The following is a 71,835-nucleotide window of genomic DNA, read 5'->3' as shown; positions in this document are numbered from 1 at the left end:
TGGTGGAATCTGGAGGGGATGTGAAAAGGCCTGGAGATTCCCTCCAACTCACTTGTACAGCATCAGGGTTCAACATAGACAGCTACTGGATGCACTGGGTCCGTCAGGCTCCTGAAAAGGGGCTAGAGTGGATTGCAAGGATCTATGCGGGCACAGCGCACTATGCAGATGCTTTTAAATTCCGATTCACCATCTCTGCAGATAGGTCCAAATCACAGATTTATCTGCGTATGACAAGCCTGAAAGCTGAGGACACGGCTGTGTATTACTGCACAAGAGATGCACATTGAGAAAAAGGGAATTAGAGCTTGCACCAAAACCCACAGCATGGCCACAAGGGGAAAATCTCGGGTAGTTTCCCCCTTGAAGAAGCAGCATCTGGGAGAGTGAGAAAGGCAGGTTGTCCAAAGAAGACTTGCAAACCTTAAAGGATCATCTGTGTTTGCATGATATGCCGTAGTCGATTTTTGCAGCAAGCTATTTTGGGATAAAAGCCCTGTAAGTCACTGAAATCTCTGATTTCTTTTTTAGAGGTATGTCCTGAGCTTTCACTCCTGCAGGTTGATGGCAGGCAGCCATGCCCTGAATCTGGCATTCATAGAGATGTAGGCAAAGACATTGATGATGACTCTATAATCAATGTGACCTCAACTCTCTCCCTAATTGACGTAAGGCTACTATGAGATTTCTGAGCACTCGGGCTAGAACAGATAAAAGGAAGTCCTTCTTCACCCAAAGGGTGATTAACACATGGAATTCACTGCCACGGGAGGTGGTGGCGGCTACAAGCATAGACAGCTTCAAGAGGGGATTGGATAAATATATGGAGCAGAGGTCCATCTGTGGCTATTAGCCACAAGGTATAGCTGGAAAATGGTATAGTTGGGCTGCAGTGGAGGGCTTCTAGTGTGGTAGACTGGTGGACCTCCTGATGGCACCTGGTTTTTTTGGCCACTGTGTGACAGAGTGTTGGATTGGATGGGCCATTGGCCTGATCCAACATGGCTTCTTTTGTGTTCTTATGCTCTACAATACCTTAGATTGCTGTGCTTGTATTTTAAATAGTAATTTGAATACTGAATGGGCAGTTCTGTCTCCTGCTAGAAGAGTTCCAGCAATGACCTATGAAACAACAGTGACAGCAATCATCTTTCGTTGGTCAGCAGTAGACAAGAGCAGACTTATAACAAGTATCAATTTCTGCTTCTGTGGCAGATTGGGAGCCGAAATGGTTTACCATGTAGCTGTGTTGATCTGAAGCCGCAGAACAAAGTTGGAGTCCAGTGGCATCTTTAAGACCAACCAACTTTTATTCAAGGTATAAACTTTAATGTGCAGGCACACTTCTTCAGATGAAGTGAAACAGAATTTCCTCAACCATTACATATAGGAAGGGGGGTGAAATGCCAGGAAGGTCTAGTTAGAATCAAGACGCATAAGTAAGTGGGTGGATAACAGAGGGTGGATGAACAGATAACAGATTAAGGCAACTGTTACGATCTGATCTTGATTGTCAATCAATTAGCATACAAATTACCAGGAAATATAAGAATTAATGAACGGATGTGAGAATGAAGTTTGAGTCCAGTGGTACCTTCAATACCAATGAAGTTCACTTCTGGTTACAAGTGAGAGCTGAGAGACTTAGATTGTGTACATGTACACTTGTTCAGATCAATTGAAACAGATTTTCTCAAATATTACATATAAGTGTGTTTGGGGTGTGTGTTAGTTATGCAACTTGACTCTAACTCTTCCTGTGTCTTTTTCTGGCTTCTTCCCACTCCATTCCTGGCTAAGTGCACTCCCCATCCTCTGCTCACTCATCCAAGGGACCTGGCAACCCTAAAGCTAGGAGATGCAGCCTACAGCATCACCCAGAAGTGATCTCACATCCACCCTAACCTCTGGACTCTCCAGACACTACTCTTAATATCTCCCAGCATTTACCAAAGCAGTGTTGGGAACTCTTCAGAACAGGTGTGGAATGCCCAAGCAAGAAGGAGCATGGAATAATCTGTACTCTTCATTGCTGACCTCACCATACACCACCAGCTAAGGAGAACCAAGAGCACAACAGTAACTGTCTCATCCCTGAATCAGCTGAGGTGTGGTGCAACTGGAAAGGAGAAGTGCGACTGTTCCTGCCTTTGTTTTGCCAGATCATGTACAGTATAGCTGGCAAGTATAAAGGGTACCGCTTTTCTCTCCACTCCTTTATCAAGTGAGAAGGCATGGTGGTGGTGGGAGGGGCAGCAGCTGCAGGAGGAGTCATTCCTTGGCCATTTTGGCCTCCCAGTCCACCCCTGTATGTTATCTTGAATGATATGCAAATGAAAGTGACGCTTGTCTCTATAAATCTGCATTTGTCTGAGCCTTCAAGATCTCTGGTTCAAAAGGAAGGACTCAAACCATCTTCTTTGGACCACGAAACATGGCACATTGGCTCCATGTGATTCTCTTTGTAGCTGTTTGGGAAGGTAATTTTCTCTATCCCCCATAACATTTTAGGAACGTCTTCATAAGATCGTTCCACGATAAGAATGTTGTCATTAGTGCAAAGTATGAAAGTAAGAGTGACTTCACTTAGTATTCTTTCCAGGAGCCCATTCAGAGGTTGTTTTGACCCAAGAAGGTTCAGAATTGAAGAGGCCCGGGGAATCTGTTCAGCTGATGTGTGCCACCAGTGGATTTGTCCTGAATGATTGGTACACTGCTTGGGTCAGACAGAAGCCAGGGCAAGGCCTGGATACTACAGATTTTCTTCATACTACAGATCATACTACAGATCTTCTTCATACTACAGATCTTCTTCAACCAACTATTATTCACCTGCCATCCAAGGACAGCTCCAACTTCTACCTCCAGATGAGCAACCTCAGGCAAGAAGACACGGCTGTGTGTTACTGTGCGAGAGACACAGTGAATGGAGGCTGCTCTGAGCTCATGCAAAAAGCCTTTCACTATGCAGTTTCAGACAGGAATGTGCTGCTGGTGGTGCTCATGTTCCACCACATTGGCAACTAAGGAAGCTGAACTTTGATGGGAAACCACAAATATGAGAAAGGGAAATCTAGTTTTACCACAGGAACCAGATGTCTGGAGCTCTTCTCTCAATTAAGATGACTTCACTAAATGAAAAACCTCATTGTTGCCTCACCTTCCATTGTGTCACTCCCTCAGATCTGAATATCCTTCCAATACTACATTTAATCCCCACAAATCCCGCCCCCACAAATTTGAGACCTTTCATTACAAGAAACCCAGGTTATGCACTTAATTGCCTTCCCAGTAGGAAGAAAGAGACAAAAGTATATGGGTAAACAAACAAGGGCAACTTTATTGAACACAACACGGCATGGGGCAACCTAACTAGCTGGACAGGCCAAGGGAAACCCCTGACCCTTCCCTGTTCAGCAGGGCGAGCCACCCCGCCCCCAACAGTTGCCGATTAATACCGGCTAATGTCAGGCCGGCAAAGGCCAGGTATACCCTCAACCAGCCAGGTGCCGTACTCCAGAGCAGCCTGCCAGAGAAGGGAACCCTATAGCGGGCATCCGAGCAAAGAGCCGTCCAGCCTATTTGTCGTTCATCCCGCCATATTCCCTAAAACCGGGAATAAACCGAGGGTGCTCACCGGTTACCTAACTAGCCAATAAAACTCCTGCCAAAGTTACCGAGCAAGAAAAAGAAAAAAGGAACTCCCAAACAACTGCAAACAGTACAAGGTAGGCGAAACACATCCCAACCTGTGCCAATCATTGAGATGAAAAAATTTCTACCTGGCCCCATACAAAACGGCGACCGGAGAAGCCTGTCCTGTTGCAGGGAGGGAGGGTGGGCCGACGAAAGCCCGGGCGAACTGCACCACAAAAGGCGTGCCTGGGCTTATAAAGCCCGATCCAGGCCCCCACCCCAACATCTCCGGATGGGGGAGGCTTGTTTGCCTCTCTCCATCCAGGGAGGCAAAAACGGCCCCCGCCTTCAGCTGCCGGAAGCGGTGCAGGCAGGAAGGGGCCGCATTATGCTATTGGCAAGGAGTATTGGCACAAACTGCACCATGAACCTTCTTCTTATGAACCAAATCGACTTACATGGATTTATGAAACCTGCTTTCTGCTCCCTGTGGCTTTTCAGAGAGAGAGAGAGAGAGAGAGAGAGAGAGAGAGAGAGAGAGAGAGAGAGAAAACAGTTGTTTAAATTACTCCAAGCAATTAAAACCAAACAGTTGAGTGACAGGGAGTGCCACTGAGTGCCACTCAGCTGTTTTTTCATGAAGAGCAGAAAGCAACGTGGCAACGTGGCATCAACGTGGCAGATGAGGTTCAATGTGGCCAAGTGCAAAGTAATGCACATTGGGGCCAAGAATCCCAGCTACAAATACAAGTTGATGGGATGTGAACTGGCAGAGACTGACCAAGAGAGAGATCTTGGGGTCGTGGTAGAGAACTCACTGAAAATGTCAAGACAGCGTGCAATTGCAATAAAAAAGGCCAACACCATGCTGGGAATTATTAGGAAAGGAATTGAAAACAAATCAGCCAGTATCATAATGCCCCTGTATAAATCGATGGTGCGGTCTCATTTGGAATACTGTATATAATTCTGGTCACCGCACCTCAAAAAGGATATTATGGCATTGGAAAAAGTCCAGAAAAGGGCAACTAGAATGATTAAAGGTTTGGAACACTTTCCCTATGAAGAAAGGTTAAAACGCTTGGGGCTCTTTAGCTTGGAGAAACGTCAACTGCGGAGTGACATGATAGAAATTTGCAAGATTATGCATGGGATGGAGAAAGTAGGGAAAGAAGTACTTTTCTCCCTTTCTCACAATACAAGATCTCGTGGGCATTCGATGAAATTGCTGAGCAGTCAGGTTAAAACGGATAAAAGGAAGTACTTCTTCACCCAAAGGGTGATTAACATGTGGAATTCACTGCCACAGGAGGATATGGTGGCTGTATATATATTGGCCACTGTGTGACACAGAGTGTTGGACTGGATGGGCCATTGGTCTGATCCAACATGGCTTCTCTTATGTTCTTAAAGCAGGGGTTTAAATGACTTGGAGCTATTAAGTCCCTGCTCTCTGCTCTAACCAACTCAAACTGTCATGAACCGCATTAAAACTTGTGAATGTTCATGGGGGTTCTTTCATTCATGAACATCCCTTTGCAATCCACAAACTGGCCAACATTTGTGACGAAATTTAGTTGTCAAAGGGGAGAGTCTCTTGACCAAACACTTCCAGAAAATGTATTATTAGGTTAAACGGTTGTTTAGCTGATTCCAAAGTTGCATGCTCCATTGAATCTTACTGAACATATTTGTATCTTACTACTTTGCATTTTATACAGAAAATTTAAGATTTGCTTTTTGGGGGGTGGGATTCTCTAACTATTACCATAACTATAGTTACAGTGGTAAGTAGCTGAAATGTTCCCTCTACACTGAGTTAGCGTGAGCTAGCGCATAGTTTTTTAGCCTCTGGCTCACACATTTTTGTTTTAGCTCAGGAAAAATGGCCTCAGAGCAAACTCATTCATGCAGTCACTGACTGCTTTCCCACTACCCTTATGCCCCTTTCACGTTCCTCTTCTCTGCGGGGCTTCCGTCGGATTTCACACTATCTGCCCCAGGGCTGCAACTAGCTTTACCATTTTCATGCAGCAAACAGAAACTGATTTTTAGAGGATCTTGTTTTCGGCATGAAATAGGCGGAGTGAGTTGCAGCCCCGGGGCAGATAGTGTGAAATCCAATGGAAGCCCCGCGGAGAAGAGGAGAGTGAGAGTGGCATAAGGCTAGTTGGAAATCGTCACTGGCAACTTCAATGCCAGTAGCTCACAAAGTAGAATTTTTGCTCGCAAGACTCCACAGCTTAGAGGGAGCGCTTGAAACTATTACATTTTTTATAGAACTGGCCTTCCATTATTACATTTCCATGTGTGCAAGCTGTGTTAGTGGTGGGGAGAAAAATTCCACGTGATTGACTGTTTTCATAAAACTGTACAGAGCAGATACAGGGAAGAAGGAGTTGCTGCTTATGTCATTCCAGGTATTAGTTCGTTGGAGGCTTTGTTATGTGCATATAATATCGGCCTTGTCCTCATGCAAATGACAATCTAGTGTCATTTTAAAAAGGAGTCTGTTGATAAAGTATTCAAGATCTTTCATAGGATTCAATTCCCTGTGCATTCCTAGGAGACATTTCCTAGCACAAAAGTCATGTCAGGGAGTATTTTCATAACTTTTCTAATGATCTTCTGGGCATATAAGAAAAGGGGTTATCTCTCGTTTGACTAGAAAACTTCACGGCTTTGTAATGAGCTTTTCTTTACATGCATACTGTTATAATTCTATAATATTATTTTCATTATTTTCTGCAGGTTTCTTGCCAGATTCTTGCGGAAACAGGTGGTGGGAGAAAATGTCTGGAGAGTCCCTACTGATTCATGCAGTGCTTGGAATCTCTATGGCATGCACTGGGTTCATCACCCATCAAGAAAGTGCCACCTGTCAGAACAAAGTGTATCTGCAAATGAATGGTCTGAATCCTGAAGACACTGCCATGTATTACTGTGTAAAAGACAATTAAAAAACCCAAACCTTCAGTGCTAGCACTAGAATCACAGAATCATAGAGATGGAAGGGACCTCCAGGGTCATCTAGTCCAAACCCCTGCACAATGCAGGAAACTCACAAATACCTCCCCCTAAATCCACAGGATCTTCATTGCTGTCAGATGGCCATCTAGCCTCTGTTTCAAAACCTCCAAGGAAGCAGAGCCCACCACCTCCCGAGGGAGCCTGTTCCACTGAGGAACCGCTCTGTCAGGAAGTTCTTCCAAATATTGAGCTGGAAACTCTTCTGATTAAATTTCAACTCATTGGTTCTGGTCCTACCTTCTGGGGCCACAGAAAACAATTCCACACCATCCTCAATATGACATCCTTTCAAGTACTTGAAGATGGTGATATAAATCCAATATCTTCTTCATCTTCTTCTATGCTTTACTGCTCTACTGCACTACTGTACTGTGGTGCTGTACTGTGGTACTACTTTGTGCTATACTACCTTGTTGTCATGTCATCTTGCTGAATCATTTTGCTGCACTTTGATGAATGTTGTAATTAGTCTTATTATGATTTTATTGTGATTTTATTTCTATTTGATTTACTCTGCTCTGAGCCGCCAATGGGGGAATGGGCGGGATATAAATTAACCAATAATAATAAATTTCACAACATCGGACGTCTCATCACACTTAGCTCTATAATTACTGATGTATTGCTTTGGCTGTTGCCTCTTCAAAAGACAAGTCCATGGAACACTTTTTCAATTTTTTAATTATTGTTATACAACTTTTAATGAGCTAGCGTAAATATTTGTGATCCTCCAGATGCTTAATTGGTAGAAATACAAGTGAGACTTTTTATCTTTCCTTCAAGAGTTGACTCTCTTGATCTTTTTAAAACACTTTCTGTAAAATTAGTTGTTCTCTTTAGTTGTTAAAGGAAGCTCCAGAGTAGCCTCGGAAGAACTCCTTCGGGAAAACTTTCAATTATTAACGGATTCCTAAAGAAAAGAGTGGAAAATGCCATTTAACGAGAATGGTGTCTAAGGCTACAAATATTGTTCCGAGCACTTTAGTGTGCCATTACCCAAGTTTTCTTGAATACCTAGAGTTTTCAGTGAAGTGGTTAGACTATCTAGTTGATAAAATACATTTCTAGCATGAGAAGATGGAAGTACACCTATCAACCTTGGGACAAATGTTTCCAGGAGCAATTGTTATGTGGGGGATCAGAGAAAGTATTCCATGTTCCTGACATTGTGAGGTACATAACTGTATGGGTTTATTGGAGAAGAAGTTTTTGAACTTCTGTTCTGTACCAGTTTCCCTAACTCCTATTGATTTGTTCTTATAGTGGCATTGCAATAGAAAGCATTCAGAAAGTGATTATTTAAATATTGCTGTCTATGCATGTTTCTGAATGGAACAATAGATATTTATACCCTTAAAAAAATAAAGGTAACAGAGTATTCTTCAGTGAAGCAACACAGTTGTTGGTTTAGCCAAGAAACCATTACTTAATTTTCATGAACTCTATCTATCCAGGCAATGATTCAGTAGACTTTTTCTGCCTAGTGACTGAGAGATAAACAGGAGTCTTTCAGCATATTTTGAAGCATGCTCTTTCTCTTTCTTTTAAAGTCAACTATTTTAAAATACAGTAGAAAATTTATGTAGAAGGTTATGTTAAAACTTGAGTTATTGGAACATGAATAAATAAGACACTTTTGAGCTATATAACTAAAGTATTGAAGAAATGGCTCAGGGTGCTAGAATGGTATGCAGTACGTTGCAGGTTCAATCCTCAGAATCTCCAGTTGAAATGTTCAGGTACCAGGTGATGCAAAAGATGTTTGCATGAGACCCAGAAAGCCATGGCCAGTCCAAGTAGAAAATACTGACTTTGAAGGACCAAAGTCCTGATTTAATAAAAGACAGCTGTATCTGTGTGTATTTATGTATGCATTATATATGTAAATGTAACTAAGAGGATATATGTATGATAATACACATAACTATAACAAAGAAATATATATGTATGTGTCCAGGTAGAACATAGAAATGAGCTGTTGTGATCAAATTATCTTCCTTCCTTCCTTCCTTCCTTCCTTCCTTCCTTCCTTCCTTCCTTCCTTCCTTCCTTCCTTCCTTCCTTCCTTCCTTCCTTCCTTCCTTTTTAAAATAATTAAATGATTTTATTGAAAAGTACACAAATGATACAAAATATAACTCAATAGTATCATTCAAATAAACAAATAATCATTGAATAGCCATAAAATATAATTGGTATACAGAGTTGGGTGAAATGATAGCACATAACATTTACAGGCATTGCAATAGTTCAACATGAAATACAGAAAGAAATGGAATGGAAGGAGATAACAGTACCAAAGCAATCATACTATTTAGTGTAATAGAACATCTAGGGAGGTATTACTACCAAATAACTGTGGATTGCTAGCAATAAAGAAAACAACTGGGAACCATATGCTGAGACTTCTTTCTTCCTTTCTGAAGGAGATGGAGGTGGGCAATGAAACATTCATCACTGAGTTTGTTCTTCTGGGTTTTCCGGAACTGCATGGAATAAGGATTATATTTTTTGCTCTTGTACTTCTGATGTACTTCATTTCAGTCTCGGGCAACTGTTTAATCATCACAGTGGTCTTTCTGGAACCCAAACTCCACATGCCCATGTATTTCTTCCTCACCAACTTTTCAATGGCTGAACTCTGGAGCACCACAGTGGTGGTACCAAAGATGCTGACCAACCTAGTTTTGGACCAAAAGACCATCTGCTTCACATGCTGCATGGCACAAGTTTATGTTGCCTTTTCTATGGGAGCCATACAGTTCTTCAATCTCACTGTCATGTCTTTTGACCGTTACATAGCCATTTGCAAACCCTTTCTATATAATACCATGATGACAAATGGACTTTGTTTGTACCTTTCGTTGCTGACTTGGTTCAGTGGGTTTACAATTAACTTTTTCCAGATTATCGTTGTTTGGACTTATCCATATTGTGGAGACAATGTCATTGACCACTTCTTCTGTGATATTGGGCCTATTTTAAAATTAGCTTGCGCTGATACAACATCATTTGAGCTTCTAGGTGTCTTTTATGGGGCCATCCTTATGTGGGGTTCATTTCTCTTTACGCTGGTTTCTTATGCCTGCATTATAACTGCTATTGTTCAGATTCCATCTGTCAGTGGACGGTCAAAAGCCTTTTCCACCTGCTCTTCCCATCTCACTATTGTTGGCATCTTCTACGGGGCATCATTTTTTATGTACCTGAGACCTTCCACCCAAGGTGACACCCAGATCAACAAAATGATGTACCTTATGGTCGTTGTTTTGTTGCCCATGATGAGCCCTTTTATCTTCACAATCAGGAACCAAGAATTCAAAACTGCTGCCAATAAACTACTGAATATATTGGGCTATATCTTTCCATTTGCATTTATGGAGGTAATGAAGCAGCGGATACCCATGAAAAAATGCCCCCCATGCTCTCAAACATAGTGACATAGCCAGGTACCTTCAAATAAACTTTGAAATGAATATACAGTAGTGGAAGATCCCTTGGAGCTAACCCAGTTTAAATCCTTGCTGAATGCAATTCTCTTAACCAGTCACTGACCAGATCCGTAGCCCTTAGCAGCAATTTTCTGATGGCACGTTAGACCAGGGGTGGCCAACGGTAGCTCTCCAAATGTTTTTTGCCTACAACTCCCATCAGCTCCAGCCAGGATGGCTGATGGCTGGGGCTGATGGGAGTTATAGGCAAAAACATCTGGAGAGCTACCATTGGCCACCCCTGCATTAGACCTTATTGTGAATGTTAGCTGGGAAAAGTTCACCCCAAATAAACCTCTGGGGACCAGCCATGAGTCAAATATTAGCAATGTATGTGAAAGTTCACTCATCTGAAGATCTCCCCGTCTGTTTATTAGTGTGGCTAATGCATTTGCTAGCTGCCATTTTTGTTCATTTGCCAGTGGACAATCAGTTGGAAACTGCTTTTAGTGAGAGGTTTCCAGTGTGTGCCTGCTTGCATGCACATGGATAAGATACACATAAAAAGAATGTTGATGCTTGCTTACCTCAAACTCCTTACTTCAGTCTCTCTCTCTCTCTTTTTCTGATGTTGTTGAATCCATGCACTGGTCAATTGCAAGGAGTAGGGGAGTATGACCTGAACGCATCGGTCAGTTGCAAGGGGTAGGGGAATATGACCTAAACACATTGGTCAATTGCAAGGGGTAGGGGAATATGACCTGAATGCATTGGTCAATTGCAAGGGGTAGGGGAATATGACCTAAACACATTGGTCAATTGCAAGGAGTAGGGGAGTATGACCTGAACGCATTGGTCAATTGCAAGGGGTAGGGGAATATGACCTAAACACATTGATCAATTGCAAGGGGTAGGGGAATATGACCTGAATGCATTGGTCAATTGCAAGGGGTAGGGGAATATGACCTAAACACATTGGTCAATTGCAAGGAGTAGGGGATTATGACCTGAATGTTCTGGGAAGCTGTACATTCACCATTCCCAAAATTAATTTTGGAATTTACTAGCTTATAGCAGAAGGCAGCTATAGTAATTCCAGGAACAATTCCAGTGTTTGGAGAAAATATGGTCAAATTTAACCAATATAATATAATATACCAATATAAACGGGTGACTCAAAGCAATTCTGATGGACCCCATCTTTGGAAATTCAGTCAGGTGGTCTGCTTGAGTGCTGTGTCTGGATAACCAATCCAGGCATGGTGCAGTGGCCAGAGAGCTGGACTATGATCTAGAAGAACTGGGTATGAATCTCTGTTCTGCCACAGAAGACCTTGGGAGAGGTATTCTCCTAGATGTTCTAAAATACTTCACACTGCTGTTGTTGTGAGAACAAAATGGTGGAGGGAAAACAGTGTTAATAACCATTACCATTGGGGAGGAAAATGGGATAAAAAGAAAATACAAAACAGAGCAACTTGGGAGCTGCTCTCTGGTTTCTCTCAGTTATTTTTGTTGATAGTATTTATTGCCCATTATTATCGCTCTTTGCTATCTACTGCCAGTGGGTAAACTCTTTTCCTTTCATTTGATCCCTCTCTCAGAACCAAATTGTTTTTTAAAAAATGTTTTGCATGAATTTTAGTTCTTTTTGTTAACTCTTTTAAAAAATGTTTTAATGATGCCAGTTTGGCAGGGGTTATTTTAATGGTTTTATAGGGCAATTGCATCATGTATGTTATAAATTGTTTGCTGGCTTGATGACCTTGTAATGGCAGAATAATGGAATATAAATGCTGTAAATTCATAAATAAATAAGTTCATACATTTTTGCTTAGGAGTGATTCTGTATTTTTCAAACAGAATGTTTCATCTGAAAACAAAGCACATTTTTTCTATTTTGCTCCTTTAGCAAATTGATACCCACATTTTTTCAATATTTTCTTTTGCTGATTATTTCATGTTAAATTTTATGCTAACATTTCCAACATCACAAAGGACATTTTCAAAAGCCAAGTTTCCCTGCAGCTGAATAACCTGAAACCTGAAGATACTGGCAAGTATTACTACGCATGCAAGAAAGAAGGACACACTGGCTGATACCAGACAGGCATTCTGGGGTGGCTGTGAGGCATCCTGAATTGGGACCACTCAGAAAAGAACCATTCTGGAGCCTCCACACACTCACCCGCATGCCACCCGTATCCCGTCTGCTAGGCGACTGGCCGCCTTCACATGGGAAGGCAACCCAGAAGCCAGATTCCTTTTCTTTTCCTTTGGGGGGCAAGTGCTAATGTGCACCAGCTCTCTGATTGGTTAAAAAAACCCAACAACCTGAGAACAGCTTGGGGCAGCTTGGCAGTTCCACACTGCCAAGTCGCTGCACTTGCGCCCTTCCCCATCCACACTACCCGGAGCTGACTGATGGCCAGCTCAAAAATTTGCTACCACTTTGGAAGTGGTAACTTTTTGAGCCAGGTGGAGCAGCCTGGAGGAAGGGTTGAGGATGGGATAGGAACGGCCAGCAGATGTTGCCATCTGCAGGGATTTTTTGGGCTGACTTCAGAGGCATCTCTGAGTTGGCACAAAGTGCTGGTCTGTAATCACTGAGACAAACCTCTTTGGAGGTAGCACAAAAAAATATCAGACATCACTCATGAATGTATCTGTGTGCAAAAGCTGGAGACACACTCCTCTCTTATCTTATTCATTTCTTCACGACAAGGTGCTAGATATTATGAATATTTCATTCTGCAGCACTGTCAGCCTCTTTGCTATTATTACTGTGGGTCAGGATGACTTGCTGTGCAATTCTGATATTATTTTCCTGGGAGAAAGCCCCACTGAATAGACTAAAGTAGGATTCTGAGAAATAGTAGGATCCTGAGTGCTTAGGATTTCTTTCTGATCCAAGTGTATTGCTCATATACATTCACATCCATTTGTTTGCAGTCATGATTCACAAAGCCTGGAATCTTCCTTTTTAAAATCATAGCTTGGATTTCCACAATGTTGAGCTCTCAGCTCTAGGAATGGGCACGAACCAACTTATGAACTAAACTTCATGATTAATTTTAGCTGCTTCGTGCTTCAAGAACAGAAGTTCATGGAGGTCTGCCTTCATGAATTCTCATGAAATTTTTAATGAGTTTGTGGAGGTTTGTGTATAGAGCAGAAAGAAGGGGTTTAAAGGGACTCTGAGTCCATTTAAACCCTTGCTTTCTTTTCCCTCTGAACCATTCAGCTCAGTTTGGTGCATTATTCGGTTTGTGGTTCAGTCATGAATCACAAACGAACCCACATTTTCCCAATTCTTGCCCATCTCTACTCAGCTCCTTTATCTTTCGGGCATAGAGCTGCAAACTCCCAGAACCATGTCTGCTTGCCATGCTAGTATATATACATCCTTGATATCATGCAAATGACTGTCTGGTATGGCTTTCTAAAGAGAGAAGATGTTTTGGAGAAGAGGCAGAATCTGAAGTCCTTGACAAAATTCAGTTCCCCTTCAGGTCATGTATGTTGCCAGGCATCAAAGTCATGGCACTGAGGCTCTTGGTAAGATTCCTCCTTATTTTCTTCACATATTGTGGTGAGCAGGGTTGCATATCAATGGCCCCACCTGTCACAACTCTTAATGATTGGCTAGTGGAGGATACTCCACAATGAATGTGCATTGGTGAATGGTCGATAAAGTGAAATGTAAATATTAAGAAGGCTGGACAACTTGTTGAAGTTACTATGTGGACCATAGAGATCCTGCTATTTGGAATACAAAGCTAGATGAATTAGTGGTCTGGCATGGCACAAAGCTCTTCAATACATGCTTACTTTTTTCATATCAATCTGTTCATGTCAATAAAGATAAGGCCTTTGGTTTCCCCAGTTAACACACACAGAAAAATATGAGATAACTTTGCTTAGTCATAATAAGCGTGCGGAGTCACCACATAGTATTTTTTTCTGGTCCAAAGAGCTCAATATGAGTTTAAAATGTCAAACAAATAAAAGGATAACATAACAAAACCACACACACATGCACACACCCACACACAGAAACCATATAGTAAGAGACAGTGGAGATTCCAAGTGGGGCAAATTCCGCTCCCCTCGTAAGAAAACAACAAAGGGTTCAGAGTACTAAGAAATATGGTTGACCTTGATGTATCTATTTTAATGTAACTGGCAAGTGTACCTGCATGTTATCCATCTTACTAAACCAGTGTTTTAATGCATTCTCACATTACAGTCCTATGCGTAGGTATTTTATTAAAGAGTAGATAGTAATTTGGTTGCCCAGTAATCATAAGAACATACTAAGCAAAAAAATAATAATAATAAAAATCTTGTATTATGGAGAAAAATAGTAAAGAGAGGTTCATCTGATTTCAGTCAAAGCTGCAGTTAAAAGCAGAAGAGCTGTCATTGACAATTTCAGTATGGTCGTCCTTATAAGAGAATGAAAAAACGGTGAGCCACCCTTCACATCAGTACCACGATTTCTGTGGCATTACTCCTTTTTCTCGGATGTGTTACATAGTGTTTTTATATTCTTTCCTTCCAGGAGGTGTTTCTGCTTGGACCTCCTTTTGAAGAGGTCAGTAGCAGACCTCTCAACTTAAACCCTAAAACAGCTGTAGCATCATGATGAATCCTCAAAATGAGGCCATCTAAATCTGAATCCTCTCCTCGTGTATATCATGCCCGGCCCTATTCTTCATTGACCTATTCTGTGACTCCCTGGACCACTGCCAAAACCTCATCGCAACTGGATCCAGTCACAACCAGGTAGCATAATGGCAGCCTCCTTCCTCACTGTAAGGCAGTGGGATAGGGACAAATGCGTACTGTATCACGGCTAGGGTTTGATTTAAGGCTGGGGTTAGTAACTGATTGAAATCCTCCCTCAAACGATTTCACAACATTGGAAGACTCTTCAAATTTAGCCCTGTAATTGCTGACTTATTGTTTTGGGTATTGTTCCTTCAAAAGACAAGTCCTTGCTACACTTTTCAGGTTTTTTTTTTAATAATTGTTATACAATTTCTAATGAGCTACCATAAGCAATTTATGGTCCTCCAGATGCTGGATGTCTAATTGGTAGAAATACAAATGAGACTTTTTTCTTTCCTTCAAGAATTGACTCTCTTGATATTTTTTTTTAAACTTTCTTCAAACTTAATTGTTCTCTTTAGTTGTTGCATGAAGCGTGAGAGTAGCCTTGGGAGAGCTCTTTTGGGAAAACCTTCCGTTATTAGCAGGTTTCCAAAGAAAAGGAAATGCTGTTTAACACAAGCGGCATCATTAGCACTTTAGGTCACCATTTCTCAGGATTTCTTGAATAAGTAAGATTTTAAGTTAAGTGGTTAGAATATCCAGTTGGAAAAAAATATATATATTTCTAGCATCAGAGGATGGAACTATACCTACCAACCTTGCAACAAATGTTTCCAGAAGCGATTGTTATGTGTGTGATCAGCAAAAGTATTCCATGTTCCTGACACTGTGAGGTACATAACTGTGAGGGGTTTTTGGAGTATAAGTTTTTGAACTTTTGTTCTATGGCAGTTTCTCTAGCTCCTATTGATTTGTTCTGCTAGTGGCATTGCAATACAAAGCATTCAGAATGTGTTTGTTTAAATATTGTTGTCTTTGCATGTTTGTGAATGGAATGTTACATATGTATACCTCTTCTTTAAAAAAAAAAATAAAGGTGACTTGGAGTATTCATCAGTGAATAAACACAGTTGTTGGCTTAGTCAGGAAACAATTACATAATTTGCATGAACTCTACCATTTTGAACAATGATTCAGTAGAGTTTTCCTGCCTGGTGACTGAGAGATAAACAAGAGACTTTTGACATATTTTGAAGCATGTTCTCTGTCTCCTTTTAGGTCAACTATTTTAAAATGCAGTAGAAAATTAATATAGATGTCGGTATAGAAATTTGAGTTAGAGGAACATGAATAAATAAGACACTTTAAATCTATATGGATTTAGTATTGACAGAACAGCTCAGAGTGCTAGAGCATCTGTATGGCATGCAGTAGATTCCAGGTTCAATCCCCGGCATCTTCAGTTGAAAGAATCAGATAGCAGATGGTGTGAAAGATGTCTGCATGAGAGTCACAGAGGATTGCTGCCAGCATGAGTAGACAATACAGACTTTATTGGACCAAGCGTCTGATTCAGTATAAGAGTGTATCTATGTATGCATATGTAACGAATACAGGTATGACAATACATATAACTGTAACCATGTAGCATTTAACTAGATATACTATATAACAAGAAGTATATGAATATGTGTTTGGGTAGAAATGATTTTTTCCTTCCTTCTTTCCTTCCTTCTTCCCTCCCTCCCTTCCTTCCCTCCTTTCTTCCTTCCATTTCTAAAGGAGATGGGGGTGGACAATGAAACATTCATCACCGAGTTTGTTCTTCTGGGTTTTCCGGAACTTCATGAAATAAGGATTATGTTTTTCACTCTTGTACTTCTGATGTACTTCATTTCAGTCTCAGGCAACTGTTTAATCATCACAGTGGTCTTTCTGGAACCCAAACTCCACATGCCCATGTATTTCTTCCTCACCAACTTTTCAATGGCTGAGCTCTGGAGCACCACAGTGGTAGTACCAAAGATGCTGACCAACCTAGTTTTGGACCAAAAGACCATCTGCTTCACATGCTGCATGGCACAAGCTTACGTTGCCTTTTCTATGGGAGCCATACAGTTCTTCAATCTCACCGTCATGTCTTTTGACCGTTACATAGCCATTTGCAAACCCTTTCTATATAATACCATGATGACAAATGGACTTTGTTTGTACCTTTCGTTGCTGACTTGGTTCAGTGGGTTTACAATTAACTTTTTCCAGGGTATTGTTGTTTGGACTTATCCATATTGTGGAGACAATGTCATTGACCACTTCTTCTGTGATATTGGGCCTATCTTGAAATTAGCTTGTGCTGACACAACATTGTTTGAGCTTATAGGTGCCTTTTATGGGGCCCTCGTCATGTGGGGTTCATTTCTCTTTACACTAGTTTCTTATGTATGCATTATAACCACTATTGTTCAGATCCCATCTGTCAGTGGACGGTCAAAAGCCTTTTCCACTTGCTCTTCTCATCTCACTATTGTTGGCATCCTCTACGGGGCATCATTTTTTATGTACTTGAGACCTTCAACCCAAGGTGACACCCGGGTCAACAAAATGATGTACCTCATGATCATAGCTTTTTTGCCCATGATGAGCCCTTTTATCTTCACAATCAGGAACAAAGAGTTCAAAGTTGCTGCCAATAAAGTATTGAGTACATCAGGCCATATCTCTCCATTTGCATTCCTGAAAGTAATGAAGCAGCGGATGCCCATTAAAAAATGTCCTCCATGCTCTCAAACACTGTGACATAACCAGGTATCTTCAAAGAAACTTTAAAATGAATATACCATAGTGGAAGGTCCCTTGGAGCTTCCCCAGCCTAAGTCCTTGCTGAATGCAGTTCTCTCAACCGGGTGCTGACCACATCCATACCTCCTTAGCAGCAATCTTCAGATGACATATTAGATCTTCTTGTGAATTTTAGCTGGGGGAAAACAGCTTAAATAAACATCCGAGGACCGGCCATGGGACAAATATTAGCAATGTATGTGAAAGTCCAATCATCTGAAGATCTCTCCAACTCTTTTTTAGTGTGACTACTGTATTTGCCAGCTGTTATGCCAATAAAGGTTCTGTGACTGTATTTGCCAGCTGCCATTTTTGTTCATTTGCCAGTGGACAATCAGTTGGAAGCCGCTTTTGGTGAGTGGTTTCCAGTGTATGCCTGCATAAAAAAGAATGTTGGTGCATACTCATATAAAGATTCTTTGTGTATGTGTGTGTGTGGGAGAGAGGGAGAGGTTGTTTAATCCATGCAGTGGCCAATTGCAAGGAGGAAGGAAGCATAACCTGAACATTCTGACAAGCTGTACATTCACCAGTCTCAAAATTAATTTTGACATTTACTAGCTTATAGCAGAAGGCAGCTACAGTTTATCCAAGGACAATATAAAAATATGGAGCGAATTTGGTCACACTCAACCAATATAAAAAGGCAAATAATGCAAATTCTGATGGGACCCATCTTTGGAAATTTAGACAGGTGGTCTTCTTGATCGCTCTGTCTGGGTAGATAAACAATTCAGGCATGGTACAGAGGTTAGAGAGCTGGAGTGTGACCTAGAAGACCTGGGTATGAATCATTACTGTTTCACAGAAGACACTGGGGAGAGGCATTCTCCTTGTCATTCTAAAACACTTAACGTCAATGTTTAGTTAGAGTCTGGTGAGCTGGTGAGGACAAAAAGGATGAAGGGAGGACAAAGTTGGAAGCTGCTTTTAGTTTTTATTGGGGAGAAAAATGGGACAAAAAGTAAATACAAATCTCTTTTGATTATTTACGTTGATATTAATGTTGTCCATTATTATTGCTCACTGCTGTACACCACCAGTGGAGAAAGCCATTTCCTTTCATTTAGCATTCCCTCAATGATTCCTCCTAATATATATATATATATATATATATATATATATATATATATATATATATATATATATATATATATATATATATATAAAATATCATGTATTTTAACTTTTTGTACAAATTTTAATTCTGTTTCTTAATTCTTTTAAAAAATTGTTTTAATAATGTGCGTTTGGAAGGAGATATGGTTTTAGTGGTTTTATAATGTAATTTTATCATCCATGTTTTTAATTGCTGTCCTGCTTGGTAGCCTTGTAATGGCAGAATGATGGGATAGAAATGCTGCAAATCGGGACCTTTTTTTGTAGCAGGAACTCCTTTGCATATTAGGCCACACAATCCTGATGCAGCCTGTCCTCCTGGAGTTTTTAATAGGCCCTGCTCTAAGAGCCTTGTAAGCTCTTGGAGGATTGGCTACATCAGGGTTGTGTGGCCTAATATGCAAAGGAGTTCCTTCTGCAAAAAAAGCCCCGCTGCAAATTCATAAATACTTATGCCATTTTTGCTTAGGGATGAGTTTGTATTTTTCATACAAAATGTTTCATTCGAGAAAAGCACACATTTATCTTTTTGCTTGTTTAGCAAGTCAATACCCACCTTTTAAACCATATTTCTTTAGCTGATTTTAACCCTGTTAAATTTTATGCTATATTGACATTTCTATTCGATTCTTTTACAAAATATTTGTGTTAAGAACCTACAAATGGTATATATATTGAGGTGAATATAAAAACTAAGGGTAAAGTAGCATAAAAGGAACACCCCTTATAACACCCAACAGGTTTTCTGTAGTACTTTCCACATGGCCAGTGTGCAGTGGAGGTTACAGTAATGTTAGACTAGGATCTAGGAAATTCTGATTCAACCTGCACTTCATTATAGAAGCCTACTGGGTGATTTTGACAATAAATAAACACTTAAATTTGTTATTTTGAGTTTCTTTTATTCATAAAGTATTACATCCCTCGTTCACTGGTCAATCTTTTTCTGAAGAAAATATGTGGAATATCAGAAAGTTTATTGTACATTTTGAAAGGGGTTTTTTTTGTTTATGTGCTTGCATGTCTGGAAATCACAGTACCCTCTGACCACTTCTATTGGGCCTGGACATTTTTCAGAGAGGTTGCTTGATACACCTGCCTCAGCATCCTGACCATGGTATTCTTTTAGAGACCTACCTACCTTCCTTCCTTCCTTCCTTCCTTCCTTCCTTCCTTCCTTCCTTCCTTCCTTCCTTCCTTCCTTCCTTCCTTCCTTCCTTCCTTCCTTCCTCCCTCCCTCCCTCCCTCCCTTCCTCCCTTCCCTTCCCTTCCCTTCCCTTTCCAAAAAATAACTAATCTGTACAGATATCTGATTTTCATGTGCCCATTTTTCCCCCCTTTTTTGCATGGGGACAGAAAGGAGCTGCAGGCCTCCGATCATCCTTAAATAGATTTTAGTGGATTGGGTTCACTATGCTTCTCCACCAAATATGCGTGGCAGATGTAGATAGGAACTAATGGAAGTCAAGAGGATTATGGAAAGTTCAGTGTCTCTGAATGCTGATAATCCTGAGGAGAACCAGGGCCAATGCAGCTGGCTCTGGGATTCCTTTAAGGCCTGCATGCAATTGAGAGGCACCAATGACACTTCCCAACATTAAATTGTCTGCCTGTACATTATAAACCATATAACTGACTTTTATGTTTCCTTTGCCTTCTGCTCCTATCTTACTCCACTTTCATTCATCCAAATGTTGTTCTGATCAGATGCTTTTAACCTTGCCCTGCACAGCAGAAAATTGTTACGGTGTAAATTCATGAAACCATCTCTCGGTGGTGCTCATGTTCCATGGTATTGACAACTGGGCAGGCTACATTACTCATGCATACCAAAACTAGGAAAGAAAGTAGAAATATAAATCTGTTTTACAACAGGAAGCAGTTCTCTCAGAACCTTTCACAATGGAAAAACCGCTACAATACATGAACAATCTATACCATTAATTTATCAGATGACTTTTCCCCCCTGACATGGACATAACCTCTGCTCAACATCCCCATCATCTTGCTTCTGCATGTGAAGCCACATTAAGGACAGGAGAAGAATGGTGTGAATAAGAATGGCGTTAATTTTTAATTGTAGCAGGCCATCTGTTAATTCCCCAGCATTATAGAATGCTTCAAGTAGCTTTTAGTTCCCTGTTTACAGGAGAACAGCGGCCCTGTGGCACAGAGTGGTAAAGCAGCAGTACTGCAGTACTGTGATCTGAACTCTCTGCCCACGACCTGAGTTCTATCCCAGCGAAAGCTGGTTCAGGTAGCTGGCCCAAGGTGACTCAGCCTTCCATCCTTCTGAGGTCGGTAAACTGAGTACCCAGCTTGCTGTGGGGGAAGTGTCAAAGACTGGGGAAGGCAATGGCAAACCACCCCGTAAAAAGTATGCCGTGAAAACACTGTGAAAGCAACATCACCCCAGAGTCAGAAACAACTGGTGCTTGCACAGGGGACCTTTCCTTTCCTTACAGGAGAACAAGACAAAGCTTCATGGGCATGCACCACGGGGTTTCCTTGGGTACAAACATTTCTTCTGATGCCTCCACAGTTGTTCAAGAGGCAGCTCCATTCCAGCAGAGGGCCCTTTTAGGGTTGCCAAGTCCAATTCAAGAAATATCTGGGGACTGTGGGGGTGGAGCCAGGAACAAAGTTGTGACAAGCATAATTGAACTCCAAAGGGAGTTCTGACCATCATATCTAAAGGGACCACACACTTTTTAAATGCCTTCCCTCCATTGGAAGTAATGAAGGATAAGGGGACCTTCTTTGGGTGCTCATAGAATTGGACTCCCTGGTCCAATCTTTTTGAAACTTGAGGGGTGTTTTGAGGAGAGGCATTGGATATTATGCTGTAACTTTGGTGCTTCTACCTCAATAAAACAGTCCCCCCAGATACCTGAGGATCAAGTCTCCAGACATCTAAAAGGAAGAGATCACAAATTACACTGTACTCCTTCCAGGTATGTTATCCAATAGAACTAGGGTAGTAAAAATAAAAGTAACACATTGCATTGCTATAGCTATCCTCGCCTCCTTTTTTTGTTTTTTTTTTTAATTTGTCAGACTTGCAAGGGGGCAGAGGAACATCAACTATAGTGAAGGGACCTCACAAATTTTCTTCCATTGGTGGTTTTTGGGTTGATATGATAAAAAAGAGGAGCAAGTTTGCTGTCCCCTGTGTGGGCCTGGCCACATATTTCTCCTAATATCCCAGCCTTGATGCTACTGCGGTTTCTTTTAATAGGAGTTCCTTACGTGACATGCAAATGACTTTATGGTACAGCCTTCTTTAATGGGAAGTTCTCCATAGAAGGTACAGAGCTGAACGTCTTGGACTGCACTCCTCTTCAAGACATGGGAAGTCTTCTTATGTTAAACATCAAAATTCCAGTCATGCATCTGGGGCTCCTAATAAGTTTTCTCTTGATCTCCCCAGCATGTAAGATAAGCTCCCAGTATTCCTTTATAGAGACAGGATCATGGATTCTATGGTCATCTTTTCTTCACATCTTCTAACACTGTTTTATTGTGCTGCAGGTGTTTCTTCCCTAACGTTTATTGAAACTGGTGGGGGGATGAAAAGAGCTGGGGAAGCACTACGACTGACCTGCACGGTGTCTGGATCTTCTATAGGAAGCTATCTTGTGAGCTGGATTCGTAAGTGTTCAGACAAGGAACTGCAGTGGATTGGAGGTGTCTGGGGTGGTGGAGAGTCTCACTATACCAGTGGTCTCCGAAGACGAGCAAGCATCTCCAGAGACACCTCCAAAAACCAGGCCTACCTGCAAATGAATGGTCTGAAGCCTGAAGACACTTGCCTCTATTACTGTTCCAGCTCACACACTAAGACAGAGGCAGCACAAAAAATGTCCTTCCGGAAAACCAGGCATCATTCATTCATGTGAAGAGTCTAAAGGAAGAGTTCTCTGGCATCCTGTTGATTTCTTCAGTCACTGCTACATAATACCATTCATCATTCATGCCCCATTACTTTCTCTTTATAGAGATATTCCCCCAGCACAGAGAGATGGTAAATATTCTACCATAGCAACTTGAAAATCTTATGGAAGTTCTCTCCAGCCCCTGCAAGGTCAACTGCAGTCTGCAGCAAGCAACAATATGGAATCGTATTGAAATAAGTACTTTTCTCCCTTTCTCACAATACAAGAACTTGTGGACACTCAATGAAATTGCTGTGCAGTTGGGTTAGAACAGATAAAAGGAAGTGCTTCTTCACCCAAAAGGTGATTAACGCATGGAATTCACTGGCACAGGAGGTGGTGGCAGCTACAAGCATAGACAGCTTCAAGAGGGGATCTGATAAACATATGGAGCAGAGGTCCATCAGCGGCTATTAGCCACAGCATATTGATGGAACTGTCTGTCTGGGGCGATGATGTTCTATATTCTTGGTGCTTAGGGGGGAGCAACAGTGGGAGGGCTTCTACTAGCTCCACTGATGGACCTCTTGATGGCACCTGGTTTTTTGGCCACTGTGTGACACAGAGTGTTGGACTGGATGGGCCATTGGCCTGATCCAACATGACTTCTCTTATGTTCTTATGATCAAGCTTTACTATTTGGTATTGTCACTCCAGGTTATATTGGAGATTGAACCATATGGGTCTATGTGACTCGCAGTGACTCAGTCACGACAAAGTGCTCATTCATTCTGATGTCAGGTTTTGTAGCCATAACAATGGGCTTTAAAAACAAACAACTGAGCTTCCTAGAATGTGAGTTCTCAATACCAGTTTACCTGCTCGCACAGAACCATAGAATACACCCAGCCCTGGTGTCAGGCTCTGTAACTCTATCATATTAAAATTGTAAAATACTAACCAAATGGACTCTTCATACTAACCCAAAGCCTTTTGTTGTACTGTAGCTATCATGCATTTCAAAGAGAGGGACATTTGATGTGTAAACTTTGTTTAGGTTGTAAAAGGAGCAAAGGAATGCGACCGTTATTAGATACCGCGGTCGGCCAGCATCTTCCCAGAGGCAAAAAGATAAGCAGAAGCTCTCGTGTGAAAGTTTGCACCTTCACTCCCTGTTGTTTTGAGAATAGTGGCTTTATTTAGATATTGCTTTGATGTAGATTCCTTAAGACTAAGAGACAACCATTCCCAGGTATTAGTCTCAACTTTTGTATCCAGCTATGAGTTTCCAATAAAGTATACATTGTTTCAATGAATACTGCCTTGAGTCTCCATCGCCTGACACCTGGGTGCTGGGCATGAAAACCTGCATGGCTTCAGCAAAACAAAACAAAACAAAAAAAACAGGGAACACCATAAAACAAGGAAGGTGACACAAAGATAGTCAGATTTTTTTTTAATTAAACTATTTCCTAAAGAAGCTATGGCAAACCTGGGCAGTATAATAAAAAGTAGAAACATCACCCTGCCAACAAAAGTCCGTATAATCAAAGCGACGTTATTCACAGTAGTAATACATGGCTGTGAGAGTTGGACCATAAAGGAAGGCCGAGCGCAGAAGAATAGATGCTTTTGTGCTGTGGTGCTGGAGAAGACTCTTGAGAGTTTCTAGGACTGCAAGAAGATCCAACCAGCCAGTCCTAAGGGAAATCAACCCAGACTGTTCCCTGGAAGGTCAGATGCTGAAGCTGAAGCTCAAATCCTTTGGCCACCAAATGAGAATGGAGCACTCCCTGGAGAAGTCCCTGATGCTGGGAAAGACAGAAGGTAAAAGAAGGGGACAGCAAAAGATGAGATGGCTGGACAGCGTTACTGATGTAACTAACACAAATTTGAGCAGACTTCGGAGGATGGTGGAGGACAGGAGGGCCTGGTGTGACTTGGTCCATGGGATCACAAAGAGTCAGACTTGACTGTGTGACTGAACAACAACAATTTCCTAAAGAAGTCCATTCCTCACCTTTATGGCTGGGGGTGCAATTGCCCTGTCCCCTTCTAAGACTTAAAAGGCATGTGGAAGGGATTGTGCTAGCATTGGTTTCTTAGCCTGCAAGTCTCTGTGCATGTGTATGTGTTTAAGAGTGCCATCAAGTTGCAGCTGATTTATAGTGACTGCAGCAAGGCAAGTGAGCTAAAGAGATGGCATGCCATTGTTTTCCTCTATGGAGTCATACTTGGTGGCCTCCTCCTCCGGAGAGTCTTCATTGGTAGTCTCCTAATGCAGACCCAGCTTAGCTTCTGAGACCTGATGAGTCTGAGCTATACCCTGCCACCTGCCTTCTGGGTAGGACACTAAGGAAGCCTATAAGGAGCTTCCTGCATCTCCATTGCTGTCAAGAGGATGTGGGAATGGAATGCTCTGTGTGCTGAGCAGCATCTCGACAAACCTCAGTGCAGAGAGCTGCAATGCTCAATGCAAAGAGTAAGGAAGCTTGGGACCTCTTGGTACTGTTTATGTGGAGGTAAGGATAAGTAAAGCAATAACTACTGGCTGTGTTTGAATATATATAAATTACTGTTTGGCGATATATGGGATGTTCTGAACAATTTGCTTTTATATTGTTTTATTATCTTTCTGTATCCCAGGAGCTTTATCCTGTGGTTTGGGTATGGTAGGTTCCCTGGAGAACAATAGGATGGGTAAGCGGGGGAAGATTGAATGTTGGATCATGCAATCCACCAGCAGAAGGTGCTGGTGGTCACTGAGAGCCAGTTTGGTGCACGAACTCTTATGTGGGAGAACCGGGTTTGATTTCCCACCCCTCCACTTGCACCTGCTGGAATGGCCTGGGGTTTGCCATAGATATCGCAGGAGTTGTCCTTGAAAGGGCAGCTGCTGCGAGAGCCCTCTCAGACCCACTACCCTCACAGAGTGTCTGTTGTGGGGGGAGAAGATATAGGAGATTGTAAGTTGCTCTGAGTCTCTGATTCAGAAAGAAGGGTGAGGTATAAATCTTAAATCTTCTTCTTCTGATCTTCCTAGCTTTCCCTCATCTCCAGAAGTCATCTGCAAGCCCAGGAAGCCAATTCTTAGTCAGAGTACTTTGTGTTTATACAGCTTCATTTAATTGGTTGGCAGCTTCCAAAGTGGCTAAATAGGTTGTCAAACTGTTTAAGCTGGTCTAAGCTGAATTGGGCAGGAGGTTGGTCTTTGGCCATTTTTAACAGGATGTCTTTGATGTCATGCAAATGACTTCCTGATGCAATTGTCTTTAAAGGAACATTCCAGGCATTAAAAAAATGCAAGGTCTTTGAATGATCTCAGTTCACTTTCATGTCTCGGGAACTGTTGCCAAGCGTTAAAGGCATGGGAATTCAGCTTTTGATCGGTTTCCTCTTGATCTTCCCTGCCTGTAAGAAAAGCTCCCATTTCCCCTTTAGGATTACAGCATGAGGGGGTTCATGGTACCTTTTCCATTCTCTTTACGATTTTGTATTCTTTCCTGCTTTGCAGGTGTCTTTTCTCAGACCCTTGTGGAGACCGGTGGTGGGGTGAAGAGCCCAGGAGGGATTCTACATCTAACCTGTACTGTATCCGGATTCTCACTAACAAGCTATGGAGTGCACTGGGTCCGTCAACCTCCAGGAAAGGGACTGGAGTGGATTGTAGTTATCTGGGCTAGTGGAAGCATTAGCTATAACCCCACGCTCCAGAGTCGACTAAGCATCACAAAAGACAACTCCAAGGGGCAGGTGTTCCTTCAGATGAACGGCTTGAAGCCTGAAGACACTGGCACCTATTACTGTGCAAGACAGACACACTGAGACAATCCCTTTCAGAGGCAGCACAAAATCTTTCCTCCAGGCACATGTTTGTGTGCTGAAGCTGGAAAGGGAGCTGTCTCTCATCCTGTTCATTTCCTCAACCACTGGTGCATGAAAGCACTACTCATTTTGTGTCCCAATTCTCTGATTAAATATACTTTTCTACAGCCCTGGAAATGCAACAGGAGTCAAAAGAATTATGTCATGTCACCTTCCTAGCATAGTTAAAGGAACAACTGTGCCCTTCAAGGGTATTTCATTCACCACCAGTGGATCCAGATGTGGTGATCCAGTTTCATCAGATGTGACTCTCCAGAAGTAGAACTTCACTGTCTTTGCCCTGGGTGAATCACTGTGACTCAGTCTCAAGGCTCTGGTTGTAGCTATAATAGTAGGCATTTTAAAAAAAAAGGGAAGAAGAAGAAAGCCAGTTTGGTGTAGTGGTTAAGTGTGCGGACTCTTATCTGGGAGAACCAGGTTTGATTCCCCACTCCTCCACTTGCAGCTGCTGGAATGGCCATGGGTCAGCCATAGCTCTTGCAGAGGTTGTCATCGAAAAGGCAGCTTCTGGGAGAGCCCTCTCAGTCCCACCTACCTCACAGGGTGTCTGTTGTGGGGGAGGAAGGCGAAGGAAATTGTAAGATGTTCTGAGACTTTGATTCAGAGAAAAGGACAGTATAAATCTAGTCTTCTTCTTCTTCTTGATCACAGTTTCTCTGAGGCAGCCATGTCTGTTTGTCATGGAAGCCTGTATGGCACTGCTATATGTTAAGCAAGTTTGGCCACCCATGCTGAAGAGTTTCTGCTGATTCTTTGGAGCTGCTGGTACTAAGTCTTTACAGGAACTGGCAGAGGACCTCACACGCACCTCCATTTGAGAGTCAGTATGGGGCAGTGGATGGAGTAGTTCTCAGGACTCTGGGCAAGCCAGTCTCTAGTCTCCTCTTTCTACCATGGAAACTCACTTGATGGCTTTGGACCAGTCACAAACTCTCAGTCTGGTCTACCTCACAAGGTTTGTGTGGTGGGAAAATGGAGGAGGGGGGAATGATTGTTCTCAAAGCCTCTTTGAGTCTCAACCAGGGGGGAAAGCAAGATATAAATGAATGTGTCGTGATTGTACATGTGTTGTGTGTTTGTGTGGAATCATATACCTAGAGGAAAAACATGCTAATAAAAAATCCTTCTGTTCCTTAATCTCAGGAAACAATTTCCTGGTGGGGGTGAGCAGCAGGTGACACTCCACCCTCAACTTCTGTTGCCCTAAGCTGCTAACCCTAAGATATACCCATCTGGGGTATATTGAGCCAACATACCCACTAGTAGAAACCACAGTCAGAATAGCAAGTGGAGAGCCATCTCTAATTTAATCTCAGGAAGGAGATAGTGAGATGCAGGGCTTTTTTTTGGTAGAAAAAGCCCAACATGAACTCATTTGCATATTAGGCCACACCTTCTGGCATCCCCATTGTTTCACACAGGGCTTTTTTGGTAGAAAAAGCCCAGCAGGAACTCATTTGCACAGTATGCCACACCCCCTGATGCCAAGCCAGCCAGAGAGCCAGTTTGGCGTAGTGGTGAAGTGTGCGGACTCTTATCTGGGAGAACCGGGTTTGATTCCCCACTCCTCCACTTGCAGCTGCTGGAATGGCCTTGGGTCAGCCATTGCTCTGGCAGAGGTCGTCCTTGAAAGGGCAGCTGCTGTGAGAGCCCTCTCAGCCCCACCCACCTCACAGGGTGTCTGTTGTGGGGGAGGAAGATAAAGGAGATTGTAAGCCACTCTGAGACTCTTCGGAGTGGAGGGCGGGATATAAATCCAATATCTTCATCTACCTCACAGGGTGTCTGTTGTAGGGGAGGAAGGTAAAGGAGATTGTGAGCTGCTCTGAGACTCTTCGGAGTGGAGGGCGGGATATAAATCCAATATCTTCATCTACCTCACAGGGTGTCTGTTGTGGGGGGGGGGAGATGTAAAGGAGATGGTGAGCCGCTCTGAGACTCTTCGGAGTGGAGGGTGGGATATAAATCCAATATCTTCTTCTTCTTCTTCTTGGTAAAAAAAAACAAACCCTGGTTTGCAATCCTCAATAAACTTTTGATTTTTTTTTAAAAAGCCCTGGTGAGAAGGCCCTTCCTTCCCTATAGAGAAGCTAGATTTAATGGTTGAATAACCTAAACTTCGAAGCTGTCCAATACCTCCTGGTTTGTCCCACTCCTGGACAATTCCAACCATCCATGGGAATCCCTTTTTCTACTTTGAGGGTAAAACCCTGTGAACAACAGAAGGGATGACTTCTCTGAACAAGATGCTTTCCACTAGATGCTACTTCGACAGGCTCTTATATTAGCAGCCCCCCCCCCCCCCCAGCATCATGCAAATATCCTTCTGGCACAGCCTTCTTTATAGGGAAGTTCGAGAAAGAGAACTCAGGGTCCTGGATAGACCTCAGCCCCCCTTCAGGTTCAGATTCCACAACCCACCGTAATGGAACTGAGGCTCTGGATAAGCTTTCTTGTCATCTTCCCTTCATGTAAGGAAGGCTCCCATCTTCTCCTGATGCAGATGACATGAGGAGCTCTGCTGTCTCTTTCCCCCAGAGTTGTAGATGCTTATGGATTCCTATGTTTCCCCATCTCTGCAGGTGTTTCTTCACAGAACCTTGTCGAGCCTGGAGGTGGCATCAAGAGGCCAGGAGAGACTGTGAAACTAACCTGTACAGTGACTGGATTTTCTCTATCAAGTTATGAGATGCATTGGGTTCGACAGCCACTGGGAAAGGGGCTCGAGTGGGTTGCGCTCATCAGAGCTGCTGGAAGCACTGAGTATAACAGTGGTCTTCGCAGTCGGACCAGTATCACAAAAGACAACTCCAAGGGGCAGGTGTTCCTTCAGATGAACGGCCTGAAGCCTGAAGACACTTGCATCTATTACTGTACAGATACACAGTGAGGGAAAACCTCTCCTCGGAAGAACAAAAACAGCCCTTCCGGAAAAGCATTCATCACTTACGCTGAGCAGTGTAAAACGGGACCCTCTTTCTACCTCTTCATTTCCTCCAGTCCATGACTTAGCACATCATCCACATTGTAATGCCGTTTCATGCATGGAAACTTACAGTAGCTGTTACGTATGTGGACTGAATTAAGGACTTACGTGGGTGTTCCTGCCTGGTCATTGGAGCCATAAGAGCAGAGCCTGGGGACTTGAAAACAATAGGCAGCAGGATACAAATCTCTACTGCCTTACACCAATCACAAGCCCCCTGCTGGTTTGAATGACCCAATACCTGGCTTGTGTGGGAACCCTGATTTGCAGGACTGGATTGGGGGGGGGGGCAGAGTGGGGTTCTTGCCCTGGGCGCTAACGGAGTGGGGGCACCAAATTGGGTATGGATTCCATTGTATTCTATGGGACCATAAGATAGAATGGCCCATAAGGGGGCGCCATTTTTTAATTTTGCCCCCCTTCCTCAAAAAACATGTAGATCCAGTCCTGCTGAGTTGTAGATAGTTGGGCCGTTGGCCCAGTTTGCCAGTCTTGTTAGCGCAGCCACCTACCATGCTGTGCTTAATAAAGAGCTTGTTATCGCTACCGCCTCGCCTCCTCCATGCATAGAGCCCACTATGTTACAGTAGGAATAAGATATTTTATGCTGGACAGCCTCAACTTGAGTCTGCAATGGTCATGGGACCGAGATTTGAGGATCCAGCAGGACCACAACTGCAATGGAAGTAGGTCTATGTCCACAACCCCTTGCTCCGTGGGGCTCAGCACGACAAGACTGCAAAGAATCTGCCCCAAGGATTTCTATAGGACTTGTATGGACACCTTCTTCTCTACACTCATTACTACCAGGGAGGAAGGAAATTTAAAACAAACACACAGTCGCTATTTTTCTCGGCACAATAAATGGCCAGAGCCTTCGTTTTCTCAGAACCTCACGACAGATTTCTTGCTAGCTTAGATCACGACACAATATAGCATGTTCAGAGTTTCCCCTCATTTTGAGATTATGCTGGTAAAATCCCTAGACCCATATTTATTACAAGGGGCTCAGACTTGGATTGCTTCACTTCATTCATGTGGCAACGTTATTTCTGGCATAGAAACCTGCAATAGCAATAAAATATTCTTGTAAACCTTCAAGATGAGTCGGCTATGGGGTCAAGTTCTGTGCATCCAGCAGCACAACATCAGCACTGCGGAAAGATTTTTTTTGGGATAGTTTTTGCGTGTGCACCCGGAAGTCATGATGACTTCTGATGACTGACCCCCAGGGCTCCCTCTAAGCAATGGAGTCCTGTGAGCAAAAAATTCTCCTTTGTGAGCTACTGGTATTAAAGTTTTGAGCGACTGCATAACGTGACATAAATAGGATAACATAAATGTGAACAAGACAAAGTAAGCCCCCAAAACAATTTAACCAAGAGTAAGCCATCCACAGCATTATAGAGCACAGTACCTGATCCTTATTCCAAGTCAGTTTGTGAAGCATTTTGTACAGTGCTACCCAACTACTTGCACACAAAAGTTCTCTGGAATAATTCAAGTTTTCATCATTTGATGAATGTCAGGAGACCGGGAGCTTTCTTTACATAAGAACAAAAGGGAAGCCATGTTGGATCAGGCCAATGCCCCATCCAGTCCAACACTCTGTGTCACACAGTGGCCAAAAAACCCAGGTGCCATCAGGAGGTCCATCGGTGGGGCCGGGACAATAAAAGCACTCCCACTGCCCCCCCCAAGCACCAAGAATACAGAGCATCACTTGCCCCAGACAGAGTTCCATCAATACCCTGTGGCTAATAACCACTGATGGACTTCTGTTCTGTATGTTTATTCAATCCCCTTCTTTAGGCAAGCTGTTCCCTAAGGTGTGAGCCACAACAGAGAAAGCAGTTGTCAGTTTTGCCCATTTGCAGGATGGCACCCACAGAAGGCCCTGTCAGCTGAGTGACACTGTCATGGTGGAGGATGGGGGAGAAGTGGTCTCACGGCTAAGAAGGACCTCGGCCCACGAAAGGCCTTTGCAAGGGGTAGCCTATTCCTTCAGTTCTGCTGGATGACAAATGGACAGCCAATGGAGCATCTCCAAAATGGGAATGATATGTGTCCTCCATCTAGCTAGCTTCCTTTTAGTTGTGGCATCCTGGACCAGGTGAAGTTTCCAAAACGATTTTGAAGGTGGACCAATGTAGAGTCCATTGCAATAGGCTAGTGTTGATGTTACTGTGCCGTGGATCTAGGTGGCCAGATCAGCTGTAGCTAGGGTTGCCACTCCCCAGGTGCGGGCAGGGGATCCGCCGTTTGGAGGCCCTCTCCCCGACTCAGGGTCATCAGACCCTTCATATTATTCCCTTCAGAGACTGATTCCCATAGGATATAATGGAGAACTGATCTGTGGTTATGCGGGACTCTGGGAATGCTGTATTTTGAGGCAGAAACACCAAATTTGCAGCATACAATCCAGTGCCTCTTCTTAAAAACAGCCTCCAAGTTTCAAAAGGATTGGGCCAGGGGGTCCAATTCTGTGAGCCCCCAAAGAAAGTGCCCCTGTCCTTCATTATTTCCAATAGAGGGACGTCATTTAAATGGTGTGTGGTCCTTTGGAATTCAATTATGCTGGTTACAGCCTTGCTCCTGGCTCCACCCCCAATGCCTACTGGCTCCACCCCCAAAGCCTCCTGGCTGCACCCCCGAAGTCGCCAGATATTTCTTGAATTGGACTTGGCAACCCTAGCTGCAGCAAAGTAAGGGACCATCTTTTGGGCTGACTGAGATGGTAGAAATCCTCTGGGTGTGTGTGTGTGTGTGTGTGTGTGTGTGTGTGAGAGAGAGAGAGAGAGAGAGAGAAAGAGAGAGAGTATTTGCATTAACTTACTTTTTCAGTAAGTATCTCCTCCCTGAGGAAAAAAAAATGCATGGAAATCTGGGGGTTGATCCTTGAGAGGGTGAGATTTGGTTGTGTCTTATATGTTGGGTGCGATGCAAATTGTGGTGCCGTTTGCCTCTATAAATCCAGGTTGTTCTTTCCAGACTTCATTTGGCAGAGAAGCCTTCAAGTTCCTGGGCGCAAAAAGGAAACCCCTCTTCTGTCAGATTAAAATTTCTCCCAAACACCACACATGATGACTTATTGGCTCCACTGGATTGCTGTTTTAGCTGTTTGGGAAGGTATTTTGCCACCTTTAATGCCACTAAAGAAATATTCTTCCTCCCTATAATATCACTGTCGTAAGATGTGACCCATTTTTAAGGTTATTGCATGGTGTGAAAGTAAGACTGGCTTCACATGGTTTCTGAATTTTCCATTTTGTTTTCCAGGAGTCCATTCTGAAGTTGTTCTGACCCAAAGAGGTTCAGAGCTGAAGAGGCCTGGCGAGTCCGTTCAGCTGACATGTGGCACTAAAGGATTTGTTGTGACTGACTGGTGGATGGATTGGGTCAGACAGAAGCCAGGAAAGGGCCTGGAATGGTTGGTATGGTACTGGAAATCCTCTGAGACCAACTACTATTCCCCCACCATTCAGGGACGATTCACAGCCTCCAAGGATAGCAGCAATTTTTATTTGCAAATGAACAGCCTGAAGGTGGATGACACAGCTGTGTACTACTGTGCAAGAGTCACAGTGAGAGGAAAACAATCAACGGCCAAACAAAAACCCTTCTGGAGAGCTGAATGTGGAAGGTCTTTCCTGATGGTGGAGCCAAACACCACACCGGTGTTAGAACTCACAGGGAAAAGTTCTCACAGGGAAATGTTCTCTGCTTATTATGCAGGGGCTTGTTAATTCTAAATGTATTCTATGATGTCTGGCATACTATAGATTCCTGGAGCTACCTGATTACCTAGAAATGGTTCCTGGATCTTCCCTTTGCCATTGCTGGGTTTTCACAGGAACTGGCAGAATATCGCACATGACACTCCCAACTTTATTCATCCCCCCCCCCTCCTTTTTGTTGCTGTTTCAAGCAGCAGTAGGCAACAGAAACTGGAGACAGGGTATCATCTGCCTCTGTGGGGACTTGGCACCCATAGCTGTTTTTCCATTTAAATCTGTGAAAAGCTGGTTTTCTCCCACACCCCTCTCAATTAAAGGAGAAAGGCTGGCAAAAATCTTAGTCTCCTCCTCCTCACCAGTTTGGTGTAGTGGTTAAAAGTGTGTGGACTCTTATCTAGGAGAACCATTTTGGATTCCCCACTCCTCCACATGCAGCTGCTGATGTGGCCTTGGGTCAGTCACAGTTCTCTCAGAGCTGTTCTGGTCAAGAGCAGTTCTGGGAAAGCTCTCTCAGGCCCACCTGCCTCACAGGGTGTCTGTTGTGGGGAGAGGCAGTGCAGTGCATAGCATGGAGTGCTAGACTTAGGAACCTGGACCAGCTGGTTTCCAGTCCCTTCTTCTAGTATGGAAGCTCACTCGGTCACAAACTCTCGGCCTGGCCTATCTCACAATATTCTTGTTGTGAGAAAATGGAGGAGGGAAGAATGGTTATGCTCAAATCTTGGACAACGTTGAGATATAAAGGAATTCATCTTTTTTATGTCCTCTCTCTCTCTCTGAGCGTGTGTGTATTGAATCATATACCTATTGAAGAAACATGCTAACGAAAAAACCCTTCTATTCTGTAATCTCAGGAAAGAATTTCCTGGTGGGAGTGGACATGATCCACCATCTGGGATATAAAGCCAAAATACCCACCAGAAGCAGGGATTTATTTAATTTTATTTCATTGTTTGAGCAGGAATGCACAGGACTGGAGTTCTGGCTGGCTTGGGAGCAGAGGGCGTGGCCTAATGTGCAAATGAGTCCCTGCTGGGCTTTTTCTACAAAAAAGCCCTGTGTGAGACAATGGTGATGTCAGGGGGTGTAGACTAACATGCAAATGAGTTCCTGCTGGGTCTTTTCTGCAAAAAACCCCCAAAACTCTGACTTGAGGAAACCACAACCAGAATAGCAGGTGGAGAGGCAACTCTAATTTTATTTCAAGAAGCAGATAATGAGAAGACTCTCCATTCCCTATGGCGAAGCTACATTTAGTGGTTGAATAACCTAACTTTTAACTGCCCAATATGACCTGGTTTGTCCACTCCTAAACCATCCCCACCTTCCATGTGAATCCCTTCATCTACCATGAGGGTAAACACTGTGAACAACAGAAGAGATGACCTCTCTGAACAAGACAATGTTCAGAAGATGCTATGACTGGGGGCAAGGACAGGAGATTATGGCTATTAGACGAAGTTAAACCAGCCTCATGATACTTAGACTAAGGCTTTGGCAAGCTCTTATTATTAGTTAAGTTTATTGTTACAGTCAGTGACCAGCTTGTACAACTGAATCACATAAAACTTTTTGCATCAAAAACAGAATAAAACCAACAGTAGCATTCATAAAATTGGGTGCCTATGACTATTACAAAGAAATCGGATAAAAACATCCATAAAATTCTTTTAAAATTTGGATGAAAGGTTAACAGTCAACTCAAGTTTAAAACAGTCATAGACCAGTCAAATTAGATACAAATAACTTAATAAAATACAATCAGGTAAAACAATAATCAGAATAAAACATACACAGTATGATATAATTTCCCTCCAGAACACTAGTTAGGTTCCATAGCCAAGGCATTCAGTTGGATATTTTCCTTAGGAATTGCTTCTGGAGACTCATAGCTTGCGAAGCAAATTTTGCCACACATAAAGTGGTTCTTTTATTCCTATCCGCCAATAATTTGTCTAGCTGATATCTAATATTTCTCCCAGGGACACTGGAACAGATCTGGAGTATATAGTCGGCCCTAATACACTGATATAATTTACATTGGAATAATACATGTTCCCTGTCTTCCGGTTTCTTGTCCCCACAAATACACAAGCTCTTATATTGTCAGCACACCCTGGCATTATGCAAATGCATTTCTGGCACTGCCTTCTTTATAGGGAAGTTACAGAAACAGAACTCAGGGTCCTGGATAGGCCTCGACCTCCCTTCAGGTTCAGGTTCCACAACCCATCATCATGGAACTGAGACTCTGGATAAGTTTTCTGATCATCTTCCCTGCATGTAAGGAAGGCTCCCATTTTCTCCTGATCCATGTGGCACCAAGAATTCTGCTGTCTCTGCTGTCCCTCGGATTCGTAGTTGCTTATGAATATATGCATCTCTTTCCGCATCTCTGCAGGTGTCTCTTCACAGAACCTTGTCGAGTCTGGGGATGGCATCAAGAGACCAGGGGAGACTATGAAACTGACCTGTACATTGTCTGGATTTTCTCTAACGAGTTCCGAAATGAACTGGGTGCGTCATCCACCAGGAAAAGGGCTGGAGTGGATTGCACTTATCAGAACTTCTGGAAGCACTGACTACAACAGTGCTCTTCGCGATCGGGTCAGTATCACAAAAGACAACTCAAAGGAGCAGGTGTTTCTCCAGATGAACGGCCTGAAGCCTGAAGACACTTGCACCTATTACTGTGCGAAATGCACAGTGAGGGAAAACCTCTCCTCAGTAGTACAAAAACCGCCCTTCCAGAAACTGATGCATCATGCAGGCAGATGTTTGTGTGCAGCTCTGTGAAGCAGGCCCCTCCATTTCCTCCAGTCCATGTCTTCACACAGCATTGACACAGGAACATTATTTTGGCATGGGAACCTGCAATAGCAATAAAATATCATCACATGTTTTAAACTTTCACAATGAGCCTACTATGAGGTCACGTTTGATGAACCAGCAGTGACACATCTGCATTGTGAGCAGAAATTCTACCAAAATATCTTTGCTCCTTGGGGCTCAGTGTGACAAGACTGCATAGAATTTGTTCCTAGACATGATCTGATGTCTTTCTAGTCTACATTCACATGCAACAAACATTAAGCAAAGTGCAGTTGATGTAGCTGTGGTGCTGGAGAAGAATCTTGAGAGTCCCTTGGACTGCAAGAAGATCAAATCAGTCAGTCCTAAGGGAAGTCAACCCAGACTGTTCCCTGGAAGGTCAGATGCTGAAGCTGATACTCAAATAATTTGGCCACCACATGAGAAGGGAGCACTCACTGGAGAAGATCCTGAGGCTGAGAAAGACAGAAGGCAAAAGAAGAAGAGGACAGCAAAAGATGAGATGGCTGAACAGTGTTACTGATATAGCAAACATGAATTTGAGCAGACTTTGGAGGATGGTGGAAGACAGGAGGGCCTGGTGTGACTTTGTCCATGGGGTCGCAAGGGGTTGGACTTGACTGTGTGACTGAACAACAACAAAGTTGATGTTCTTCTCTGCACAAGTGGCTAGCTCCTTGACTCTCTCAGAACTCAAAACCAATACTCGTTTGTTTGAATTGTGGCATTGTTTAGAATGTTCAGGTTTTGACATCATCTTGAGATATCTGCCTGGGACCTCCTGGGACCAGATTTATCAACAGGGGCACCTAACCTGCTTGCTTTACTCGCAAATCCCAAAACTTGCTATAGTAGCCATATTTAAGAGTCATTTAAATGCCAAAACAGTGAGTAAGAACATAAGAATGTAAGAAAAGCCATGTTGGATCAGGCCAGTGGCCCATCCAGTCCAATACTCTGTGTCACACAGTGGCCAAAAAAACCTCAGATGCCATCAGGAGGTCCATCAGTGGGTCCAGGACACTTGAAATCCTCACACTGTTGCCCCACCCAAGCACCAAGAATACAGAGCATCACTTGCCCCAGACAGAGAGTTCCAACAATACACTGTGGCTATTAGCCACTGATGGACCTCTGCTCCATGAATTTATCCAATCCCCTCTTGAAGCCGGCTATGCCTGTAGCCACCACCACCTCTTGTGGCAGTGAATTCCATGTGTTAATCACCCTTTGGTTGAAGAAAGACTTTCTTTTATCAATTTGTCCCTAGACATGACTTCATGGCTTTCCAGTCTACATTCACATGCAACAAACATTAAGCAAAGTGTAGGCTCTGTCTCCTGTGAGACAGTTTGGTGTAGTGGTTAAGTGTGTGGACTCTTACATGGGAGAACCAGGTTTGATTCCCCACTCCTCCACTTGCACCTGCTGGAATGGCCTTGGGTCAGCCATAGCCCTGGCAGAGGTTGTCCTTGAAAGGACAGCTGCTGTGAGAGCCCTCTCAGTCCCACCCACCTCACAGGGTGTCTATTGTGGGGGGAGAAGATATAGGAGATTGTAAGCCACTCTGAGTCTCTGATTCAGAGAGAAGGGCAGGGTATAAATCTGCAATTCTTCTTCTTCTTCTTCCTGCCAAGCACCTGCAGCAATACAAGAATAAGGAATGAGAGCAATCGTCCCTTTTTTGCAAACTGTAGCCAACATTGGATTTTTAGCAAACAATATGACATTCCATCCCCACCCCCACCCCCTGCAAAGGAGAAATGAAGCAGCTTCCATGGTTTTCTACTGCTTAATGCTATCCACACAGCAATCCTGCAAGGCAGATCTGGCTGAGAAGGAGTGACTGGCCCAGAGTCATCTGGAGACCTGGGGCATTGTGGGGATCTGGAGCCAATTTCTTCTTGAACCTAGTTTGGTAATCTACCCACTGAAGCGCACAGACTCTGATAGGTGAGGGAAGCTGTTCAATGCCCTTCGTTTAGATACAAAAAGCCAGCATGGGCTCAGATATCAGAGAAGGAGGATGGAAAATATTTGATTGATTTGTTGGGTGGTTGATTTTCTTATGTTATTTATAATCAGACTTCATCGCACTGACTCAAGGCAGACTCGTACATCGTGGGTTAGTACAGTCAAGAAAATGGGACATGCAATAAATAGGGTTGCCAAGTCCTCTTCATCCCCCAGCACGCGATGCATGCGCGATGAATGACGTCACCTGAAAGTGACATCATCAAAATGGCAGCACATGTACGGGGCCACTTTAGGCGTTTCCAGGAAAACTCTATGGTTTTCTCAGGCACTCTAGCCATTTGGAAGGTTAAAACTCTATGGTGCAAATGGGAGATGTCATCGCAGGGGGAGGTTGGAAGTTGAGAACCTCCCGGACCGGGGGTTGGCAGCCCTAGCAATAAACAATACATTATGATTGTAGATGTTTGGAAATCACCAGAAAAAAACCTGGATAGCTTAAGTGTCAGCAAAACAAAGTAAGCACTACAAAAACATCTCTCCAATAATCCTACTAAACAGTAAGCTATGAACAGCATTATAGGCCACAGTATTTGATCAGTAATCCAAGCTGGATTGTGAAACATTTTATACAGTGCGACTCGGTTAGTTGCACACCAGAGCTCTCAGGAAGGTCCGGCCCTTACCCAGCCGAATCTGCCTGCAGTAATTGAGGCTGGGGGCCGCCTTTGCCCCGCCCGGAAGGAGGAGGGAGCAGGATCACCCGATATACGGGTGTTTTGCTGGGGCGGGGAATCGGGGCTTTATAAGCCTCGGTTTCCCGCCCTCCAACTCACGCAGTTCGGTTTGGGCTCTCTGGATGAGAGCCTCGTGCGTCCGGAGCGTCGCCTGAGCGGTTGGTCGGCTGGTCCCTGCGGTCCTTCCCGGGTCGGTCTGCGCGTGAACAGCTGATCGGCGCGGCAGAGCTGATTATTTCTGGGAGCGAGGGACCGGCGTTGGAGCGTGTTGAGCCTCGGCGGCTTCGGCGGCTTCTTCCACGCTCCGGCGGCGCGTGCGGCCAGCTGATTTGCGCTGCGAGGCTGAGTTTTGCGCAGCGTCTTCGGGGGCCTGGGAGGTCTGGGCCAGGGGGAAGCTTGCGTTGTGAGCCCTTCGGGCTGTGGGCTGTGGGTGCGCGGGCGATAGCCGGAGCGGGGCTGTGTGGGTGAAAGTCTTGGGGGCCGGGTAGAGGCCCGAGTAGTGGCCGGCGGGGCGCTGGGGCTTTGCAGGGCTGGGCTTCGGGCCGGCCACGCTGCCCGGTAAGGAGCGCAGCGTTCTTTCCATTGGTGGTCGCAAGCGCTGGGCCAGTAATACGCAGCTGCCTTGTGGTGGGGGCCTGTAGAAAAGGGTGCCTGCTGCTTATTGGGGGGCCTTTCTCACTCAGAGTTGAGTGGGTGAAGCACCCGGCCTCCCAGTTGTTAAGCCCTTTAAGTAGGTAGAACCATAACCCCCCCCCCCCAATTTTCTTTAGTCCCTGGCCACGTGAGTTGAGCCTGCTGGGCTAGTGGTTGGGGTGGACCTCCTCCGGTGTGCAGTGGGCTTTTCCTCCAGTCTAGCCCTTCTTTCTACACATTCTTTGTAAGGGAGTGCTGTGGGTGAACCCTGGAGGTGGGTTGCAGTCGTTCCTAGGAGAGGGACAGTGGCTCAGTGGTAGAGCATCTGCTTGGTAAGCGGAAGGTCCCAGGTTCAACCCCCGACATTTCCATCTATATCATAAAAAAAAAAAAAAAAAAAGGGGGTGGGGTCCAGGCTAGTAGGAGTGAAAGAGCCTCGGCTTTAGACCTTGGAGTGCCGCTGCCTGTCCGAGTAGTCAATACTGTCTTTGGCCTGTGCCATAGTAGCATTCAAGATGGCTCCCAAAAAAGGTCAGGGTAAATCAAAAGGTAAACAGCCCGCCCGCCCACCTCGTGGGCGGGGCCAGCAGCAGCCTCCGGTGGAAGAACGGGCCGAAAGTGAGCAGGTGCGGATGGCCATTATGGGTCAGTTGGACGCCCTAGAGCAGGAGAGAGTCGCTAGGGGCGCCCCCATTTGGGAGGGACGCCGCCGGGCCTCCGGTCGGTCGGCCAGATTGACATTTGAGACGGAATTGCTCGCGCGTCTTTCTGCTTTACAGGGTGGGCCAGCGGAGACTGAAGCACCACTGGAACCGGACCAGGAGGAGGATCCGGAGGAGGGCCCATCGGGTGCGGCGCCGAGCGGCGGTGCGCAGGGCAGCAGTGAGCTTCGCACCCCGGGTGACGCTGGGGTCTTCACGGGTGATGGTGGTAAGCCCTTTTGTCAGCCAAGTTATGGGTGGCCGTGGGGCCCCATTCAACCCCCCCCCCACAGCCAGCGCAGGGTGGGGCATTTTGGGGTGTGGGGCAGCTAGGAGTCAGTGAGCAGTTGGGTCCTGTCCAGCCGTGGGCTTGGGGGTTTCACACACCCAGCCCGCTGCCCAACTCCGTCATTCCTCCAGTTGGCCAGCAGGTAGGCGCCATCGCGCCACCTGCGGTTTCTACCCCCCCGTCCACACCTGGCATTCTGCCGTGGGGTGGTCAGCAGTTGGCTCAGATGCAAGGGGCTTGGCCAGGGGCTCAGGGTAGCGGGTGGTTTTACCCGCCTAACCCTTATGCCAGCATTCCCATTCATGTTCTTCCATATGGGGTTACCTCCTTACCCCTGGGTGACCATTTGACTGTCGCTACGCGGGAGAAAATTCTCCGCGGCGAATTTGTGGATGTCTTCAGCCTCCTATTCAGAGAGCTCGAAAAGAAGAGTAAGGACGAGCTCGATGATAAGGAGAAGGAGAAACTGAAGAGGAGGAAAGTAGATAGATCTTGGGCGAACTGGTTGCCGGGATTTCTGATCTATGCGGGAGTCATTGCAAGGGCGCAGCCGGCCAGGGCGGCCGCCCTCTTTCAATATATTGACATTGTGTATCGGGCGTATACGGACTTCGCTGGTGCAGCTTGGCTGCAGTATGACGAAGCTTTCCGGATGCGGGCCGCAGTTAATCCTGGTATGCCGTGGGACCAAATAAACCAGCAGCTGTGGTTGCAGCTGATGTCCCCGGCGAAACCAAATGCCGGGGACAGGTCCGATAGCGGCCATTTAGTGCTTAGGGGGCAGCAGCAGCAACAGTCTTCTACAGGGGCCCGCGTCACCGCGGGCCAGTCGGTTCAAACCCGGTTGCTTTGCTGGGAGTTCGCATCCAAAGGTGCGTGTCCCAGGAAGCCCTGTAAGTTCCGGCATGAGTGCCCCCTCTGCGGCGGACCCCACGCAATGTCGGCCTGTAGCAGATCTAAGTTTAAGCCGGGCAGCAAGCGCCCTGGGGGTGGTGGGGGCGGGCAGAACCCTCCTGGAAAAGGGGCCCAGCCCCATCCGCCTGACGGCTCTCAATGAGTGGCTGAGCTTATACCCGTGCGCGGCCGATGCTCAGTATTTGCGCGACGGGTTTAGCTTTGGTTTTCGGATTCCCTATCAGGGGCCTAGGGCCCCTTTTTTGGCTACCAACCTGCGTTCTGTTGTTGGACTTGAGCAAGTGGTACGGGAAAAAATAGCCAAAGAATGTAGGGAAGGAAGGGTCCTAGGACCTTTTGATGCACCACCTGTTCCCACGTTGAGGGTATCGCCCTTGGGGGTGGTTCCCAAGAAGGTGGCTGGGGAATACCGTATTATTCACCACCTTTCGTACCCCAGGGGAGCATCGGTAAACGATGCTATCCCCGAGGAATTATGCTCGGTGCGTTATACCTCCTTTGACCAGGCGGTCAAAGTGGTGCGCTCCTGTGGGATCGGTGCAGAGATGGCGAAGTGCGACATTAAGTCCGCTTTTCGCCTCTTGCCTGTTCACCCCAGGGACTTCGAGCTACTGGGGTTTTGTTTTGATGGAAAATTTTATATGGATAGGGCTTTGCCGATGGGTTGCTCGATTTCGTGCGCAGCGTTTGAGCGCTTCAGTTCCTTTTTGGAATGGGCGCTCAGGCACAAGGCCGGGGTTAACGCTACAGCGCACTACCTGGATGACTACCTTTTTGTAGGTCCAGCGGGGTCCGAGCAATGCGCTGATTTGCTGAACGCATTTCAGGAATTAGCCCTCGAACTCGGGGTGCCCTTGGCACACGAGAAGACTGAGGGGCCAAGCACAGTCCTCACCTTTTTGGGCATTGAGCTTGACACTCTGCAGCAAACGTCACGTTTGCCGGAGGCCAAGGTCGCTGACCTTAAGGTCAGGCTGGCTACTTTGAAAGGGCAGCGGAAGGTTTCGCTGCTGGAGCTACAACAGGTTGTGGGCCACCTTAACTTTGCCTGCAAGGTGGTGGCCCCAGGTAGGGCCTTTTGTAGGCGCCTTTGTGACGCTATGGGCCGGCTGCGCCTCCCCCATCACAGGGCCTGCGTTACTTCTGGAATGCGAGCAGACCTGGAGGTCTGGGAGGAGTTTTTGGAATCTTTCAATGGTGTTTCTTTTTGGAGGGAGGATTTGAAGGTAGAGGCCGAGCTTCAGATTTCTTCGGATGCCTCCGGTGCCAACGGTTTTGGGGTATTTTTTAGAGGACATTGGTGCGCGGAGCAGTGGCCCGCGGAATGGTTGGACAGCGGGCTCTGCAGGGACTTGACGTTTCTGGAATTTTTTCCCATCCTGGTGGCCGTTTGGCTCTGGGGGGAGCAGCTGGCCAACCATTCGGTCCTCTTTTGGTGTGATAACTTGGCGGTCGTCCATGTTATCAATTCTTTATCTTCTAAATCGGTGTTAGTTATGAATTTGGTTAGGTCCTTCACACTGCGTTGCCTCCAGTTGAATATTTTATTCCTGGCCAGGCACGTACCCGGGGTATGTAACGGGGTGGCGGATGCTCTGTCTCGCCAACAGATGGAGCGTTTTCGAGAACTGGCCCCAGAAGCAGATCAATGGCCAGCGAAAATGCCAGAGGAACTGTGGCGTCTTGGGAGAAGGAAGCCGGTAGGGCCATTCAGTTGGCACTAGCTCCCAGCACCAGGAAGGCGTACGACAGAGCGTCCAATCAATTTCGGGAATTCAGGAGTGCGGCGGCACTGCCTGACATTTGGCCGTTTCCTGTGGAGCACATTATGCATTTCTGTGTGCACCAGAAGGAAAGGGGCCTGGGACTGAAATCAATTCGGGGCCAACTTGCAGCATTGGCTTTTGCTAGCAAGGCCCGCGGTTTCCCTGAGTATACTGGCGATTTCAGGGTTAGAAAAATGCTCGAGGGTTGGGCCCGGGAGTGGACCCGGCGGGTGGATGATAGGCAACCTATATCCCCGTCTGTTCTTCGAGGGTTGTTTGGGGGTTGGCCCTGTGTTTGTTCCTCCCCCTTTGAAGCAGCATTGTTTCATGCTGCCTCTCTGCTGGCCTTTTTTGGGGCCTTGCGGGTAAGTGAGCTGGTGGTTCAGTCCAAGGCTGATACCTCTGGGAGGGCGCTCCAATCCAAGGATATCAAAATTTCGGACAGTCAGCTTGTCCTGACAATCCGCCGGTCTAAGACGGACCAAAGGCAGAGGGGCTCTGTCATTACAATCGGTATGTGCTCTATTCAGGACTTATGTCCGGTCAGGGCTGTCCGGCGGTACATTAGGGTTAGAGGGAACGTTGAAGGCCCCTTTTTAAGGCATGCCGACGGCTCCCCTCTCACCAAATATCAATTTTGGAAGATCACAAGTAAGGCTCTGGCCAGGTTGGGTTTACAGGGCTTTAAATTCGGAACACATTCCTTTAGGATTGGGGCGGCCTCCACAGCCGCTTCTATGGGTTATACGCCCTCGGCCATTCAGCATATAGGCCGATGGCGGTCGTCGGCTTACAAAACTTATGTTCGCCCTTTGGTCACCTAGACGGAGGTGGGGGGCCTGCTGGTGTTGTATTGTGGTTACTGTTTGTTGACAGTTCTTTGTCTTTTCAGGTGCTGGTGCGCGTGGTGAGAGACGTCGCGTTCTCATCTGCGGGCACAGCATGGTTTTCTGGGCTGCCCATTTCGCCAGACGATCTTCAGTGGGCACCCAGCTTGGCCTCAGTGCGTGGGCCACTGTGGATTGGCTGGGTCGTCGGGGGCTGCGCTGGCCCGGGATCATGCCCCTGCTTTTTAAGGAATGGAAGGCAGCACCTCCACACATTCTGGTCGTCCACTTAGGTGGGAACGACTTGGGGCTGCTGCGTGGGAAGGCTCTATCCCAGCAGGCCTTGTCTGACCTCCGGGAAATTCGGCGGAGGTGGCCTGGTGTTATCCTGGTTTGGTCGGCAATTTTGCCGCGTAGAGTGTGGAGGCATGCCATTTCACCGGGCGGGGTGGAACGAGCCAGGCGAAAAGCTAATCGGGCTATTCAGAAAGCCATGGAAGGGGGACTAGGAATTTTTCTCCCACATCCGGCCATACGGGTCGAGCAAGTTGACCTGTATCGGCCGGATGGTGTTCACCTTTCTGATTTGGGTAACCGGGCCTTTTTGGACGAAATTCGGCAGGGGGTGCGGTTGGCTCTGGGCCAACCGTTGGGGCGCTAATGCCAAAGCAGAGGCTTGACATTGGCGGTGGCTAGAGGAGGTTGGCCACAGGGTTTCCCAGGGGAGCACCTATGGCCTAGCACCGTTGGTGCGGTGGTCTGCATGAACCGTAGATGGGCTAGACGGCTCAGTGCGGGGATTGCAGATCACAGGGAGCCTCACCTGGGCGGATCTTTCCACGGGGATTGATGCCGGCTCGGATGGTGGTGGCTCGAGGCCTGGCCGCTCAGCTACAACCCGAATTTGGCGGGCTTGTGCTGGGGGCAGGGTGGCTCGCCCTTTGGACAAGGCGGGGTCCGGGGTTGACCCCAGGGCTTGTCTGGTCAGGTTTTCACCCCTCCTGCCAGTTACAGTTATTTAATGTTTTAATAAAGCGGCCCGGTTTTAAACCCAACACTTGTGTCTGCTTCTTCATTCCGACTGGGGGGGCAAGGTCCGGCCCTTACCCAGCCGAATCTGCCTGCAGTAATTGAGGCTGGGGGCCGCCTTTGCCCCGCCCGGAAGGAGGAGGGAGCAGGATCACCCGATATACGGGTGTTTTGCTGGGGCGGGGAATCGGGGCTTTATAAGCCTCGGTTTCCCGCCCTCCAACTCACGCAGTTCGGTTTGGGCTCTCTGCCCACCCGCCCTCCCTTTGGCAGTACAGGCGTTTGCTGGTCGCCTTTTTGGGGCCAGGTAGGAATTTTTTCGCTTCCACACAATTGGCTTCAGTGGGAGTGTTTTTCGCCTACCTTGTACTGCCTTGTAGGTTAGGATTTGTTAGCGGTAGTTGTTTTGGTCGCAGGCTAGAGGAGGTTGGCCACAGGGTTTCCCAGGGGAGCACCTATGGCCTAGCACCGTTGGTGCGGTGGTCTGCATGAACCGTAGATGGGCTAGACGGCTCAGTGCGGGGATTGCAGATCACAGGGAGCCTCACCTGGGCGGATCTTTCCACGGGGATTGATGCCGGCTCGGATGGTGGTGGCTCGAGGCCTGGCCGCTCAGCTACAACCCGAATTTGGCGGGCTTGTGCTGGGGGCAGGGTGGCTCGCCCTTTGGACAAGGCGGGGTCCGGGGTTGACCCCAGGGCTTGTCTGGTCAGGTTTTCACCCCTCCTGCCAGTTACAGTTATTTAATGTTTTAATAAAGCGGCCCGGTTTTAAACCCAACACTTGTGTCTGCTTCTTCATTCCGACTGGGGGGGCAATAATTCTTAGTTTGCCAAAAGAGTAGGAGTTTTCCTGACTTCCTTGGCCAGGCTGTCCCATAAGGCATGAGTCACGTAGATGGGCAGTTGTTGATTTTACCCATTTACAGTTTGGCATCTGCAAAAGGCCCCTGTCAGATGAGTGAAGCTGTCATGGTGGAGGGTGGAGAAAAAGTGGTCCCACAGGAAAGAGGGAACAAGGCCGTGTAGACCTTTGTAAGTGATAGCCTATACCTTAACTTGGGCCTGATAAAAAATGGGCAGCCACTGGAGTATCTCCAGAATGGAAGTAATATGCATCCTCCATCTAGCTCCCTTTTAGCAATGGCATTCTGGACCAGGTGGAGTTTCCAAAATGGTTTTGAGAAAAGACCAACATACAGCAGGCTAGCCTTGATGTCACTGTGCCAGGGAACCACCTGGCCATATCAGCTGTAGCAAAGTAAAGACCATATTTTGGGCTGATGGAGATGGTAGAAATCTTCTCCTCCTCCTCCTCTTCTTCTTCTTGCATTCTCCAGTAAGTGTCCTCTCTCTAACAAAACAAATTCATGGAAATTTGGGGGTGGATCCTTGAGAAGGCAGGATTTGGTCATATCTTATATGTTGGTTGTGATGCAAATTGTGGTGACCTAATCAACGGCCAAACAAAAACCCTTCTGGAGATCTGAATGTGGAAGCTCTTTCCTGATGGTGGAGCCAGACACCACACTAATGTCAGAACTCATAAGGGGAAATTCTCTGCTTACTACTAAGGGACGAATGTGCAAGACAGAATGCAAAATTATTTTCTACTATATTGGGAAGCGTTAGAAATTGATGGTCAATCCATAGCATCGGGGAGCATCAGTATGCACAGGGGGTACCCAGTTGATGATATATCTGAGCTTTGTATATTAGAATATATCACTATTATTGGTCTCGTAGTTCAGAGAGTAGGATATTTCTTATAACTCTCAATTTTAATAGTGTAAAGCAGTGAGAAAAAAAATACCTTTCCTCCCAATACCTCAAACACCTCTCAGGTGGTGGAACATATGTCTTCAGCTTCCCCAGTTTTCCCAAACAATTTTGTCCTGCACATTCTGTTCTGCAAAGTCCTAATGAGTGAATGAGGTCACCAAATGGAAGGAGATAAAATGCTTGGAACACAATTTGCATATGGGATGACAACAAAGCAGTACTTTATTTTTTTTTTTTTAAAGTCACCATTTTACAAGAGGTTTTGAGTGGCACATATAGTTCCTCCCTAAAGATTGTTATCAATACCATCAGTATAGTCTTGTCATCAGTATAGTCTTGTCAAGGGCTTTTTTTGAGCAGAAATGCACAGGAACGCCGTTCCGGCTGGCTAGGCATCGTGGTGTGTGGCCTAATATGTAAAGAAATTCCTGCTGGGCTTTTTTGTAGAAAAAGCCCTATGTTAAACAGTAGTGACATCATGGGGCATGGCTTAAGATGCAAATGAGTTCCTGCTGGGCTTTGTCTACCCCCCCCCCCCAAAAAAAAGCCCTGATCTTGTCATTAGAACCATAGGAAGCCTGGGAAGCAGTCGGTTTAAATTGGACATCAAATCACCACAGCTGCAGTCAAATCAGGTGACAACATTTTTGGTCCACACCCTTGGGCGCTTGCCACATTCCTGAACCATCCATCCTTCCACATGAATCCCTGTTTTGACCATGAGGAAAACACTGTAAACAACCAAAGTTATCTGAAGACAATTTTCACTAGAGGTTGCTGTGTCAGTCAGGGTAATGACACGAGATCATGGCTGTCAAGGAAGTCAAACCACCCTCATAGTGTTTTGACTGAGGCTCTGAAAGTCTCTTATACTGCCAGCATCCCCTGGTATCATGCAAATGTCCTTCTAGCACAGCCTTCTTTATAAGGAAGTTACAGATACAGAACTCAAGGTCCTGGATAGACCTCAGCCTCCCTTCAGTTTCAGATTCCACAGCTCACCATCATGGAACTGAGGCTCTGGATAAGCTTTCTGATCTTCTTCCCTGCATGTAAGAAGAGCTCCTGTCGGAGGTGGCTCCAGGAACTCTGCTGTGTTCTTTCCCCCAGATCTACAGTTGCTTATGAATTCCTTTGTTTTCCCATCTCTGCAGGTGTTTCATCACAGAGCCTTGTGGAGTCTGGGGGTGGCATCAAGAGGCCAGGAGAGACTCTGCAACTGACTTGTACAGTATCTGGATTTTCTCTATCGAGCTATGAGATGCATTGGGTTCGACAGCCACCAGGAAAGGGGCTGGAGTGGATTGCACTTATCAGAGCCATTGGAAGCACAGACTATAACAGTGCTCTTCGCAATCGGGTCAGTATCACAAAAGACAACTCCAAGGGACAGCTGTTTCTCCAGATGAATAGTCTGAAGCTTGAAGACACTTGCCTCTATTACTGCGCAAGAAGCACGGTGAGGGGAAACCTCTCATCTGTAATACAAAAACCACCCCTCCAGAGAACCAGAAGTCACTCAGGCACATGCTCGTGTGCATCCATGCAAAACTGGCCTCTCTTTCTGCCTCTCCATTTCTTCCAGTCCATGACCTCACACATCATTCACACTGCAACTTCATTTCTTGCATGGAAACATACAATAATGATAAAAAAAATTATGATCATAGAATAGAATCATAGAGTTGGAAGGGACCTCTAGGATCATCTTGTCCAACCCCCTGCACAATGCAGGGAACTCAGAAATATTTTCCCCCAAATTCACAGGATCTTCATTGCTGTCAGATGGCCATCTAGCCTCTGTTTCAAACCTCCAAGGAAGGAGAGCCCACCACCTCCAGAGGAAGCCTGTTCCACTGAGGAACTGCTCTAACAGTCAGGAAGTTCTTCCTTATGTTGAGCCGGCAACTCATTTGATTTAATTTCAACCCACTGGTTCTGGTCCTACCTTCTGGGGGCACAGAAAAAAATTCTACACCATCCTGATATATTGGACAGCTTCAGTCTGAGACTGCAGTGGCTGCAGGATCAAATTTTAGGGATCCAGCAGTACCACAACTGTACAGGAAGCAGATTTACAACCACCACCCCTTTGCTCCATCAAGCTCTGTGTGACAACACTGCAAAGAATTTGACCCAAGGATTTCTATAGGACTTGCCTGGGCAGTTTCTGCTCTACACTCACAACCCACAAAGATTGAGAAACTTTAAAGCAAACACATCTTTGGTATTCTTCTCTGTACAACGAGCAGCCAGATCCTTTGCTTTCTCATAGCCTCACAACCCGTTTCTTGTCCATTTAGATTGTAACACTATTTTGCATTCTCAGAGTTTTCCCTCGTTTTGAGATTGTGCCAGTCAAATCCCAAGACCCGTATTTATTACCAGGGACTCAGACCCGAATTGCTTTACTTCATTCACATGGCTACATTATTTCTGCCATGGAAACCTGCAATAGCAATACAATACTATTGTGTCTTTCATTTAGTCACAAGAAGGCAGCATGGGCAGTCATAGAATCATAAAGTTGGAAAGTACCTCCAGGATCATCTAGTCCAACCCCTTGCACAATTCAGGAAACTCACAAATACTTCCCCTAAATTCACAGGGTTTACTTCCATGGCACTTCCACCCATCCAGATGGCCAGGGATCAATTCGGTACCACTTTAGTAGTGGTACCTTTTTGAGCTGCCCATCCTGTAGGTAGGGATGGGTTGTGGGGGGACAGGATGGGAGGCAGATGTGGGCATTTGGGTGCCCTTTTTTGTCCTTTCACCTGGTGTCCCCGGGGCGGCTTAAACTGCCCATCTGGAACCAGCCATCGGGTCTCTTTTAATAAGTTCCTTTGATGTGGCCCCATGGCGCAGAGTGGTAAAGCAGCAGCACTGCAGTACTGTGATCTGAACTCTCTGCTCACAACCTGAGTTCGATCCCAGCGAAAGCTGGTTCAGGTAGCCGACCGAAGGTTGACTCAGCCTTCCATCCTTCTGAGGTCGGTAAAATGAGTACCCAGCTTGCTGGGGGGAAAGCGTAAAAGACTGGGGAAGGCAATGGCAAACCACCCCATAAAAAGTCTGCTGTGAAACCGTGAACGCAACGTCACCCCAGAGTTGGAAACGACTGGTGCTTGCACAGGGGACCTTTCCTTTCCTTGATGTCATGCAAATGACTTTCTGGTGCAGCCTTCTTTTCAAGAGAAGTTCCAGGCATAAAACACACAATTTGAGGTCTTTAAATTAATTCAGTTCGACTTCAGGTTCTGGGAAATGTTGCCAAACGTCCAAGTCATGGAACTGAGGCTCTTGACCAGTTTCCTTGTGATCTTCCCTGCCTGTGAGAAAAGATCCTGTTTTCCCTTTAAGACAATCAGCATTATGGGGAGTGCACAGCACCATTTCCCCAATTGCATTCTCTTCATGATTTTCTTTTCTTTCCTGAGATGTAGGTGTTTTTTCTCAGACCCTGGTGGAGACCGGTGGTGGGGAGAAGAGCCCAGGAGGGTCTCTACAGCTGACCTGCACTGTGTCGGGATTTTTATTAACAAACTATAATGTACTCTGGATCCGTCAGCCTCCAGGAAAGGGGCTGGAGTGGATTGGAGCTATGTGGGCTGGTGGAAACACTGGTTATAGCAGCACTCTCCGAAATAGACTAAGCATCACAAGAGACACCTCCAGAAGCCAGGTCTACCTGCAAATGAATGGCATGAAGGCTGAAGACACTGGCAACTATTACTGCGCAAGAGCAGACACACTGAGACAACCCCTTTCAAAGGCAGCGCAAAAACTGCCCTCCACACATGTGTTTGTGTGCTGTAGCTGGGAAAAGAGCTGCCTTGTTTCCTGTTCATTCGCTCAGTCACTGGTGCTTGAAGGCAAGGCATATGCCACTCATTTTGTGCCCTTATTCTTTGATTCATTCTTCTTTTCTAAACCACAGATCCTGGCACTGTGGCTGGAGTTGAAAAATTATGTCACATCATCCCCGTATAGCATAATTAAGGGAACAACCATGCCCTTCAGGGATATTTCATTCACCAGCAGTGGATCCAGATGTCATGATCTATCAGCTATTATCCCAAACAAGCAGAACTTCCATCTCTTTCCTCTGAGTGAATCTCTGGGACTCAGCCTCAAGTGTCTGGTTGTAGCTATAACAGTAGGCATTTTTTTTTTTTTAACGAAGGCTGTTCTCAGTCATAATTTCTCTGTGGCAGCCGTGTCTGTTTGTCAGGCAAGCGAATAATTGTGTCTGGGTCTCTGACCATAGCTAAGATGGCGGGTATCTTTTTTATATATAATGAAAGCTCAGGTTCTCGGAATGCAGAGTTCTCAAGAAAAAAATTCTCTGTTTGCACAGAAAAGTGGGAAGATTTAATTAGGCCAATTAAAAACTTCATGGTAGAACAGAGAGGTCTGTTTTCCTCCCTCCATGTGTATATTTGAGTCAGTCTGAAAAGGAGATAAAGGATCGCCTCAGATTTTTTTTTTAAACACAGAAGAGTGAAAAACTGGGGTTACAGTACATTCTGACAGAAACAAAAAGGGTAACTCCTATAACATATATTTCACTTATGAATATGTATTCATATTATCAAAGGGGGGAATGCTAATTAAAAATAAATCGTTCTGCCATGTCATATCAGGAAATAAATTCTTGGTGGAGGCACTCATGACCTAGGCTATTAATTAAAAACACTGACTAGAAGAAATCACAGCCAGAAGGGAAAGTGGAAAGGCAAATCTAATTGCAGGAAGCAGATTGTGAAAAAGATGTCCTCTCTCAGTGGAGAAATTTCATTTAACAAATAGGCAAACTAATGTTTAAATGGGCCTTTCCCTCTGGCTTCTCTCACTCCAGAAATTTGCTGAATTATGAATTGTTTGTGTGTTTGTATTTTGCATTTGAGTGGTCATACCTCACTGTATTATGCACTGTATATAGGGACTGTTTTCATTAATCACACTGTACTTATATTGTCACCCTGCTTATTTAATTTATATGCAGAGTACATCATGCGGAATACTGGCCTGGATGAAGCACAAACCGGAATTAAGATTGCCGGGAAAAACATCAACATCTTCAGATATGCAGATGATACCATTCTAATGGCAGAAAGTGAGGAGAACCTAAAGAACCTCTTGTGGGGGGTGAAAGAGGAGAGCACAAAAGTAGACTTGAAACTCAACATAAAAAAAAAAAAAAACTAAGATCATGGCATCCGGCTCCATCACACCTCGGCAAATAAAAGGGGAAGACATGGAAGTAGTGACAGACTTCGCATTTCTGGGATCCAAGATCACTGCAGATGGTGACTGTATCCATGAAATAAAAAACAAAACAAATAAAAAAATGTTTGCTCCTTGGGAGGACAACTATGGAGAACCAAGGCAGTATAATAAAAAGTAGAGACATCACTCTGCCAACAAACGTCTGTATAGTCAAAGTGATGGTATTCCCAGTAGTAATGTATGGCTGTGAGAGCTGGACCATAAGGAAGGCCAAGCGCTGAAGAATAGATGCTTTCGAGCTGTGGTGCTGGAGAAGGATCTTGGACTGCAAGAAGATCCAATCAGTCAGTCCTAAGGGAAATCAACCCAGACTGTTCACTGGAAGGTTAGATGTTGAAGATGAAGCTCAAATCCTTTGGCCACCAAATAAGAAGGGAGCATTCACTGGAGAAGATCCTGATGCTGAGAAAGACAGAAGCAAAAGATGAAGGGGACAGCAAAAGATGAGATGGCTGGACGGCATTATCGCAAAGAGTCAGACTCGACTGTGCAACTGAACAACAACAAACTTATTGCTCCGTATATACTACTATTTGGTTTGCAGGCCATCCAGTAAATCAGCCTTTTTAGGTATATCACCTCTGGTACTCAGTACTCTCTTTGGTTTGTCCTTCTCCTGAACCAACCCTGTCCTTCTAGAGTCATCCTATTTTTATTTATTTTTTTTACTATGCAAGGGAGTTAAAGAATGGAAGAACTGAACTCACTATACAAGACAGTTTTTGATAGAGGCTACCATGTAGTTGTAGGTAGTGACATAAGAACATAAGAACATAAGAGAAGCCATGTTAGATCAGGCCAATGGCCCATCCAGTCCAACATTCTGTGTCACACAGCGGCCAAATATATATATACACACACACACACATACACACTGTGGCTAATAGCCACTGATGGACCTCTGCTCCATATTTTTATCTAACCCCCTCTTGAAGGTGGCCATGCTTGTGGCCGCCACCACCTCCTGTGGCAGTGAATTCCACATGTTAATCACCCTTTGGGTGAAGAAGTACTTCCTTTTATCCGTTTTAACCTGTCTGCTCAGCAATTTCATCGAATGCCCACGAGTTCTCGTATTGTGAGAAAGGGAGAAAAGTACTTCTTTCTCTACTTTCTCCATCCCATGCATTATCTTGTAAACCTCTATCATGTCACCCCTCAGTCGACGTTTCTCCAAGCTAAAGAGCCCTAAGCGTTTCAACCTTTCTTCATAGGGAAGGTGTTCCAGCCCTTTAATCATTCTAGTTGCCCTTTTCTGAACTTTCTCCAATGCTATAATATCCTTTTTGAGGTGCGGCGACCAGAACTGCACACAGTACTCCAAATGAGACCGCACCATCGATTTATACAGGGGCATTATGATACTGGCTGATTTGTTTTCAATTCCCTTCCTAATAATTCCCAGCATGGCATTGGCCTTTTTTATTGCAAACGCACACTGTCTTGACATTTTCAGTGAATTATCTACCACGACCCCAAGATCTCTCTCTTGGTCAGTCTCTGCCAGGGGATCATGGTTGTTAGCAGAAGCTAAACAAATCCTCATGCTGTTTCATGTGAGGCTCTAATGACTTCTTATGTTGGCGCCATTCCCTGGCATGCAAATAACCTCCTGGCATCGTCACATGGACATCTTTAAAGAGAGGTTAGAGAAACAGAACTCAGGGCCCTGGATAGACTTCAGCTGTCCCTTCAGGTTCTGATTCCATCATTCAGCATCATGGAACTGAAGATCTGGATAAGTTTTCTCATCCTTTCCCCTGCATGTAAGAAAGGCTCCCTTTCCCCCTGATGCAGATGACAATAGGGATTCTGTTATTTTACTCAGATTTGTAGTTGCCTATGCATTTGTATTTTGTTTCTGCATCTGTGCAGGTGTTTCTTCACAGATCCTCATTGAGTCGGAGGGTGGCATCAAGAGACCAGGAGATAATCTGCAGCTGACCTGTACAGTGTCTGGATTTTCTCTATCAAGCTATGATATGTTTTGGCTTCGTCAGCAGCCAGGAAAAGGGCTTGAGTGGGTTGGATGGATCACACCTGGTGGCAACCTTTATTATAACAGTGCTCTCCAAAATCGGATCACTGTCAGAAAAGACGACTCCAAGGGGCAGGTGTTCCTCCAGATGAATGGTCTGAAGCCAGAAGACACTAGCATCTATTACTGTGCAAGAGACACAGTGAGGGAAAACCTCTCCTTGGCAGTACAAAAAACTGCCCTTCCAGAAACCCAGACATCACTCAGGCAGATGGCTGTGTGCAGCTGTGCAAAACAGGCCCCTGTTTCTGCCTCTCCACTTCCTCTAGTGCATAATGTCACACATTGCAAAAAAAAAAAAAAAATTCTCAGAAAACTGCAGTAACAATAAAATATTATGATATGTTGGGGATCTTTGACATGACCCCACTACGGGGTCGTGTTTGGGGATCCGTCAGTACCATAACTGCTTTGGTAGTGGATCTGCAATCGCAATATATTTTGTCCATTGGACTTGGTGGTACAGGACTACATAGAGTCTGCCACTGGTCGTGCTTGACAGCGCTTTTTTTGTAGCAGGAACTCCTTTGCATATTAGGCCACACACCCCTGATGTAGCCAATCCTCCAAGAGCTTGGAATTCTAGCAGGGGCTCCTTTGCATATTAGGCCACACCTCCCTGATGTAGCCAATCCTCCAAGAGCTTGGAATTCTAGCAGGGGCTCCTTTGCATATTAAGCCACACACCCGATGTAGCCAGTCCTCCAAGAGCTTGGAATTCTAGACAGAAATTGGGCAGGGGAGAACCATTTCCACTAGATGCTGCTGTGTAGGTGTCAGGAGTGATCAGGGAACATTGCTGTCCAAGGAAGCTACATGGTCTTGCAGTTTTTAGTTTAAGACTCTTCTGGTTTCTTATAGTGGTTGGGACCCTCAGCATCATGCAAATGACTTTCTGAAGTGGCCTCCTTTAAAGGGAAGTTCCAGAAGCAGCATTTAGAATCCTCCATAGACTTCAGCTCCCTTTCCTGATCTCACAGCCCATCAACATGCAATTGAGGCTCTGGTTAAGTTTTCTCATCATCTTCCCTGCATGTAAACAAATCTCTCATTTTCATGGCACCAGGAGTTTTGTTGTGTCCCTTCTCCAGATTTGCCATTACTTATAAATTAATGTGTTTCCTCATCTCTGCAGGTGTTTCTTCGCAGACCCTTGTCGAGTCCGAGGGTGGCATCAAGAGACCTGGAGAGACTCTGCATTTGACCTGCACCGTGTCTGGATTTTCCCTATCAAGCTACCATATGTATTGGTTTCGTCAAGCACCAGGAAAAGGGCTGGAATGGGTTGGATGGATCACAATTGGTGAAAGCACAAACTATAACAGTGGTCTCCAAAATCGGATCAGCATCACAAAAGACAATTCAAAGGGCCAGGCTTTCCTTCAGGTGAACGGTCTGAAGCCGGAAGACACTTGCCTCTATTACTGTGCAAGAGGCACAGTGAGGGAAAACCTCTCCTTGGCAGTACAAAAACTGCCCTTCCAGAAACCCAGACATCCCTCAGGCAGAGGTTTGTGTGCAGCCGTGCAAAACAGGCCCCTCTTTCTGCCTCTCTTCAATTCCTCCAATGCATAATGTCACACACTGCAACATTATTTGTTTCTCAGAAAACTGCAGTAGCAATAAAATATTGTGATATGTTGGGGATCTTTGACATGACTCCACTGTGGGGTCAAGTTCTGAGGATCCAGCAGTACCATAACTGCTTTGGAAGTGGATCTGCAACTGCAACCTCTTTTGCGCATTGGGCTTTGTGGGACAGCATAGAGTCTGCCACCAGTCTTGCTTGGACATCTTCTAGTCTACATTCATAACCAAAGGGATCTAGAAAGTCTGAAACATACACACTGTGGATAGTCTCTGCCTTGCCAAAACTGTTAGATTTTCCTTCCTTCCTTCCTTCCTTCCTTCCTTCCTTCCTTCCTTCCTTCCTTCCTTCCTTCCTTCCTTCCTTCCTTCCTTCCTTCCTTCCTTCCTTCCTTCCTTCCTTCCTTCCTTCTTTCCTTCCTCCCTCCCTCCCTCCCTCCCTCCCTCCCTTCCTTCCTTCCTTCCTCCACAGGGGCTTGGCTGCTTCCAGATAACTTGGGAGTCAACAGTAGAGGCCTCTGGGTCTGCAGCTGTTTCTGGGACTCTGGCTTCTACGTCTGAGGAGGAGGGCAGGACTGCTTCCTAAGGTGACAGATACCGCCTCCTTCTTTCCAGTTTGTTTTGGATATTGTGGTGAACACCTGGAGGTGCTTGGATGAGCCTCCCAGAGACTGTTCAAGAACAATAGCTTAGCATCATCCCAGCAAGGAGGTGCCAGAATCCAGTCCATGATGGAATAGTGGGAGTCTGGAGTCTAGCCCTGCTGGTAGACCTCCTAATGGCACCTGGTTTTGGCCACTGCGGACAGGGCCAGTTCGCCCAGTAGGCAAACTAGGCAGTTGCCTAGGTGCCAGGAGGGTGGGGGCACCAAATTGGGCTCTCTCCTCCCAGTGCCCAAGACAACCACTTTGTTTGCTTCTCCCCCTCCCCCCCACTGCTGCCACTGCTGCTGCCAGCCACTGCCAACCCCCTCCCTTCCCTTCCGCCGTGCTCTGCCCACCCCCTGAAGCTCAATGCAATGAGGCTTAGCCCTACTGGCTTCAAGGCAACCTGTCGCACTTTGGGGGGTGGGTGGGTGAGTGATGGAGCATGGCACTGTGGAGGGAGGGTGGGGGCAGGGGAGTACTCAAAGCCTCGCAAGCTGTGTCTTGTTTTTTGTTTTTGTTTTTCTTATTGTGACATTATTTTGCAAGCTCAGGCTCTGATCTAATTTTGAGATTGCGCCTGTGAAATCTGCTGATCGAACTTTATTACTAGGAGGTCTGGTCCTGCTTGTTCTGTCTGCTCTGCTTACTCTGCTATGCCTTGTCTTGTTACAAAGGCATCTACTCCACTGGGCCTCTACTGTTTATTTTACTTATTTATTTATCTACTTTAGATTTATATGCCCCCCACTCCACAAGCGGACTCTGGGCGGCTGTCATGATAAAACAACATAAATGTAATTATAAAAGAATAAAACATATATAAACAATTTAAAACTACATTGTAAGGTGCTATAAAAAGGTTTTGTAACAAAGTCAGCTTCTCCATATCTCAGTTCTCTGTTCCTTATATTACTCTATCAGTTGTCTTACAGATTGAGTTTGATTTTGGATTTATATCCCGCCCTATACTCTGAATCTCAGTCTCAGAGCGGTCACAATCTCCTCTACCTTCCCGCCCCCACAACACCCTGTGAGGTAGGTGGGGCTGAGAGTGCTTTTATAGCAGCTGCCCTTTCAAGGACAGCGTCTATGAAAGCTATGGCTGACCCAAGGCCATCTCAGCAGGTGCAAGTGGAGGAGTGGGGAATCAAACCTGGTTCTCCCAGATAAGAGTCCGCGCACTTAACCACTACACCAGACTGGCTCAGATGATATTGTTCAGTGACGTAATAGTGGCAGCCTCCTCCCACATTAGTTGTTATAGGCCTGACGGAAGAGTTCGGTTTTGCAAGACCTGCGGAATTGGGAGAGGTTCTGCAGGGCTCTCGTGGCCTCTGGGAGAGCATTCCATAGCATCAGAGCTGCCACTGAGAAGGCCCTGGCTCATATGGAGCTTAGCCTGGCCTTCCTTGGTCCGGGGATGGATAATATTGTTCACTTGGCCTCCCTTTGTCCGGGGATGGTTAACACTGTTCACTTGGGAATCAACAGTAGAGACCTCTAGGTCTGCAGCTGATTCTGGGACACTGGCTTCTAAGTCTGAGGAGGAGGGCAGGACTGCTTCCTAAGGCGACAGATACCTCCTCCTTTCCTGTTTATTTTGGATATTGTGGTGAACATCTAGAAGTGCTCCCAGAGACTGTTCAACAACCGCATCTCAGCATCATCCCAGCAAGGAGGTGCCAGAATCCTAGCCTATGATGGAGTCTGGCCCTGCTGGTAGACCTCCTAATGGCACCTGGGTTTTGGCCACTGTGGGACACAAAGTATTGGACTGCCTTGATCCAACATGGCTCTTCTTATTTTCATACATTCTTATGAACCATCTCCATTACTCTGGGGAATGTTGTTCTGACCTGATATGTTTAAAGGCAGACTGTATTCAAGTATCTTTCCATTGTACAAGAATTTCCTGGTGGTGATGCTCGTGTTCCACAATACTGGCGGATGAGCAAAATGCATTGCCGAAACCACAACTAGCAGAGAAAGTAGAAACAGAAATCTATTTTTGCACACACTCACACCATCTGGGAGCAGCCCATTTCTGGTTAACCGCTGTGGTTTGCTTTCCATCTTTCAAGCTTTTGTAAGCATGGAAGAGCCCCGTGGCGCAGAGCGGTAAAGCTGCAGTACTGCAGCCAGAGCCCCCTGCTCATGACCTGAGTTTGATCCCAGTGGAAGCTGGTTCAGGTAGCTGGCTCCAGGTTGACTCAGTCTTCCATCCTTCTGAGGTTGGTATAATGAGTAGCCAGCTTGCTGGGGGGGGGGGGGAAGTGTAGATGACTGGGGAAGGCAATGGCAAACCACCTCAGAGTCGAAAACGACTGGTGCTTGCACAGGGGACTACCTTTACCTTTTCAAGCATGGAATCCCAGCCAATGCATTTTCTTTATTGTTGCTTAGTGTATCTCATTGAACTTTCTTTGGGTGTCTTCAAAAAAACATAGTGCAAAGCAACACAGCCGTGTTCTGCTGAATTCCTTTGGCAGCAATGACTTCTTTTGATGCCACTGCAGAAGATCAAGGAACAGCTGCAGGGGTCAGAGTTCCTGCAGAATAGATGCACTGATCCTTCCATGCAAGAAGCAAAATCAAGACAAAAGGTGGGCAGGGGAGAACCATTTTCACTAGATGCTACTGTGTAGATGTCGGGAGTGATCAGGGAACATTGCTGTCCAAGGAAGCTAAATGGTCTTGCAGTGTTTAGTTTAACGCTCTTATGGTTTTTTATATTGGTAGGAACCCCCAGCATCATGCAAATGAGTTTCTGAGGCAGCCTCCTTTAAAGGGAAGTTCCAAACGCGGCACTTCGAATCCTGCATGGACTTCAGCTCCCTGTCAGGTCCTGATCTCACAGCCCATCAACATGCAACTGAGGCTCTGGTTAAGTTTTCTCATCATCTTCCCTGCATGTAAGAAAGGCTCCTATTTTGATTGCACCAGTAATTCTGTTATGTCCTTTGCCTAGACTTGCAGTTACTTATAAATTAATATGTTTCCTCATCTCTGCAGGTGTTTCTTCGCAGACCCTTGTCGAGTCCGGGGGTGGCATCAAGAGACCAGGAGAGACTCTGCAGCTGACCTGCACCGTGTCTGGATTTTCCCTATCAAGCTACCATATGAATTGGGTTCGTCAAGCACCAGGAAAAGGGCTGGAGTGGATTGGACGCATCACAGCTGGTGGAAGCACAAACTATAACAGTGGTCTCCAAAATCGGATCAGCATCACAAAAGACAATTCAAAGAGCCAGGTTTTCCTCCAGGTGAACAGTCTGAAGCCAGAAGACACTTCCCTCTATTACTGTGCAAGAGACACAATGAGGGAAAACCTCTCCTTGGCAGTACAAAAACTGCCCTTCCAGAAACCCAGACATCCCTCAGGCAGAGGTTTGTGTGCAGCCATGCAAAACAGGCCCCTCTTTCTGCCTCTCTTCATTTCCTCCAATGCATAATGTCACACACTGCAACATTATTTCTTTCTCAGAAAACTGCAGTAGCAATAAAATATTGTGATATGTTGGGGATCTTTTACATGACTCCACTATGGGGTCAAGTTCTGAGGATTCAGCAGTACCATAACTGCTTTGGAAGTGGATCTGCAACTGCAACCTCTTTTGCCCATTGGGCTCGGTGGGACAGCATAGAGTCTGCCACCAGTCTTGCTTGGACATCTTCTAGTCTACATTCATAACCAAAGGGATCTAGAAAGTCTGAAACATACACACTGTGGATATTCTCTGCCTTTCCTTCCTTCCTTCCTTCCTTCCTTCCTTCCTTCCTTCCTTCCTTCCTTCCTTCCTTCCTTCCTTCCTTCCTTCCTTCCTTCCTTCCTTCCTTCCTTCCTTCCTTCCTTCCTTCCTTCCTTCCTTCCTTCCTCACAGCCTCACAAACTGTGTCTCATTTGTTTAGATTGTGACATTATTTTGCAAGCTCAGGTTTTGATCTAATTTTGAGATGGTGCCTATCAAATCAGGTGATCCAACTTCATTATTAAGGGCTCTGGACTTGCTTGCTCTGCTTGCTTTGCTTACTGTGCTATGCCTTGTTTCATTACAAAGGCATCTACTCCACAGGGGCTTGGCTGCTTTCAGATAACTTGGGAGTCAACAGTAGAGGCCTCTGAGGATCTTTGACATGACTCCACTATGGGGTCATGTTTTGAAGATCCAGCAGTGGAAGTGTCAATGTCTTTCATTTCCTTGGGAAAACCTCTCCTTGTCAGTAGAAAAACTGCCCTTCCAGAAACCCAGACATCCCTCAGGCAGAGGTTTGTGTGCAGCCATGCAAAACAGGCTCCTCTTTCTGCCTCTCTTCATTTCCTCCAATGCATAATGTCACACACTGCAACATTATTTGTTTCTCAGAAAACTGCAGTAGCAATAAAATATTGTGATATGTTGGGGATCTTTGACATGACTCCACGATGGGGTCAAGTTCTGAGGATTCAGCAGTACCATAACTGCTTTGGAAGTGGATCTGCAACTGCAACCTCTTTTGCTCATTGGGCTCAGTGGGTCAGCATAGCGTCTGCCACCAGTCTTGCTTGTATTCAGTGTTTTAAATGTTTCATGGCTTATGTGCAACAGGTTTAAGTGCATTATTGAATTTTTGTACCCTTTTTATCATATTATTCAGGTGTATTGCAGCTTGAAGAAGCTCTTTGCTAAGATGTCTATTAGAGCTTGAATATGCTCTCTACCAAGAGGTTTATTGCAGCTTGAAGAAGTCTCTGCTAAGAGGTCTTCTATAGCTTGAAAAAGCTTTTGCGAAACAAGGGTATTAGTACAACCTTGTCCCTTTCCTCTTTGTAATTTGGCTGCATCCATTGAGAGACATCCATCATTTGAAATATCACACCAGGATTACATGGAAAAGCTGGACAATTTTACCATATAAAGGAAAAGAACTCTTGGTGTAAATGCTTCCTTTTGTTCAAAGGACTGAGTATTACGGTTGTTTTGACGAAAGCAATATATGTGGGTTAAATACAATTATTTATATATGAATGGTTTTTCTTGTTATGCAATTGGATATAGAAGCTGGTTCACGTGGGGCTTTTTGCTTTTTATTTACCAGTCTTGCTTGGACATCTTCTAGTCTACATTCAGAACCAAAGGGATCTAGAAAGTCTGAAACATACACACTGTGGATGTTCTCTGCCTTGCCAAAACTGTTAAATTTCCATTCCTTCCTTCCTTCCTTCCTTCCTTCCTTCCTTCCTTCCTTCCTTCCTTCCTTCCTTCCTTCCTTCCTTCCTTCCTTCCTTCCTTCCTTCCTTCCTTCCTTCCTTCCTCACAAATTGTGTCTCATTTGTTTGGATTGTGACATTATTTTGCAAGCTCAGGTTTTGATCTAATTTTGAGATTGTGCCTATCAAATCAGGTGATCCAACTTCATTATTAAGGGCTCTGGACCTGCCTGGTCTGCTTGCTTTGCTTACTGTGCTATGCCTTGTTTCATTACAAAGGCATCTACTCCACAGGGGCTTGGCTGCTTCCAGATAACTTGGGAGTCAACAGTAGAGGCCTCTGGGTCTGCAGCTGATTCTGGGACTCCGGCTTCTAAGTCTGAGGAGGAGGGCAGGACTGCTTCCTAAGGCGACAGATACCACCTCCTTCTGTCAAGTTAGTTTTGGATATTGTGGTGAACACCTGGAGGTGCTTGGGTGAGGCTCCCAGAGACTGTTCAAGAACAATAGCTTAGCATCATCCCAGCAAAGAGGTGCCAGAATCCAGTCCGTGATGGGACATTGGGATTCTGGAGTCTGGCCCTGCTGGTAGACCTCCTAATGGCACCTGGGTTTTGGCCACTGTGGACAGGGCCGGCTTGCTCATTAGGCAAAGTAGGCAGTTGCCTAGGGTGCCGGGAGGGCGGGGCTATCTCCTCCTGGTGCACAAGACAACCACCAAGTTTGCCTCTCTCTCCCCACTGCTGCTGCCAGCCACCACCAGCCCCTCCATTCCCTTCCAATGCACTCTGCCCGCCCCCTGAAGCTCACTGGGATGAGGCTGGGCTCTACTGGCTTTGAGGCAGCCTGTCCCACTTTGGGGTGGGTGGGTGATGGAGCACGGCAAAGCAAAGAGAGGGTGGGAGGCAGGGCGGTGCCAAGCAGGGAGTCTGCCTGGGGCACCATGTGTCCTAGAACCGGCACTGACTGTGGGACACAGTGTTTTGGGCTGAATGGGCCTTTGGACTGATCCAATATTTCTTTTCTCATTTTCTTATGAACCAACTCCATTTTTCTGAAGGGGAACATTGTTGTGACCTGATTTGTTTAAAGGCAGACTGTATTCAAGTATCTTTCCACTGTATAAGAATTTCCTGGTTGTGATTCCGTGTTCCACAATGCTGGCAGCTGAGCAAAATACATTGCTGACACCACAACTCGCAGAGAAAGTAGAAACAGAAATCTATTTTTGCCCACACACTCACACCATCTGGAAGTAGCCCATTTCTGGTCAACCACTGTGGGGGTTTTTTTCTGCGTTTCAAGCTTTTGTAAGCACAGAAGGACACTGCCAATACCAGTCAATGCATTTTCCCTGTTGTTGCTTAGTGTATCTCATTGAACTTTCATTGGGTATCTTCAAAAAACGCAGTGCAAAGCAACACAGCCATTTTCTACCGAATTCCTTTGGCAGCAATGACTTCTTTTGGTGTCATAGAAGATCGAGGAACAGCTGCAGGGGTCAGAGTTCCTGCAGAATACATTTTCTGATCCTTCCATTTAAGAAAGCAAAATCAAGACAGAAAGTGGGCAGGGGAAAACCATTTTCATCAGATGCTGCTGTGTAGATATCAGGTGTGACCAGGGAATATTGCTGTTGAAGGAAGCTAAATGATCCTCATAGGCTGAATCCAGACTGGCTGTTTGGAGTGCATGGGAGGCATTTGGAAACCAGCCAGCTCAGAAAGGAGTGGCCAAATCCCCTGGTGGAGAGCCAGTTTGAGTGGAGAGCCAGTTTGGTGTAGTGGTTAAGTGCGTGGACTCCTATCTGAGAGAACCGGGTTTGATTCCCCACTCCTCCACTTGCACCTGCTGGAATGGCCTTGGGTCAGCCATAGCTCTGGCAGAGGTTGCCCTTGAAAGGGCAGCTGCTGTGAGAACCCTCTCAGCCCCACCCACCTCACAGGGGGTCTGTTGTGGGGGGAGAAGACAAAGGAGATTATAAGCCGCTCTGAGTCTCTGATTCAGAGAGAAGGGTGGGGTATAAATCTGCAATTCTTCTTCCACATGTTCCAGAACATGACACCTCTATCCTGCCCATGGGGCGCCTTGGTGCAGTCAGACAGCTGTAGAGTGGATTGGGTGCCTAGTGGAGATTGGCAGGTTCACACCACCAATCCTTGCTTGCATGCTTCCATGTCTGGATGCTGAAGAGGCAACTGGTGTGTGGCTCAGAAATTTACTACCACTTTTTGAGCCTCCTTGAGGACACTGAGGACGGGGTGAATATGGGTCCAGGGCAGGCAGCAGATATTCTGGTCAGTTCCCAAGGCGTCCCTGGGTCACCTTAAACACTCTGTCTATAACCAGCCATAGCATTTTGTCTGAGGCTTTTACGGTTTCTTATATTGGCAGGAACCCCCGGTATCATGCAAATGACTTTCTGAAGCGGCCTCCTTTAAAGGGACATTCCAGAAGCAGCATTTCAAGTCCTCAGTAGACTTCAGCCCCCTTTCAGGTCCTGATCTCACAGCCCATCGACATGCAACTGCGGCTCTGGTTAAGTTTTCTCATCATCTTCCTGGAGTGTAAGAAAGGCTCCTATTTTGATGGCACCAGGAATTTGCCCAGACTTGCAGTTACTTATAAATTAATATGTTTCCTCATCTCTGCAGGTGTTTCTTCACAGATCCTTGTTGAGTCTGGGGGTGGCACCAAGAGACCAGGAGAGACTCTGCAGCTGACCTGCACCGTGTCTGGATTTTCTATATCAAACTTTGATATCTATTGGGTTCGTCAACCACCAGGAAAGGGGCTGGAGTGGGTTAGATTGATCTTAGCTGGTGGCAGCCCTTACTACAGCAGTGCTCTCAAAAATCGGATCAGTTTCACAAAAGACGACTCCAAGGGGCAGGTGTTCCTCCAGATGAACAGCCTAAAGCCTGAAGACACTTGCATCTATTACTGTACAAGATAACACAGTGAGGGAAAACCTTTCCTTGGCAGGACAAAAACTACTCTTCCAGAAACTCAGGCAGCACGTGTTTACGTGCAGCTGTGCCAAACAGGCCCCTCTTCCTGCCTCTCCATTTCCTCTAGTCCATGACATCCACACATCATTCACATTGACTGAATCCAGACTGGCACTGTAAGCTGACACAGGGATGAGACCTGAGTGGATCAAAACAACTCGTCCAAACGCACACATCTGTCCCTCTCCTGCACTCACCTTGTCCATAGGTGTACCAGTCACACCTCAAAAAGCTACCACTCTGGAAGTGGTAGCAAATTGGAGATGTGCTTCCAAGGTGCCTTCCCGGCCATCTGAACTGCCAGGGAGCACCAGAAACATGGTGGTTCAAGCACTTGAGCCCTCTGGATGCTCCTCCAAGGTGTGCACTGCCTGCCCCTGTCCTAGCAGCAGGCCACATGCTGTCTGGCCATCCCAGGGCACTTTGGTTTGTGTCAGCTCACTTCCAGGTTGGCATACTACAACCCCAAGCTAGCGGTCTGAGCCATGCCCCTGAGACATTCTTTCTTGCAAGGAAACCTTCAGCGGCAATAAAAGTCAAAACTTATTTTGTGTTTTCCCTAACTCCATTGTGTGTTATATTTAGCACTAAAAACCTGCTTCAAGTAACATATGGTCACAGGGAAAGCTCCCCAGTGGCTATCTGTTCTGTCCCTCTGAGGATCAGGCGATCCAAAGAATATATCTTTACCGCACATGTGAGAGTCATAAAAAATTACGAAGAGGGTTGGAGTGATGAAGTGGGACCCCTCGATTCAGCCTGAGAAACATAGTGGGATTTGTTTTCTCAAACAGGTGAAGGACTTGGATCAGAGGTAAATCATACTAAGAGGCTCACATTGTCAAAAGTCACTCCATCTTGTTCCTCTTGTCATGTTTTGTTCCCCTTGTCCTCTTGTCATGTAATTATCTAACCTGCATTGCTATGATGTGTTTTGCTTTGACCATTTGCCTTCCCCCGACCATTCGCTTAGAACAGGCACCCCTTGGGAATGCTAGGAATGTCTGGGAGTTAGTTTGTTGCTAGGAAACCAAGGCTATTGTGCAGGAGTGAAGCTGATGAGGACCCGATAGTAGCAGAGAGTGATAAGCCCTTAGTAATTTGTTAGCCATCCCCTTTATTGCTTGGCGCCTTTGGTTGTTTGAATTATAACGGTCAGGAGAGAAGGCTTTATAAACTGTGAACTCTGGTGGGAATGCCAGTGCTGACAAGCCTATGAAGCTGAATAAAGATCTTGAACTGCAATTGTCCTTTCTTTGGCTCTGGGTCTGACACACATGTCTGCTTCTGTTAGCTGTTACTGAGCAGATGTGGTGAGGAAAAGAGGCAAGATGGCTGCCTCCCCCTCCAGAGTATAAATATGTTTCTCCTAACCTCTCAGTTTTGAGGTTGCCTTGGCCTCTTTTTATAAGTTTCCCTTTAACCTCATGCAAATAACTTTCTGGTACGGCCTTCTTTAAAGGGAGGTTATCTGTAGAAAATACAGAGCTGAAGGTCTTGCATTGTATTCCTCTTCTAGTCCTGGGGAGTGTTGCTAAACATCGACACAATGGAAGTGACACTCTTGATCATTTCTCTCTTCATCTTCCCTGCATGTAAGACGACATTTCCATAATTTTGTTATGGAGATGGAACACCGGATTCTATGCTGATCTTTTCCTTACCTCTTTTAATAATGTCTTTATGCTCTGTTGCTGTCCTGCAGGTGTTTTCCCCAAGACCCTTACTGAAACTGGTGGAGGGGTGAAAAGTCCCGGAGAGGCTCTACAACTGACCTGCACAGCATCTGGATTCTCTATAATAAGCTGGCACTTGCACTGGGTTCGTCAGCTGCCAGGAGAAGGCCTGGAATGGATTGGGCTTAGCTGGCCTGAGGGAGCCGCTACTTATAGCAGTGCTCTTCGAAGTCGGCTAAACATCACAAGAGATGATGCCAAAGGCCAAGTTCCCCTGCAGCTGAATAACCTGCAGCCTGAAGACACTGGCTTCTATTACTGTGCAAGCGGGTGACACACTCATTCAGAGGCGGCGCAAAAACTGCCCTCCCAAAAAGCTGAGCCTCGCTCGGGTGTGCGCTTCCGTGCAGGAAGAGAGCCCGTCATTCATCCGGTTCATTCCCTCAGTCACTAGTGCATGAAGCCGTAGATCTCTCCTGTGGCATCATTTTGTGGTAAATGCGCCGCAGTGGTTTAAGGGAGAACGGAAGACGCCAACCACAAGGGAAGAATCAGGGAAAGCAGGTAACGGAAAGGCATGCAACAGTGAAGCAATGAAAGCCCTGCATGCTCCCCTCATGAAGATTAGATATCTTTCTGGCTGTATTCTGCGTTTCTGGAAAGCGTAAAGAATTACATCCCTTAACAGTTGGTCATATTTCCCCAAAGAAAATACGTGGGACATCAGAGAGTTCCTTCCATTTAACTGACATTGTGAAGGTTTTTTTTTGGGGGGGGGGGTTGGGGGGGAGGAGTAGTTCTCTTGGAGAAGCAGTATGAGAAGTATAATAAATTAAGTTCTAAGAAATGAGGTTTCGCGTCCTTGGACTCACTTGATAGATTGCATCGGGTGTGTGTTATCTAGTTTGGATATTAGACTTCTCTGTATGAAAATGAAATTTGCTTTCCTCTTTCTATTGCAATCTATTTTTGGACACTAGTTATAGAGTTATTTGTTGTGTACCTATTGCATTTCTTAATAAAAAGAGGGAAAATAAATACACAAAATATCTGCCCGCCCCCCCCCCCCCAAAAAAATGAAAATGTACCCTTTTCAAGGCGGAATTAAATAATGTAGAGCAGGAGTGACCAACGGTAGCTCTCCAAATCTTTTTTGCCTACAACTCCCATCAACCCCAGCCAGCATGGCTGATGGCGGGGGCTGATGGGAATTGTCTCTCTCGGCTTGGCTTCGCGAACGAAGATTTAAGAAGGGTGCAATAGTCCACGTCTGCTGCAGGCTCGCTGGTGGCTGACAAGACCAATGCGGGACAGGCAGGTCCGGCCACAGTGGCTGCAGGGAAAAGTCTGATTTAGGGTTGGTGCTGTAGCAGTGCGATTCTTCCTCAATCTCCTTTTGTCCTCAAGACCAGCTATGTGTGCATTCTCAAAGGAAGAGACAGCCTGGTGGATGGTGTGCCTCCATGCTTTGCGATCTGAGGCTAGGTCAGACCACTGGTGATGGTTGATGCGACAGGTGCCAAGGGATTTCTTCAAGGAGTCCTTGTATCTCTTCATTGGTGCCCCTCTATTTCGATGGCCGGTGGAGAGTTCGCCATACAGGGCAATCTTGGGAAGGCGGTGGTTTTTCATCCTAGAAATATGCCCTGCCCAGCGCAGCTGCATCTTCAACAGCAGTGCCTCGATGCTGGTAACCTCCGCCTGCTTGAGAACTTCAGTGTTGGTCACAAAGTCACTCCAGTGGATGTTGAGGATAGTGCGAAGGCAGCGCTGATGAAAGCGCTCAAGGAGTCGCAGGTGATGACGGTATAAAACCCACGATTCGGAGCCGTAGATGAGGGTTGTCATCACAACCGCTTTGTAAACATTGATCTTTGTGCCTTTTTTCAGATGCTTGTTACTCCACACTCTTTTGTGCAGTCGGCCAAAGGCACGGTTTGCCTTTGCCAGCCTGTTGTCAATCTCCTTGTCGATCTTAGCATCTGAGGAGATGATGCACCCCAGGTAGCTGAACTGCTGGACTGTCTTCAGAACTGATTCACCCACAGTGATGCAGGGAGGGTGATAATCTTCCTGGGGTGCAGGCTGGTGGAGAACTTCTGTCTTCTTCAGACTAACTTCTAGGCCGAATAGCTTGGCAGCCTCTGAAAAGCAGGACGTCATATGCTGCAGAGCTGATACCGAGTGGGAGACAAGTGCAATATCATCAGCAAACAGTAGCTCTCGGATGAGTTTTTCCATTGTCTTGGAGTGGGCCTTTAGTCACCTCAGGTTGAACAGGCTGCCATCGGTACGATAGCGGATGTAGACACAATCGTCATCATCTAGATCTACTGCGGCTCTTTGAAGCATCATGCTAAAGAAGATCGTAAAGAGAGTTGGCGCGAGAACGCAGCCTTGCTTTACACCTGTGCCTATTGGGAAGGGCTCCAAGAGGTCGTTGTAGTGTCTGACTTGGCCTCGCTGGTCTTCATGTAGCTGGATGATCATGCTGAGGAACCTTGGGGGACATCCTAAACGTTCCAAGATTTGCCACAGGCCTTTCCTGCTAACGGTATCGAAAGCTTTGGTAAGGTCGACAAAAGTCACATACAGAGCCTTGTTCTGTTCCTTGCATTTCTCTTGGAGCTGCCTGAGAACAAATACCATGTCAGTGGTGCTCCTGTTAGCTCTGAAGCCGCACTGGCTCTCTGGGAGGAGTTCTTCTGCAATGGTGGGCACCAGTCTGTTCAGGAGTATTCTGGCAAGGATTTTGCCTGCGATGGAGAGCAGGGTTATCCACCGTTAGTTGGAGCAGTCTGACTTTTCCCCTTTGTTCTTGTATAGGGTGATGATGATTGCATCGCGAAAGTCCTGTGGTAATTTGCCTTGTTCCCAGCAGGTGACAAGTACTTTGTGAAGTGTGCTATGTAGTACTATGCCCCCATGCTTCCAGATCTCTGGTGGGATTCCATCAACTCCTGCTGCCTTGCCACTCCTCCACATACAGCTGCTGAAATGGCCTTGGGTCAGCCATAGCTCTCGTTATAGTTGTCCTTGAGAGGGCAGCTGCTGTGAGAGCCTTCTCAGCCTCACCCACCTCACAAGGTGTCTGTTGTGGGGGGAGAAGATACAGGAGATTGCAAGCCTCTCTGAGTCTCTGATTCAGAGAGAAGGGTGGGGTATAAATCTGCAGTCTTCTTCTTCTTCAAGCAGCTGAAACACGAAAGAACACTGCCCATCCCATACCTTCTCCCCATCATTCTGACTGTGTCTCTTGTAATGTTTATTGGACCTCCAAAAAGAGAGCAGTGTAAGGCCTCACAGCCAGGTGTAACTATATTTCCTTGGCTGGAATCATATTTTTGGAGTGCCGCCACTACCACAGTGGCTCAAGGAACAGCTGCACAAGGTCAGAGTTCTGTAGAATGGATGTGCTTATCCTTCCATGTAAGATTCCAAATATGGAGACTCTACAAGACAATATGAAAGACTGTTTTCATCCATGGCCATTTTACTGGACAGTAAATGTGAAAGCAACGTCACCGCAGAGTCGAAAACGACTGGTGCTTGCACAGGAGACTACCTTTACCTTTTTAAATGTGAAATATTTCCCCCCTGACTTCATGGTGTGTTATATTTGACACTAAAACCTGTCCTGAGTAGCATATACTCACAGGGAAAGCTCCCCACTGGATGACTGTTCTGTCCTTCTGAGAATCAGGTGATCCAAAGAATATATCTTCACCACACATGTGAGAGTCGTAGAAATTGTGAGAGGGGGAAGGGTGGACTGGTGAAGCGGGACACCTCAGTTCAGCCTGAGAAATGTGGTGGGATGTGTTTTCTCAAACAGGTGAAGGGCTTGAATCAGAAGTCAGTTATGCTAGGAAGCTCACAGGTCTGCTTTTGTTAGCTGTTACTGGACAGATGTGGTGAAGAAGAGAGGCAAGACTGCTGCCCCCTGAGGTATGAATATATTTCTCCTAACATCCCAATTTTGAGATTGCCTCGGTGAAGGAAGATAGAACTTTAATTTGGTACTTACTTTCAGCTGCTAGGACATTGTATGAGCAGTTATGGAAGCAAGATAAAATACCAGAAACATGGGACTGGGTTGTTAAAGTTATGTCACGGAGTGAACTGGATAAACTTGCAAGAATCGTAAAAGACTATGAGTTAGAAGGATATAAAATAGACTGGGGAAAATTTAGAAGATATAAGATTCTTAAGAGATAAGGTTACCTTCTTTTTTATAAGTATGACACCGGCGAGAGTCAAGATATGGGGGGGGGGAGAAAGGATGAAAGATAGCAAAGTATGGGATAGATAATGGGTTTACTAATGTTTTATTTAATATGAATATCATATGTTACTAAAATAAAATGGTTTAAAACGGGAGATTGCCTGGGTGGGCCCCTTTTTGCAAATAACTTTCTGGTACAACCTTTTTTAAAGGGAGATTATCTGTGGAAGATACAGAACTGAAGGTCATGCACTGGATTCCTCCTCTAGCCCTGGGAAGTCTTGCTAAACATTGAAGTAATGGAAGTGAAACTCTTGATCATTTCTCTCTTCATCTTCCCTGCATGTAAGACGAATTTCCATAATTTTGTTACAGAGATGGAACGTCGGAGTCTATGCCGACCTTTCCCATGCATCTTTTAATAATGTCTTTATGTTCTTTTGCTGCTCTGCAGGTGTTTTCCCCCAGAGCCTAACTGAGACTGGTGGTGGGATGAAAAGACCCGGAGAGGTTTTACAACTGACCTGCACAGTTTCTGGTTTCTCTCTAACAACCTATAACATACACTGGGTTCGTCGGCCCCTAAGAAAGGGACTGGAATGGATTGTAATAATCTGGTCTAATGGGCACACTGCTCTTAACAGTGCTCTTCGAAGTCGACTGAGCATCACGAGAGACACTTCCAAAGGCCGAGTTTCCCTGCAGCTGAATAACTTGCAGCCTGAAGACGCTGGCGTCTATTACTGTGCAAGAGACACACACGCTGAGACAAACCCTTTCAGAGGCAGCACGAAAACTGCCCTTACAAAAAGCTGAGCATCGTTCAGGCGCCGGCTTGTGTGCAGAAGTTAGAAAGAGAGCCAGCATTCATCCTCTTCATTTCCTCAGCCACTAGTGCATGAAGTTGCAGATCTCTCCTTCTGTGGCATCATTTTGTGGTACATGTGTCACAGCGGTTGGAGGGAGAGAGGAAGATGCCAACCACAAGGGAGGAGTCAGGTGAAGAGGGTAACAGAAGGCACGCAACGGTGAAGCTGTGGAAGTCCTGCAAGTTCCCCTCAGAGACTCTACATCTGAAGAAGATATTGGATTTATATCCCGCCCTGTACTCTGAATCTCAGGCCGTTTTCCCACTTACCTTACTCCGAAGTGATGTCCCTCTTCACCGCACAGCATCTGCGCGGATTTCCCACCAACTGCTGCGCACAACCAGGAAGTGCCGCGGCTTTTGCGTCACAGATGTAAACCGCTAAAAACCAGTTTACATCTGCGATGCAAAAGCCACGGCTCTTCCTGGTTGTGCGCAGCAGTTGGTGGGAAATCCGCGCAGACGCTGCGCGGTGAAGAGGGACATCGCTCTGGAGTAAGGTCAGTGGGAAAACGGCCACCGAGTGGTCACATTCTCCTTTTACCATTCATTTTTGGTGTAATTCCTTAAGAAAGTTATTTCTTCATAGCTGGGATCCTAGAAATGTGGTGGTATTAAAAAAAACAGAGAGAGAGAGAGAGAGACACCAATTTTGCACTAGACCT

General features: G+C 45.6%; 2 protein-coding genes and 2 gene segments (V, D, J or C); all 4 read left to right on the top strand.

The window, feature by feature from the left end:
- Positions 1–9,095: 9,095 nt before the first annotated feature.
- On the top strand, positions 9,096–10,103 carry LOC132582963 (olfactory receptor 6X1-like). The gene has a single exon (XM_060254628.1). The coding sequence runs from the start codon at positions 9,096–9,098 to the stop codon at positions 10,101–10,103; it is 1,008 nt and encodes a 335-aa protein (XP_060110611.1).
- A 6,396-nt stretch (positions 10,104–16,499) lies between these two features.
- LOC132582962 (olfactory receptor 6X1-like) lies at positions 16,500–17,510 on the top strand. The gene has a single exon (XM_060254627.1). The coding sequence runs from the start codon at positions 16,500–16,502 to the stop codon at positions 17,508–17,510; it is 1,011 nt and encodes a 336-aa protein (XP_060110610.1).
- Positions 17,511–25,866: 8,356 nt separating this feature from the next.
- On the top strand, positions 25,867–26,371 carry LOC132584358 (Ig heavy chain V region PJ14-like). The segment is given in 2 exon segments: positions 25,867–25,959; positions 26,061–26,371. Coding segments are annotated over 2 exon segments (390 nt in total).
- Positions 26,372–47,605: 21,234 nt separating this feature from the next.
- On the top strand, positions 47,606–59,654 carry LOC132582961 (Ig heavy chain V region PJ14-like). The segment is given in 2 exon segments: positions 47,606–47,690; positions 59,215–59,654. Coding segments are annotated over 2 exon segments (486 nt in total).
- Positions 59,655–71,835: the final 12,181 nt, after the last annotated feature.

This window comes from Heteronotia binoei, chromosome 15 (genome assembly GCF_032191835.1).
Source record: "Heteronotia binoei isolate CCM8104 ecotype False Entrance Well chromosome 15, APGP_CSIRO_Hbin_v1, whole genome shotgun sequence".
Classification (NCBI taxonomy): Eukaryota; Metazoa; Chordata; class Lepidosauria; order Squamata; family Gekkonidae; genus Heteronotia; species Heteronotia binoei.
Note: the sequence above shows the minus strand (reverse complement) of the source record. Positions and strands in the feature narration are given on the sequence as shown.

Excerpts from the sequence above, each read along its gene's own strand:
- LOC132582962 (XM_060254627.1), top strand. The coding sequence starts at position 16,500 with ATGGGGGTGGACAATGAAACATTCATCACCGAGTTTGTTCTTCTGGGT.
- LOC132582963 (XM_060254628.1), top strand. The coding sequence starts at position 9,096 with ATGGAGGTGGGCAATGAAACATTCATCACTGAGTTTGTTCTTCTGGGT.